The following is a 72,089-nucleotide window of genomic DNA, read 5'->3' on the forward strand; positions in this document are numbered from 1 at the left end:
TCCTTTTGAGCTTTTCATTGTGCCTCAAAAGTAGCTTTCCCCCACATATGAAGAATCAGTGTACTCAGCAGTTATTGCACAACATATTTTGGAGTCCATTTTCTCCTGATACCCTTGTGAAAATAAATAATTTGGGGTTAAAAGAACATTTTTATGAAAAAAATTTGATTTTTTTTAACTTCATGGCTCAATGTTATAAATTTATGTTTAGCACCTGAGGTTTCAAGGTGCTCAACACACATCTAAATAAGTTCTTTGAGGGGTCTAACTCCTAAAATGGGGTCACTTGTAGTGGGTTTCCACTGTGTAGGCACATCAGGGGTTCTCCAAACGTGACATAGCGTCTACTCTCGATTCCAGACAATTTTACTTTCAAAAATTCAAACGGTGCTCCTTCCCTTTTGAGCCCTGCTGTGTGCCAAGCTTTCCCCCAAATATAGGGTATCGGCGTGCTTAAGAGAAATTGCACAAATTTTGGTGTCCATTTTTTCCTGATACCCTTGTGAAAATAAAGAAAAATTGGGTCTAAAATAAATTTTTTGAGAAAAAATGTAAATGTTAATTTTTTATATCCACATTGCTTCAGTTCCTGTGCAGCATCTGAAGGGTTAATAAACTTCTTGAATGTGGTTTTGAGCACCTTAAGTGGTGCAGTTTTTAGAATAGTGTAAATTTTGGGTATTTTCTGTTATATAGACCACTAAATATTACTTCAAATGTCATGTGGTCCCTAAAAAATGTTTTTGTTGTTGGTAAAATCAGAAATCACTGGTCCACTTTTAACCCTTTTAACTAATGTTTTTTAAAACATTGTGCTGATGTAAAGTTTATTTGTGGGAAATTATTAACTATTTTTTGTGGAATAACTTTCTGGTTTAAGGGTATAAAAATAAAAAAATTTGAAAATTGCTAAATTTTCTAAATTGTTGCCAAATTTCCATTTTTTTTCCACAAATAAACGTAATTCTTATTGAATAAATTTTAGCACTATCATGAAGCACAATATGTCATGAAAAAAGTCTCAGAATCATTGGGATCTGTTGAAGGATTCCAGAGTTACAAGTTCTTCTCAATAAATTAGACTATCATCAAAACGTTAATTTGTTTCAGTACTTCAATACAAAACGTGAAACTCATCTATATATATAAGAGGCATCGTGATTACTCGCTAATCCCACCCCCTGCACAGTAGCTCCGCCCCCACCACATCACCACACATAATCCTGCCCCCCACCCCATTACCACACACAATCCCGCCCCCACCACATTACCACACACAATCCTGCCCCCCACCACATTACCACACACAATCCGCACCACATCACCACATACAATCCCGCTCCCCCACCACATTACCACACACAATCCTGCCCCCCACCACATTACCACACACAATCCGGCCCCCCATCACATTACCACACACAATCCCGCCCCCCACCACATTACCACACACAATCCTTCCCCCACCACATTACCACACACAATCCTGCCCCCACCCCATTACCACACACAATCCTGCCCCCACCACATTGCCACACACAGTATTGCCCCCCACCACATTACCACACACAATCCCACCCCCCACCACATTAACACACACAATCCCGCCCCCACCACATTACCACACATTATCCCGCCCCCCACCACATTACCACACACAATCCCACCCCCCACCAAATTACCACACACAATCCCGCCCCCCCACCACATTACCACACACAATCCCGCCCACCCACTACATCACCACACATAATCCCACCCCCACCACATTACCACACATAACCCCGCCCCCCACCACATTACCACACACAATCCCGCCCCCCACCACATCACCACACATAACCCCGACCCCTCACCACATCACCACACATAATCCCGCCCCACCACCACATCACCACACACAACCCCATCACCACACATAATCCCGCCCCCCACCACATCACCACACATAATCCCGCTCCCCCCCCACATCACCACACACAACTCTGCCCCCCACATCACCACAAATAATCCCACCCCATCAAATCACCACATAACCCCGCCCCCTCACCACATTACCACACAATCCCCCCACATCACCACACATAACCCTGCCCCCCACCACATCACCAAACATAATCCCGCCCCCTCAACACATCACCACACACAACCCCACCCCCCCACCACATCACCACATAATCCCGCCCGCCCACCACCACACATAATCTTGCCCCCATACCACATCACCACACATAATCCCACCCCCCAACACATCACCACACATAATCCCGCCTCCCACCCCATTAGCACACATAATCCCGCCCCCCACCCCATTACCACACATAATACTGCCCCCCACCACATCACCACACATAATCCCGCCCCCATCACATCACCACACATAATCCCGCCCCCATCACATCACCACACATAATCCCGCCCCCCACCACATTACCACACACAATCCCACCCCCCACCAAATTACCACACACAATCCTGCCCCCCCACCACATTACCACACACAATCCCGCCCACCCACTACATCACCACACATAATCCCGCCCCCACCACATTACCACACATAACCCCGCCCCCCACCACATTACCACACACAATCCCGCCCCCCACCACATCACCACACATAACCCCGACCCTTCACCACATCACCACACATAATCCCGCCCCACCACCACATCACCACACACAACCCCATCACCACACATAATCCCGCCCCCCACCACATCACCACACATAATCCCGCTCCCCCACCACATCACCACACACAACTCGGCCCCCCACATCACCACAAATAATCCCACCCCATCAAATCACCACATAACCCCGCCCCCTCACCACATTACCACACAATCCCCCCACATCACCACACATAACCCTGCCCCCCACCACATCACCAAACATAATCCCGCCCCCTCAACACATCACCACACACAACCCCACCCCCCCACCACATCACCACACATAATCCCGCCCGCCCACCACCACACATAATCCTGCCCCCATACCACATCACCACACATAATCCCACCCCCCAACACATCACCACACATAATCCCGCCCCCCACCCCATTAGCACACATAATCCCGCCCCCCACCCTATTACCACACATAATCCCGCCCCCCACCCCATTACCACACATAATCCTGCGCCCCACCACATCACCACACATAATCCCGCCCGCATCACATCACCACACATAATCCCGCTCCCATCACATCACCACACATAATCCCGCCCCCCACCACACAACCACACATAATCCCACCCCCCCACCACATTACCACACATAATCCCGCCCCCCACAATATTACCACACATAATCCTGCCCCCCAGCACATTACCACACATAATCCTGCCCCCCACCACATTACCACACACAATCCCGCCCCCCACCACATTACCACACACAATCCCGCCCCTCACCACATTACGACACACAATCCCGCCCCTCACCACATTACGACACACAATCCCGCCCCCCCACCACATTACCACACACAATCCCGCCCCCCACCACATTACCGCACACAATCCCACCCCCCCACCACATTACCACACACAATCCCGCCCCCCACCACATTACCACACACAATCCCACCCCTCACCACATTACCACACACAATCCCGCCCCCCCACCACATTACCACACACAATTCCACCCCCCACCACATTACCGCACACAATCCCACCCCCCCACCACATTACCACACACAATCCCGCCCCCACACCACATTACCACACACAATCCTGCCCCCCACCACATTACCACACACAATCCTGCCGCCCACCCCATTACCACACACAATCCCGCCCCCACCACATTACCACACACAATCCCGCCCCCCAACACATTACCACACACAATCCCACCCCCCACCACATTACCACACACAATCATGCCTCCCCACCACATTACCACACACAATCCCGCCCCCACCACATTACCACACATAATCCCGCCCCCCACCACATTACCACACACAATCCCACCCCCCACCACATTACCACACACAATACCGCCCACCCACCACATCACCACACATAATCCCGCCCCCCACCACATGACCACACATAACCCCACCCCCACCACATTACCACACACAAACCCGCCCCCCACCACATTACCGCACACAATCCCACCCCCCCACCACATTACCACACACAATCCCGCCCCCCACCACATTACCACACACAATCCTGCCCCCCACCCCATTACCACACACAATCCCGCCCCCACCACATTACCACACATAATCCCGCCCCCACCACATTACCACACACAATCCCACCCCCCACTACATTACCACACACAAGCCCGCCCCCACCACATTACCACACACAATAACATCACCACACATAATCCCGCCCCCACCACATGACCACACATAACCCCACCCCCACCACATTACCACACACAAGCCCGCCCCCCCACATCACCACACATAACCTCGCCCCCTCACCACATCACCACACATAATCCCGCCCCACCACATAATCACCACACACAACCCCCCCACCCCATCACCACACATAATCCCGCCCCCCACCACATCACCACACATAATCCCGCCCCCAACCACATCACCACACACAACTCCGCCGCCCACCACATCACCACAAATAATCCCACCCCATCAAATCACCACACATAACACCGCCCCCTCACCACATTACCACACACAATCCCGCCCCCCACCACATCACCACACATAATCCCCCCACCACATCACCACACAAAATCCCACCCCCTGAACACATCACCACACACAACCCCACCCCCCCACCACATCACCACACACAACTCCGCCGCCCACCACATCACCACAAATAATCCCACCCCATCAAATCACCACACATAACACCGCCCCCTCACCACATTACCACACACAATCCCGCCCCCCACCACATCACCACACATAACCCTGCCCCCCACCACATCACCACACATAATCCCCCCACCACATCACCACACAAAATCCCACCCCCTGAACACATCACCACACACAACCCCACCCCTCCACCACATCACACACATAATCCCACCCCCCAAAACATCACCACACATAATCCCGCCCCCCACCTCATTAGCACACATAATCCCGCCCCCCACCCCATTACCACACATAATCCCGCCCCCCACCCCATTACCACACATAATCCTGCCCCCCCACCACATCACCACACACAACTCCGCCCCCCACCACATCACCACAAATAATCCCGCCCCCATCAAATTACCACACATAACCCCGCCCCCTCACCACATTACCACACACAATCCCGCCCCCCCACCACATCACCACACATAAACCTGACCCCAACAAATCACCACACATAATCCTCCCCCCACCACATCACCACACATAATCCCGCCCCCTCAACACATCACCACACAACCCTACCCCCCACCACATCACCACACATAATCCCGCCCAACCAACACCACACATAATCCTGCCCCCATACCACATCACCACATATAATCCCGCCCCACCACCACATCACCACACACAACCCCCCCACCCCATCACCACACATAATCCCGTCCCCACCACATCACCACACATAATCCCGCTCCCCCACCACATCACCACACACAACTCCGCCCCCCACCACATCACCACAAATAATCCCACCCCATCAAATCACCACACATAACCCTGCCCCCCACCACATCACCACACATAATCCCCCCCACCACATCACCACACATAATCTGCCCCCACCACATCACCACACATAATCCCGCCCCCTCAACACATCACCACACATAATCCCGCCCGCCCAGCACCACACATAATCCTGCCCCCATACCACCACACATAATCCAGCCCCCATACCACATCACCACACATAATCCCACCCCCCAACACATCTCCACACATAATCGTGCCCCCACCCCATTACCATACATAATCCTGCCCCCCCACCACATCACCACACACAATCCCGCCCCCATCACATCACCACACATAATTCACCCCCATCACATCACCACACAATCCCGCCCCCCACCACACTACCACACATAATCCCACCCCCCACCACATTACCACACATAATCCCGCCCCCCACAATATTACCACACATAATCCTGCCCCCCAGCACATTACCACACATAATCCCACCCCCCACCACATTGCCACACATAATCCCTCCCCCCACCACATTACCACACATAATCCCGCCCCCCCACCGCATTACCACACATAATCCTGCCCCCCACCACATTATCACACACAAACCCGCCCCCCACCACATCACCACACATAACCCCGCCCCTCACCACATCACCGCACATAATCCCGCCCCACAACCACATCACCACACACAACCCCCCCACCCCATCACCACACATAATTCACCCCCATCACATCACCACACAATCCCGCCCCCCACCACACTACCACACATAATCCTGCCCCCCACCACATTATCACACACAATCCCGCCCCACACCACATCACCACACACAACCCCGCCCCTCACCACATCACCGCACATGATCCCGCCCCACCACCACATCACCACACACAACCCCCCCACCCCATCACCACACATAATCCCACCCCCCACCACATCACCACACATAATCCCGCCCCCCACCACATCACCACACACAACTCCGCCCCCCACCACATCACAAATAATCTCGCCCCCATCAAATCACCACACATAACCCCGCCCCCTCACCACATTACCACACACATTCCCGCCCCCCACCACATTACCACACACAATCCCGCCCCTCACCACATTACGACACACAATCCCGCCCCCCCACCACATTACCACACACAATCCCACCCCCCACCACATTACCGCACACAATCCCACCCCCCCACCACATTACCACACACAATCCCGCCCCCCACCACATTACCACACACAATCCTGCCCCCCACCCCATTACCACACACGATCCCGCCCCCACCACATTACCACACACAATCCCGCCCCTCACCACATTACCATACACAATCCCGCCCCCCCACCACATTGCCACACACAATTCCGCCCCCCACCACATTACCGCACACAATTCCACCCCCCACCACATTACCACACACAATCCCGCCCCCACACCACATTACCACACACAATAACATCACCACACATAATCCCGCCCCCTCCACATGACCACACATAACCCCACCCCCACCACATTACCACACACAAGCCCGCCCCCCCACCACATCACCACATATAACCTCGCCCCCTCACCACATCACCACACATAATCCCGCCCCACCACCACATCACAACACACAACCCCCCCACCCCATCACCACACATAATCCCGCCCCCCACCACATCACCACACATAATCCCGCCCCCCACCACATCACCACACACAACTCCGCCACCCACCACATCACCACAAATAATCCCACCCCATCAAATCACCACACATAACCCCGCCCCCTCACCACATTACCACACACAATCCCGCCCCCCACCACTTCACCACACATAACCCTGCCCCCCACCACATCACCACACATAATCCCCCCACCACATCACCACACATAATCCCACCCCCTGAACACATCACCACACACAACCCCACCCCCCACCACATCACCACACATAATCCCGCCCCCCCACCACATTACCACACACAACCCCCCCACCCCATCACCACACATAATCCCACCCCCCACCACATCACCACACATAATCCTGCCCCCCACCACATCACCACACACAACTCCGCCCCCCACCACGTCACCACAAATAATCCCGGCCCCATCAAATCACCACACATAACCCCACCCCCTCACCACATTACCACACACAATCCCGCCCCCCACCACATTACCATACACAATCCCGCACCCCACCACATTACCACACACAATCCCGCCCCTCACCTTATTACCACACACAATCATGCCCCCCCACCACAATACCACACACAGTCCCACCCCCACCACATTACCGCACACAATCCCACCCCCCCAGCACATTACCACACACAATCCCGCCCCCCACCACATTACCACACACAATCCCGCCCCCCACCACATTACCACACACAATCCCGCCCCTCACCACATTACGACACACAATCCCGCCCCCCCACCACATTACCACACACAATCCCGCCCCCCACCACATTACCGCACACAATCCCACCCCCCCACCACATTACCACACACAATCCCGCCCCCCACCACATTACCACACACAATCCCGCCTCTCACCACATTACCACACACAATCCCGCCCCCCCACCACATTACCACACACAATTCTGCCCCCCACCACATTACCGCAAACAATCCCACCCCCCCACCACATTACCACACACAATCCCGCCCCCACACCACATTACCACACACAATCCTGCCCCCCACCACATTACCACACACAATCCTGCCGCCCACCCCATTACCACACACAATCCCGCCCCCACCACATTACCACACACAATCCCGCCCCCCAACACATTACCACACACAATCCCACCCCCCACCACATTACCACACACAATCATGCCTCCCCACCACATTACCACACACAATCCCGCCCCCACCACATTACCACACATAATCCCGCCCCCCACCACATTACCACACACAATCCCACCCCCCACCACATTACCACACACAATCCCGCCCACCCACCACATCACCACACATAATCCCGCCCCCCACCCCATCACCACACATAATCCCACCCCCCACCACATCACCACACATAATCCTGCCCCCCACCACATCACCACACACAACTCCGCCCCCCACCACGTCACCACAAATAATCCCGGCCCCATCAAATCACCACACATAACCCCACCCCCTCACCACATTACCACACACAATCCCGCCCCCCACCACATTACCATACACAATCCCGCACCCCACCACATTACCACACACAATCCCGCCCCTCACCTTATTACCACACACAATCATGCCCCCCCACCACAATACCACACACAGTCCCACCCCCACCACATTACCGCACACAATCCCACCCCCCCAGCACATTACCACACACAATCCCGCCCCCCACCACATTACCACACACAATCCCGCCCCCCACCACATTACCACACACAATCCCGCCCCTCACCACATTACGACACACAATCCCGCCCCCCCACCACATTACCACACACAATCCCGCCCCCCACCACATTACCGCACACAATCCCACCCCCCCACCACATTACCACACACAATCCCGCCCCCCACCACATTACCACACACAATCCCGCCTCTCACCACATTACCACACACAATCCCGCCCCCCCACCACATTACCACACACAATTCTGCCCCCCACCACATTACCGCAAACAATCCCACCCCCCCACCACATTACCACACACAATCCCGCCCCCACACCACATTACCACACACAATCCTGCCCCCCACCACATTACCACACACAATCCTGCCGCCCACCCCATTACCACACACAATCCCGCCCCCACCACATTACCACACACAATCCCGCCCCCCAACACATTACCACACACAATCCCACCCCCCACCACATTACCACACACAATCATGCCTCCCCACCACATTACCACACACAATCCCGCCCCCACCACATTACCACACATAATCCCGCCCCCCACCACATTACCACACACAATCCCACCCCCCACCACATTACCACACACAATCCCGCCCACCCACCACATCACCACACATAATCCCGCCCCCCACCACATGACCACACATAACCCCACCCCCACCACATTACCACACACAATCCCGCCCCCCACCACATTACCACACACAATCCTGCCCCCCACCCCATTACCACACACAATCCCGCCCCCACCACATTACCACACATAATCCTGCCCCCCACCACATTACCACACACAATCCCACCCCCCACTACATTACCACACACAAGCCCGCCCCCCACCACATTACCACACACAATAACATCACCACACATAATCCCGCCCCCACCACATGACCACACATAACCCCACCCCCACCACATTACCACACACAAGCCCGCCCCCCCACATCACCACACATAACCTCGCCCCCTCACCACATCACCACACATAATCCCGCCCCACCACATCATCACCACACACAACCCCCCCACCCCATCACCACACATAATCCCGCCCCCCACCACATCACCACACATAATCCCGCCCCCCACCACATCACCACACACAACTCCGCCGCCCACCACATCACCACAAATAATCCCACCCCATCAAATCACCACACATAACACCGCCCCCTCACCACATTACCACACACAATCCCGCCCCCACCACATCACCACACATAACCCTGCCCCCCACCACATCACCACACATAATCCCCCCACCACATCACCACACAAAATCCCACCCCCTGAACACATCACCACACACAATTCCACCCCCCCACCACATCACCACACACAACTCCGCCGCCCACCACATCACCACAAATAATCCCACCCCATCAAATCACCACACATAACACCGCCCCCTCACCACATTACCACACACAATCCCGCCCCCCACCACATCACCACACATAACCCTGCCCCCCACCACATCACCACACATAATCCCCCCACCACATCACCACACAAAATCCCACCCCCTGAACACATCACCACACACAACCCCACCCCTCCACCACATCACACACATAATCCCACCCCCCAACACATCACCACACATAATCCCGCCCCCCACCTCATTAGCACATATAATCCCGCCCCCCACTCCATTACCACACATAATCCCGCCCCCCACCCCATTACCACACATAATCCCGCCCCCCACCCCATTACCACACATAATCCTGCCCCCCCACCACATCACCACACACAACCCCCCCACCCCATCACCACACATAATCCCACCCCCCACCATATCACCACACATAATCCTGCCCCCCCACCACATCACCACACACAACTCCGCCCCCCACCACATCACCACAAATAATCCCGCCCCCATCAAATTACCACACATAACCCCGCCCCCTCACCACATTACCACACACAATCCCGCCCCCCCACCACATCACCACACATAAACCTGACCCCAACAAATCACCACACATAATCCGCCCCCCACCACATCACCACACATAATCCCGCCCCCTCAACACATCACCACACAACCCTACCCCCCACCACATCACCACACATAATCCCGCCCAACCAACACCACACATAATCCTGCCCCATACCACATCACCACATATAATCCCGCCCCACCACCACATCACCACACACAACCCCCCCACCCCATCACCACACATAATCCCGTCCCCACCACATCACCACACATAATTCCGCTCCCCCACCACATCACCACACACAACTCCGCCCCCCACCACATCACCACAAATAATCTCACCCCATCAAATCACCACACGTAACCCTGCCCCCCACCACATCACCACACATAATCCCCCCACCACATCACCACACATAATCTGCCCCCACCACATCACCACACATAATCCCGCCCCCTCAACACATCACCACACATAATCCCGCCCGCCCACCACCACACATAATCCTGCCCCCATACCACCACACATAATCCAGCCCCCATACCACATCACCACACATAATCCCACCCCCCAACACATCTCCACACATAATCGTGCCCCCCACCCCATTACCATACATAATCCTGCCCCCCCACCACATCACCACAGACAATCTCGCCCCCATCACATCACCACACATAATTCACCCCCATCACATCACCACACAATCCCGCCCCCCACCACACTACCACACATAATCCCACCCCCCACCACATTACCACACATAATCCCGCCCCCCACAATATTACCACACATAATCCTGCCCCCCAGCACATTACCACACATAATCCCACCCCCCACCACATTGCCACACATAATCCCTCCCCCCACTACATTACCACACATAATCCCGCCCCCCCACCGCATTACCACACATAATCATGCCCCCTACCACATTATCACACACAATCCCGCCCCCCACCACATCACCACACATAACCCCGCCCCTCACCACATCACCACACATAATCCCGCCCCACAACCACATCACCACACACAACCCCCCCACCCCATCACCACACATAATTCACCCCATCACATCACCACACAATCCCGCCCCCCACCACACTACCACACATAACCCCGCCCCCCACCACATTACCACACACAATCCCGCCCCCCCACCACATCACCACACATAACCCCGCCCCCTCACCACATCACCACACATAATCCCGCCCCACCACCACATCACCACACACAACCCCCCCACCCCATCACCACACATAATCCCGACCCCCGCCACATCACCACACATAATCCCGCCCCCCCACCACATCACCACACACAACTCCGCCCCCACCACATCACCACAAATAATCCCGCCCCCATCAAATCACCACATATAACCCCGCCCCCTCACCACATTACCACACACAATCCCGCCCCCCCACCACATCACCACACATAACCCTGCCCCCCACCACATCACCACACATAATCCACCCCCCACCACATCACCACATAATCCCGCCCCCTCAACACATCACCACACAACCCCACCCCCCACCACATCACCACACATAATCCCGCCCGCCCACCATCACATAATCCTGCCCCCATACTACATCACCACACATAATCCCACCCCCCAACACATAACCACACATAATCCCGCCCCCCACCCCATTAGCACACATAATCCCGCCCCCCACCCCATTACCACACATAATCCTGCCCATCACCACACATAATCCCGCCCCCATCACATCACCACACATAATCCCGCCCCATCACATCACCACACATAATCCCGCCCTCCACCACACTACCACACATAATCCCACCCCCCACCACATTACCACACATAATCCTGCCCCCACGATATTACCACACCTTATCCCGCCCCCCATAATATTACCACACATAATCCTGCCCCCACCACATTACCACACATAATCCCACCCCCCACCACATTACCACACATAATCCCACCCACCACCACATTACCACACATAATCCTGCCCCCACGATATTACCACACATTATCCCGCCCCCCACCACATCACCACACATAATACCACCCCCCCACCACACGAGGCTGCGTCTCCTCACATTACCACATGATGCTCTGTCCCCACACATTACCACACGAGGCTCCGTTCCCCCACATTACCACACGAGGCTCCGTCCCCCCACATTACCACACGAGGCTCCGTCCCCACACATTACCACTCGAGGCTCCATCCCCACACATTACCACATGAGGCTCCATCCCCCCACATTACCATCTGAAGCTCCGTCCCCACACATTACCACATGAGGCTCCATCCCCACACATTATGACATGAGGCTTTGTCCCCACACATTACCATACGAAGACCCGTCCTCACACATTAACACACGAGGCTGCGTCCCTCCACATTACCACACGAGGCTTCGTCCCCACACATTACCACATGAGGCTCCGTCCTCACACATTACCACACGAGGCTCCATTCCCCCACATTACCACATGAGGCTCCGTCCCCACACATTACCACACGAGGCTCCGTCCCCACACATTAGCACACGAGGCTCCGTCCCCACACATTATTACATGAGGGTCCTCCCCCCCACATTACCACATGCAGCACTTCCTTTCTATGTACTTCAGCCACTTCAGCCAAGGTAAGCGTACATTTAATTACATCCGCATTCTCCCAAACAAAATGAGCCAAGAAGAGTCGCCAGGTCCATCTCACAGGCCGCAGGAAAATCCGGACAACGATGCAGTAGCTGATCGACAACAACATCGACTAAATCGTAGGATTGGTTATCAACAATGAACATCTGAGCAGATTGATAAGGACAGAGAGAGAGATATTATTGTTATTAACTTCATTTTCAGTTAATTTACCACCTTCATAATCACTATTGAATGTTGTCATTATTTACTTTAGTTTAATCACCAGCAGCATTAATTAGATAGCAATGAGCGTGCCAAGCGTTAGCTGGCTGGAAACAGCTTATATAGAGTCATTGCAAATAGAGTGATCTATTTCAATTTCTAATTTAGTGAGAAGCACTTGTATGACTTCATAAAGTTCCACTGATTCTGGAAGTTTTTCTTTTTATTCTGTGTCCCTTTGTTCCAAAGTTATTCCCTCAGTGGTAAAGGTGCAAATTATCCCTTCAACCAACTAGTGTATACCACAGAACTTTTGTGAGGGAGTGGTCATATTAGATAGACCAGTATGAAGCTTATGTTGTTTTCTCACCTTATATTATGAAGATCTTTGCACTCAGGACCAAGTTGAAGGCCAAACTTTTGGCAAACAATGCCCTCATCACCACTACAGTTAAGGAGATCATATTGATTTGTTCTACACTGTGAACTGAAAGACAGAGAAGTGTTTAATGAAAAACAACCTGAGAACATCAATCCATCTTTTATTCTAAAAAGTTGTATATGAGAACAGATCCCTTGTAAGTAATGTTAAAGGGACCTTATAACACTCTTACGCCCCTCCAATCTATCTTAAACTCTGCAGCCCGACTAATCCACCTATACCCCCGCTATTCCCCGGCCTCTCCTCTCCGTCAATCCCTTCACTGGCTCCCAATTACCCAGGGACTCTAGTTCAAAACCCTAACCATGGCATACAAAGCCATCCACAACCTGTCTCCTCCATACATCTGTGTCCTCGTCTCCCGGTACCTACCAGCACGAAAACCTCCGATCCTCTCAAGATTTCCTTCTCGACTCCCCTCTTATCTCTTCTTTTCACAACCGCATACAAGATTTCTCCCGCGCATCCCCCCTCCTCTGGAACTCTCTACCCCAACATATCAGACATCAGACTCTCGCCTTCTGTGGAAACCTTCAAAAGGAGCCTCAAGACCTACCTCTTCTGACAAGCCTACAACCTGCTGTAACCACCGATCCACCAAACCGCTATATGACCAGCTCTGCCCTCACCTATTGTAGCCGCATCCATCCCTTGTAGATTGTGAGCCCTTGCGTGTAGGGTTCTCTCTCCTCCTGTACCAGTCATTACTTGTATCGATTAAGATTATTGTACCTGTTTTTTTTATTATTATACCCCTCCTCACATGTAAAGCGCCATGCAATAAATGGCGCTATAATAATAATAATAAAAAAATAATACTAATAAATGTTGTGTGGTACCACTAACCACTCAGTCAAGCATACAGTAGTTGGGCTAAGAACAAAATAAAATAAGTTTTACTTGGTTAATAACTACAGTGTTAATCTCCAGCTCTACTGCTTCTCAGCATGCCTAACATGTCACTCTCCGCAGGGAGAAACGTTGCCCCTTGGAACCAGCTGTACTAATGAATTTGTGTAGATTGTATAAATGCATCTTGTTGTCTACTCTTTACTCTAAATATCTACCACCACCTACAGGAAGCTAAGATAACTGTGAGCCCAAACTGAATTCTCCATAGACAACTGCAATGTAAACCTGACGTCTGTGATGTTTAGTTTTTAAGTTTGGAAAGATTAATATCAGCCTCTTAAAATAGACAATGTGAATAATCAGTTTTTGCAAGCTAAAGCTAATTTGTCTTTTTGCATATTCTTTTTGTACATGTAATTATTGATTTGCTAAACTTTTGTATAATGTATTACTAATTATATTGGATTTAATGAAAAATAAATAAAATTTCAACGTGTCACTGTGAAGTTGTTAAACATTGTGCAAAAGATGTAAAAGAACCTTTACCATGTGAAGTAGTCTTTTCCCATCTACAGCGTAATGAAGTTTTAAGTTCCACAATGCCAGATGGGCATAAGTTGCAGAATGCGGTCAGAATATCATTATTATTCTAACAATGCTAAAGTAATAAATGATATATTATAACTGAAAAGCACAACTTTGTATGAGAATGTCCAGCTGACCTTCAGCACCACCTTTCCTCTCACATTGCTTTTCTTGTTCTTCTTCATATGACTCTGCAGAAGAAATAGGAAAAAATATTTAAAGCTTGTGAGGTCGTTACATGTCTCCTAGGATGTGTATGGAAACATACTGGACCCACTGGAGAGTGTTGTAATCACAGCCACACTGGTGGTTACAATGCAAAACAAAAGTAAGCATGGACTGGGTCAAGCTATTTGACTAAGTCAGATCTAGGAAAACCTGACGTGGACTTTTATTTTTGGAGAGATCTGTAGAAAAGTAGTGGGACGGATCTCTCCTTCCAGTAGGGGTCTTGCAAGTGGCCCATGGCCACGATTCACATTTAATCTTGCAGGTAAGGGATGGGTGTGTCAGTTGTTTTCAAGTGCAGCAGAGCTGGAGGTTCTGTGTATAACTCACTGTGTGAGACTGAACACAGACCAGAGCCAGAGACTTAGGTAAAGCTGTTACCAAACCCAAGATTCCTATGATGGTGCAGGCAAGTGGCAACAGACTATATACAAACATTCCCAGCTGCGATCTAGATGATGAAGGTTTGGAACTTTAATTTGTAAAGGTTGGAAAACAAAGACTTTGTTTTTGAACTTACCTGGGTCACTGCCTTGCTACCGTACTGGCTTGAAAGCAGCTGCATTACAAGCTGAAACCATTTCTCAGGTTTTCAAGATGGCAGGCCTATTTGTTTCCTATGTCACTTCTTGACATGCAAATTGTGGCATAATATCACTTATTTACATTCCAAAGTAGCTTATAATCTCAAAACAAAGTTGTAAGCCTTCCATGTTCAGTACTTGTACACATTACATTGTCTATGTGGTTACTGTATTTGGTTCAAAAATATTTGTAATCTGAATAGTCTAGGGTTAAGATAATGTGATCAATAAATATTTGTTTTAGAATCTTAGTGGACATTTTATATTATATTTTATAAAGGCAAAATAGATACTGTATATACGATGATCTGTTTGTGCCTTTACTTGCCAAAGCTTTGACCAGTTCTCATGTTCTCTTTTTTTTCTCACCTGCTTCCAACACCACACATTTTTGTAATTTTTCATTGACTTAGCCTTGAGGATTTATTTTTTGCAAGACGAGTTCTAGATTTGAATTGCACCACTCATTTTAATATGTAATGTACCAAAAACTGGAAAAAATACATAGTGGGTTGAAATAGTGAAAAATCCCTTGCAACTCTGCCATTCATTTTGAGGTAAGAATTAACTGGTAATTTTATTATGAAAGTTATTATAATTACCATGATAACAAGTTCAGAGGATGTTTTTATTATTCTACTGGTTTTAACATTTAGAGCAAAATAAAAAATGGTATGTTGCCATTTCTGACATCCATAACTGTTGTTCTTTCTCCGAGATGGAGCTGCCTGTTGATTTGTTTTCTGTGGGATCAGAGATGTAGCTAGGGTTTTGGTTCGGGGGGGCAAACTTCTGAGTTGGCCCCTAACCAGGTAACCTTGATTACAACTTGGTGAGGCACCCTAATAGTGGAGGAGAACCTCAGCAGATGACTGTGATTTTGCTGAAAATAATCTCTATACAAAGACCAACATTGATATTACTGCCATATGGTCAGTGGTTGATACCAATTCTATGGAACATAAAAGAGATTACTGCACAGTTCTTTCCAATGGAATCGTTCACTTTTCCTGTCTTTTCCATCTGGCCCAGACCGACATGACAACTTCTTCCAGCCAGGACTCGGATACAAAGATTACAGCAAAGACACATTTCACTTCTCATATTTCCAGCCCCATCTATTCCTAACCTGCACAAACTCCTTATCCTGCTGTGACCCTATTACTGCACCTGCTGTGAGGAACAGTGTGCCTCTAGATGGTAAAGCAAACCTCTAGAATATAGTAATGTCATGTGCAAGTGCCCTAGATAACAGTGCCCATATCCTGCCCCCTAGAAAGCAATAATGCCCTATGTGCCCCTTTGACAGTCACAGTAACCTGAGTTTCCCTACAACAATAAGTGCGCACTTTACATTTAATAATGTCCCAAGTTACCCCCCCTGTACAGCTTCCCTATCTATCTATATATATAATTGTCTAAGGGTTTTTCTGTCTGTCTGTCTGTCCTGGAAATCCCGTGTCTCTGATTGGTCGAGGCCGCCAGGCCTGACCAATCAGCGACGGGCACAGCATGGCGACGATGATGTCATAAAGGTTGCCTCGACCAATCAGCGATGGGCACAGTCTCCCGCGAATTCGCCTCGACCAATCAGCGACGGGCACAGCATGGCGACGATGATGTCATAACGGTTGCCTCGACCAATCAGCGACGGGCACAGTCTGCCGCGAATTCTGGAATCATCATTGTCCATATACTACGGGGACATGCATATTCTAGAATACCCGATGCGTTAGAATCGGGCCACAATCTAGTCTATATATATAATTGTCTAAGGGATACTTCCGTCTGTCTGTCTGTCTGTAACGGAAATCCAGTCAGCACTCACACAGGGTTAATGGCAGCGTTAACGGACCGCATTATGCCATGGTGTAAAGCACTCCGTTAACGCTGCTATTAACCCTGTGTGACCAACTTTTTACTATTGATGCTGCCTATGCTAAGTCATCTGGGTAATTTCGCAATGCATCTCTGGGAACGGAAGCTGGCTGCAGCAGCGCGCCATCGGGACAGCTTCGCAGGATGCCGGAGGGTAAGTATATAACTATTTTTTCTTTTAATTATTTTTTTAAACAGGGATATGGTGCCCACACTGCTATATACTACGTGGGCTGTGTTATATACTGCATGGCTGCTATATACTACAGTACATGGGCAGTGTTATGTACTGCGTGGGCTGTGTTATATACTGCGTGGGCTGTGCTATATATTAAGTGGGCTGTGTTTTATACTGTGTGGCTGCTATATACTACGTGGGGAATGTTATATACTACGTGGGCAGTGTTATATACTGCATGGGTTGTGTTATATACTGCGTGGCCACTGTTATATACTGCGTGGCCACTGTTATATTCTGTGTGGCCTGTGTTATTTACTGCATGGCCTGTGTTATATACTGCGTGGGCTGTGTTATACACTGCATGCCCTGTGTCATATACTGCATGAGCTGTGTTATATACTGCGTGGCTGTGTTATATACTTCGTGCCCTGTGTTATATACTGCATGGGCTGTGTTATATATTGCGTGGGCTGTGTTATATACTGCGTGGGCTGTGTTATATACTGTGTGGGCTGTGCTATATATTGCGTGGGCTGTGTTATATACTGCGTGGGCTGTGTTATATACTGCGTGGGCTGTGTTATATACTACGTGGGCTGTGCTATATATTGCGTGGGCTGTGTTATATACTGCGTGGGCTGTGTTATATACTGCGTGGCATGTGTTATATACTGCATGGCCTGTGCTATACATTACTTGGGCTGTGTAATATACTACATGGCTGTGTTATACAGTTATATGAAAAAGTTTGGGCACCCCTATTAATCTTAAGCTTAATGTTTTCTAAAAATTGTTTTTTTTGCAACAGCTATTTCAGTTTCATATATCTAATAACTGTTGGACACAGTAATGTTTCTGCCTTGAAATGAGGTTTATTGTACTAACAGAAAATGTGCAATCTGCATTCAAACAAAATTTGACAGGTGCATAAGTATGGGCACCTCACCAGAAAAGTGACATTAATATTTGGTAGATCCTCCTTTTGCAAAAATAACAGCCTCTAGTCACTTCCTGTAGCTTTTAATGAGTTCCTGGATCCTGGATGAAGGTATTTTTGACCATTCCTCTTTACAAAACAATTCCAGTTCAGTTAAGTTTGATGGTCGCCGAGCATGGACAGCCCTCTTCAAATGATCCCACAGATGTTCAATGATATTCAGGTCAGGGGACTGGGATAGCCATTCCAGAACAGTGTAATTGTTCCTCTGCATGAATGTCTGAGTAGATTTGGAGTGGTGTTTTGGATCATTGTCTTGCTGAAAGATCCATCCCCTGCGTAACTTCAACTTTGTCACTGATTCATGAACATTATTGTCAAGAATCTGCTGATACTGAGAGGAATCCATGCATCCCTCAACTTTAACAAGATTCCCGGTGCCGGCATTGGCCACACAGCCCTAAACCATGATGGAACCTCCACCAAATTTTACTGTGGGTAGCAAGTGTTTTTCTTGGAATGCTGTGTTTTTTGGCCGCCATGCATAACGCTTTTTTGTATGACCAAACAACTCAATCTTGGTTTCATCAGTCCACAGGACCATCTTCCAAAAATAAATTGGCTTCTCCAAATGTGCTTTTGTATACCTCACCCGACTCTGTTTGTGGCGTGCTTGCAGAAACTGCTTCTTTCGCATCACTCTCCCATACAGCTTCTCCTTGTGCAAAGTGCGTTATATAGTTGACCTATGCACAGTGACACCATCTGCAGCAAGTTGTTGCTGCAGCTCTCTGGAGGTGGTCTGAGGATTGTCCTTGACTGATCTCACCATTCTTCTTCTCTGCCTTTCTGATGTTTTTCTTGGCCTGCCACTTCTGGCCTTAACAAGAACTGTACCTGTGTTCTTCCATTTCCTTACTATGTTCCACACAGTGGAAATTGACAGGTTAAATCTCTTAGACAGCTTTTTGTATCCTTCTCCTGAACAACTATGTTGAATAATCTTTGTTTTCAGATCATTTGACAGTTGTTTTGAGGAGCCCATGATGCCACTCTTCAGAGGAGATTCAAACAGGAGAACAACTTGCAAGTGGCCACTTTAAGTAGCTTTTCTCATGATTGCATACACCTGGCTATGAAGTTCAAAGCTCAATGAGGTTACAAAACCAAAAAAAAGTGCTTTAGTAAGTCAGTAAAAAGTAGGTAGGAGTATTTAAAACATGAAAATGATAAGGGTGCCCATACTTATGCACCTGTCAAATTTTGTTTGAATGCAGATTGCACATTTTCTGTTAGTACAGTAAACCTCATTTCAAGGCAGAAACATTACTATGTCCAACAGTTATATGAAACTGAAATAGCTGTTGCAAAAAAAAACAATTTTTATAAAACATTAAGCTTAAGATTAATAGGGGTGCCCAAACTTTTTCATATAACTGTATACTGCGTGGCTGCTATATACTATGTGGCTCCTATATACTATGTGGCTGCTATATACATACATACATATTCTAGCATACCCGATGCGTTAGAATCGGGCCACCATCTAGTACATGTATAATGCTCTTTTATATGCAGTATAATGCCACCTTACAGTATAGTACCACCCACACAGTATACTGACCACTTAGTAGCCTCCAAACTGTTAGATGGCTATAACACTGTATGATGGCTCCTTCACAGTAATCTCCAAACTGTATGATGCCCCCCTAGATAGCTGCCATATAGTATAATGCACCAGATAGTTCTCAATATAGTAATGTACTCCCCATAGGCCTCTATAGTATAATGAACTTCTCATGGGCCTTTATAGTATAATGCATTTCCTATACTCTATTTAGTATAATACACTCCCCATAGGCAGACCCTATATAGTATAAAGCACACCCTTAGGCAGACTCTATAGTAAATGACTCCCCATAGGCAGACTCTATAGTATAATGCACACTCCATAGGCAGACTCTATAGTATAATGCACCGCTCCATAGGCAAACTCTATAGTATAATGTACCCCTCCATAATCAACTTTTTAGTATACTGCACTCTCCATATATAGACTCTATAGTATACTGCACATCCCATAGGCAGACTCTATAGTTTAATGCAACCCCCATAGTCAGACTTTATAGTATGAAGCACCCCTCCGTAGGCAGACTCTATAGTACAATGCACCCTTCCATAGGCAGACTCTATTGTATACTGCACTCCCCATATGTAGACTCTATAGTATACTGCACTCCCCATAGGTAGACTGTATAGTGTACTGTACTCCACATAGGCAGACTGTATAGTATGCTGCACTCCCCATAGGCAGATTCTATAGTATAATGCACCCCTCCATAGGCAGACTCTATAGTATACTGTACTCCCCATATGTGGACTCTATAGTATACTGCACTCCCCATAGGTAGACTATATAGTATACTGTACTCCCCATAGGCAGACTCTATAGTATACTGCACTCCCCATAGGCAGATTCTATAGTGTAATGCACCCCCATTGGCAGAATCTATCATATAATGCACCTCCCAATTGGAAGATTCTATAGTATACTGCACTCCCCTAGAGGAAAAGGTATCCAGCAACAGATCCATCGGTGAATTATTATTTAAAAGCAAAAATCTTTAATGTATACCATAGTTAAAATTATGTTATATAAAACCATTAGTTTACAAAAAAGGCAAGTAACCCGGGAAACTCATGGCCTTATGCATTTCAAACCGACTGGTTCTTAATCATAGTTCTCCCCACAGGTAGACTCTATAGTATAATGCACTACTCCATAGGCAGACTCTATAGTATACTGCACTTCCCATAGGCAGACAATATAGTATAATGCACCTCCCCAAAGGCAGACTCCATAGTATAATGCACCCCCATAGACAGACTCTATAGTATAATGCATGCCCCCATAGGCCGAGACTATAGCATACTGCACTCCCCATAGGCAGACTCTATAGTATAATGCACCCCCATAGGCAGACTCTACAGCATACTGCACTCCCAATAGGCATACTCTATAGTATAATGCACCCCCATAGGCAGACTCTATAGTATGCTGCACTTCCCATAAGTAGACTATATAGTGTAATGCATCCTCCATAGGCAGAGTCTATAGTATAATGCACCCTCCTTAAGCAGACTCTATAGTATATTGCACTCTCCATAGTCAGACTCTATAGTACAATACACCCCTCCCATAGACAGACTCTACAGTATGATGCACCCCTACATAGGCAGACTCTATAGTATAATGCACTTCTCCATAGGCAGACTCTATAGTATAATGCATCCCCCTTAGGCAGACTCTATAGTATAATGCACCCCATATCCATAGGCAGACTCAATAGTATAATGCAACCCATAAAAATAAAAAATAAATACTCATCTATGCTCCTCGTTTCTTCGCTGCTCTGAGCTCTGCTTCTCCGGACAGCGGGCATGGAGTAGTGACATCATCACGCCCCATCTACCCCCTCTGTTATCTATGCTACTGTGTGAGAAAGTTACAAAAGTTGAAAAAAGACCTAGGTCCATCAAGTTCAACCTTTCTCCACCAATTGTGCATTTTGTCACTAATTTAACTATAATCCTCAATGTTATGTGTATTTAGGACATCATCCAGCCCTTTTTTAAAAACTGTTATAGTGTCTGCCATTACTACCTCTTGTGGTAGGGCATTCCACAGTCTGACTGCTCTAACTGTAAAGAACTCTTTTCTTATTTAGCTGCCCGAATCACCTTTCTTCTACGTGTAATGAGTGGCCCTTGGTCCTTAGTATGGCCATTGGAAAGAATAAGTTTTTATTTGTACCGTTTTAGAGGACATATGATCCTTTGATAGCCTATGGTTGCATTCTTTAGGGAGGTGAGCTGTTATGATTTTTGTTTCCTATGGTGTGTACTGTATGGTTTACATAATTTTATATTTTGATATATCTGACTTTTACTAATGTTGTGTTACCATACCTACTGATTTTTTTAATTTAAGTTCTGGTAAAAGGCAGGATTAATTTAAACTATTGCCACATTTTTTTTTGTTTTAACGCTATCCCATTTCCCTAATTGGGGGCTTGAACCTTTGGTTACTTGTAAAAAGTTCTGCAATACTTTAACATTGTACTATATTGTCATATCTCTTATCATATTAAGTCCAGCCACGGGTGGAAATGGGGGGCTTACAGTAGATTCACGGCTGTAATGGTCTCCCCATTAGCACATCACAGTAGTGTCTTTGGGGTGGAGCCTTTGGGAAACTTAATTGAACCTCCAGGATCAAACAACTTAAATGCAGCTCTCACCAAATGATAATGGCATCTATATGGGTAATCTCAGTGATTAGAGCATCACATGTGGGCATGGGGTTGATTATTATTTATTGCGCTCCTGCTATCATTTAAAATAAAGGGATATTGTTCGGCTATGCCTTTACATCCTGATGGCACTGAAGATGAATGAGCTCCAATACTAATTAAAGGGGTTGTTCCTTTTCATTAAATGTTGGTTCCCAATTGTAGACCATTATAAAGAAATAAACCACACTATATTCACCATTCTCAGGTCCATCAGCAAATCGCTCCTAGTTACTGGTCAGTGAGCTGAGCAGCTCTGAGAGGTGCCTTCTATCTACACTGACAGTGACTTAGAGCTGGAGATTAAGAAATTCCTTTCTCTATTTTTTTTATTTTAATACGCGTGAAAATTCCCATAATTTCATGAACAATTATACATCTTTGTATAAAAATGCCACAAAATTCTACTAAGGGGAAAAACGGAAATGTGAAAAGGCTAACCTAAGTTTAGATATTTTTTTGCAATATTATTTTGAAAAACCAAAGATAATAATTTCTCACCTTTAGGAGATGCAATCTGGCTCTGATTTAGCATGATTTCACATGTAAAGTCCTCATATCTCACATTCTGAACACTGACAGCACTGTACAATCCCTCCTTAGATAAGATTGTGCTAATATTGTCTTGTATGATATTATTAACATAAATTTCAATTTCCTTAGGGTAGAAATCTTTTGCCAGGCAGGAGACGGAGTAGACATCCCCTTCAGTTTTTAGCTTAAACACCTGAGGAGCTGTGATATTCTTCTCATCTGGCAAAACATGAAAACCAAAGATCTTTTAATGATTTAAAATGGCACTTCATTGTAATCCTTCATAAATTCACCTTAAGGCAGGCTTCACATGTTTGACATTTACGGTCCAAGTACAGACAAAATATCCTATATTTAAAGTCTGAGAGTGGGCCTCGATTGGCAGACTGGCAGTAGCTCTCTTGAACAAAATTGCCTCATATATGCCTATGAAGTAGTTGAGTTGGGGTCTAGAAATCTGAGGCCAGTCCTCAAATTGTTTGCTTGAAACAACACCATAAAGCCCAAAGAGATCAAACAAGCCAGGGACAAAGTTGTTGAGAAGTACAAGTTAGGGATGGGTTATAATAAAACACAACTAAAAGATTTTAAAAAATCACAATCTCTGATGATCTCCCAAAGCACCATCAAATCCATTATCATCACATAGAAAGAAAATTGTACCACAAGAAAACTGCCAAGATAGGGCTGCCAGTGTCCAACAAAACTCAACCAAGGCAAGGAGGGCATTATTCAAAGAGGCACACATAGACCAAAGGTAACCCTGAAGGAGCTGCAGAGTTCCCAAGCAAAGACTGGAATATCTATCCAAACGAACACAATAAGAGGTAGCCTTTATGGAAGAGTGGGCAGAAAAAAGCCTTTACTTACAAAAAATGTAATGCTCATTTATAATTTGCCAAGAAACATCTGTAAGACTCCCCAAATGTATGGAGAAAGGTGCTGTTTTCAGATGAGACCAAAATTGAACTTGGCCACCAAGGCAAGTGTCTAGCACCAAACCAACAAAACTCATCACTAGGGTTGAGCGAAACGGGTCATGCATTTTCATAAGTCGCCGACTTTTGGCAAAGTCGGCGTCTCATGAAACCCGACCCGATCCCTGTGCTATCGTCATGTTAGCAGTAGGGATTTGGAATGTGCAATACAAAATATTCTGTGCTGGGACGGACATAAGACAGTCGGGTTTCACAAAACCCGACTCGACCATAAAAAACTAAAGGTCGCTCAACCCTACTCATCACCCCAAGAACACCATCCCCACAGTGAATCATGATGGTGATAGCATCATCCTGTGGGGATGTTTTTTGGCAGCAGTGACAGGGAGAATGGTCCGAGTTGAGAGGAAAATGGATGGTGCAAAATACAGGGATATGCTTGACCAAAATCTGTTTCAGTATATCAGTGATTTGAGACTGGAACGGAGGTTCACCTTCCAACAAGACAATGACCCACAGCATACTGCTAAAGCAACATTCGAGAGGTTTATAGGGAAACGTTAATTGTTTTGGAATGGACGAGTCAAAGCCCAGACCTTAATCAAATTGAGAATCTGTGATCAGACTTGAAGATTGCTGTTCACCAAAGGAAAGTTAGATACTTGAAAGCGCTGGAGCAGTATTGCCTTGAGGAATGGGCAGAAATTCCATTGGCAATTTGTGGAAAGCTCATATAGATTTATCCAAAGCGACTTCCAGCTGTACTTGCTGCAAAAGGTGGCTCTACATGGTACTGACTTTAGTTGGGGGGGGGGGAATAATTATGCACACTGAAGTTTTCAGTTATTTTGTCATATTTGTTGTTTGTTTCACTATACAAAGAAAACCAGCTGTTCACAGTTGTTGGCATGTTCTTTACATAAACTAAAATAAACTCAAAGAAAACAGTGAAATTACAGGTTGTGAGGTAGCAAAACTTGAAAAATGCCAATGGGGTGAATACTTTCGCAATCCACTGTATGTTTTTTTTAAACCTATATATTAATTGCCTCATGAAAATGTAATTACAAGTTATAAGTCTGAGTGCAATAAGAGTTATTTTTCACTATCATAGTTACAAGAGAATCCATGCACACTGAAGAAGGCAAATAAGTTCTGGCTAACGTATCAATATATTAAGTATTCAAAACTCACTATTGAAAAGCAAGCACACTATTTATTTATAGTGTCTTTATTGTATATTTTAGGAGTTTTTTGTATGTTTTTCTATTTTTGCTGCTATAAAACTATTATGCACGGACAGAAAGGTTTGAACCATTGAAATTGGAACAATTTTCATATTTAATGTTTCGGAAAAGAATTCATATTTTTCCATTTTATCAATTCTATCATGTTCAATCAAGCAAAATAAAAAGTGTTTTTCAGCATATTATAACCATATATACTACTAGTTTTAGAGGTTTTCTGAATGTATTAAATTATTTTTTATTTTTAATGTTTATTTCGTTCTTTATGTAATAGTAAAAAGAATGACAACATAGATTTAAATAAAAAATGAATCGAAAGATAAACATATATTTCATGAAATGTCATTTTATAATTTGTAACCTCTTGAAGTTCCTGAACTCTGTTTCAGGCTTTTCAAAAATAGTAAAAAACTAAAAATAAACTGACCATTAATTGAGTGTAAAAGGCAAATACAAAAACATAAATTTAATATAAAGATATCAGTCACTTACTTGGTGTGACAGAGAGTTGTGTTCCACTTCCAAAAATCAGTCCTTCAGTGCTAGTACGCTCGAAATACCCAAAATGATACACACTGCAGCAAAAACTGAACTATAGAAACACGTTACTTATACAGGAAGTGTAATTGTGGTTTTGAAAAATATTTTGAATGAAGCTTATTATTAGTGATGATCAAATAATGAAATATTCAGATTCTAGATTTTAGTTGATAATTTCTAATATCCGTGCATTCCTACTGAATAACGAATGCAATGCAAGTCAAAGGGAAATCCAAATATTTTTCTGCTGGACCCATCAAATAACTACAACTAAATGGGAACAGCATGGAGAAGATGCCTGCATGCTTTTCTGACTCACATATGGTATATGGAAATAATGTTGTCAGACTATGGCGCCAGCTTTACGGATTTTTAAAAAGACCCACCAAACCAAACCAAAAATTTTTTTTAAAGGGAAAAATGCTAAGAAACCTAGCTTCCTTCATAATTACATGTACTGAATCCAAAATGAAAAAAAACTATACCTCCCCTTTAGCACACACTTTTTGACTTTATTTTTTACTTTAAAATTAGAGCTCTCACTCCTACATTTGGGAGGACCCTCCCTCATGACAAATATCAAGATAGTGGAATTCATATTCCTCATTCCTTTACAATGCCATTTCATACATGCATGCATATGTGGTCCTTGCTGACAATTAGCAGAGTGCCAGCAGATGCCGTGAAACCTGAGTTTGATGAGGGCCCTCATGTACCCCTGTATCATACATTTGGGAGAACTGTCACTTCTACATTTGCGAGGTCCCTGCTTCATGCCAAATAGTTAGCCAGATAGTGGAATATACAGCTCTTGCAAAAATTAAGAGACTACTGCACAGTTTTATAAAAATCAGCTTCTCTACATGTCTGACAGACATTCCATTACATTGTCAGTTGAATTACAACCAGAGTACACTTCATTCTACTTAATGTGCTTCTGATTAGGTGATCACCTGAACCAAATCTTACTTATTGAAGGGAAATATAAAAAAAACACTGCTGTTGTGCTCACAATCCTCTTGCAAAAGGACAAGCTGGATAGCAAAACAAGTGCTAGAAATATCCCAAAAGTAATAGGAAAGAAAAAATAACTTTTAACCATGCTAAAGGAGTTGAAAAGAAAAGTCTTGAGTGAGGAAAAGAAGGGGTCAAATCTGGCCTTACTAGCAGAGGAACACAGTGAGCGTCATGTTGCCTCCATCCTTAAATTTTCTAAGACGGCAGTCCCTTATTAGGTCAAGCAGCAGTCATTTGGGACAAAGATACAGACCAGCAGAGGGCAAAAATGACTCTCCACTGATTGGGAGGAACATCATCTTATTCAAATTTCACTCAGCAACCGCAGGATGACATCAAGAGACCTACAAAAGGAATGGCAAATGGCAGCTGGGGTGATGTGCACGGCAAGAACAGTTAGCAATAGGCTTCTAGAGGCAGGACTCAAGTCATGTAAAGCTAGAAAAAAGCCTTTCATCAATGAGAAGCAAAAGAGCCAGGCTGAAGTTTGCCAAATACTATAAGGATTGGACCGTAGAGGACTGGAGTAAGGTAATCTTCTCCGATGAGTTAATTTTCAGCTTTGCCCAACACCTGGTCGTCTAATGGTTAGACGGAGAGCTGGAGAGGCGTACAAGCCACAGTGTCTTGCATCTACTGTGAAATTTGGTGGAGGATCGGTGATGATCTGGGGATGATTCAGCAAGGCTGGAATTGGGCAGGTTAATCTCTGCGAAGGACGTATGAATCAAGCCACATACAAGGTTATCCTGGAAAAACAGTTGATTCCTTCTTCTCAGGCAATGTTCCCCAACTCTGAAGATTGGATTTTCCAGCAGGACAACATGCCATGCCACACAGCTAGGTCAATCAAGATGTGGATGAAGGACCACCACATCATATCCCTGTCATGGGCAGCCCAATCTCCTGACTTGAACCCCATTGAAAACCTCTGGAATGTAATCAAGAGGAAGATGGATAGACACAAGCCATCAAACAAAGAAAAACTGCTTAAATGTTTGTACCAGGAGTGGCATAAGGTCTGCCAAAAGCAGTGTGAAAGACTGGTGGAAAGCTTGCCAAGACACATGAAACTGATTTAAAATCATGGTTATTCCACAAAATATTTATTTCTGAACTCTTCCTGAGTTAAAACATTAGTATTGTTGTTTCTAAATGATTATGAACTTGTTTTTTTGCATTATTTGAGGTCTGCAAACAATGCATTTTTTTGTTATTTTGACCATTTCTCATTTTCAGAAAATAAATACAAAATTTATTGCTTGGAACTTTGGAGACATGTCAGTAGTTTATAGAATAAAAGAACAATTTACATTTACAGAACAACTGTCATAGTGGGTGAAGCCGTGGTAAGGCGAATATAATGCTGGGGGAGCTGTATGGTCAATGTCAGTAAATTGGATTCTACCAGACACCAAAAGTATTAGAATTAATTTCCGACTACAGTGTAAGCAAGCAAGGGTCTGTATTATGGTCAATCTGTCAGGCCTGAAACCCATGTCATGAACATGTACAAGCTTCATTTTACTTGGAAGCAGCATCCTCTTGGGAAAGAGGCAGGAGTGCCATTGTTCAATCTGCACAAGCCTATGCATTTTCTATTGGTTTAAAAAACAGCAAATCTTTATCTATTATTGTGCGACTGGCGCAAAGCCTCCAGAGATATGCAAATGTGACTATTTATCTCTAATTTTCGTACATCTAAAGTTGCCATGTGTAAGAAAGCTGATATCTTAAGAAAAAATTGCCACACATTGATAGATATATTGAATTTGTACATAGCCCCTCTGTTAGGGTGAGAAAGGGTGACATTAAGGGACATGGCTGTGGTGGTGCTATCCAAGGCTGGGTTACAGATCAGAAGGTGACTGGATCTCGTTCCAGCTTCCTGTCAAAATGTGGTCAGCCCAGTACACCACTGACGAACCCAGACAATTGGCAGGATGTGGGTTGGATGGCAGACAAAGGCTACAGTGTGTTGACAAGAAGCACCACAAAGTCTTCCACATGGTCCAGTCTCAGCAGCCAAGTAGCTGGGCCTCACAATCCTCAACCTGGTCCTCCATCCTCAAGAGTCCCAGGAGACATATGACTCAACGCTGGCCACTCTGAGGAACGGTTTACATTTTCTTGTAATTTGTCAGACCTCTCAATGTGCACCATTAAAGAGGGTCATGAGGAGGTAAAGTGCAGTGAATCCCAGACATTTGAGCACCCTCGGCTAGGAGAAAGCCATGTTGGGAAGGTCAATTCATGTTTGAAGAGGTGGAGGATAATCATGATGCACAGTTGCCATCAGGTCAGCCTCAAATTGCAACTCTGAAGGAGGATCAGATTGAGGAATTGGAAGATAGCATGGTTGATGATGAGGCCACTGATCCAATATGGCACGGTGACATGCCTAGCGAACACAACAGTGCAGACAAAAACAGGCAAGAAGGTGAATGAGAGGGAGAACTCTGTCAACTGTTATTATTACTCTACTTATTTATATAGCACAATTGATTCCATGGATCTGTACATATGAAGGGGTTACATATAAATTACAGATATAACTTACTGTAAGCAAACTAACAATTACAGATTGATTAAGAGGGAAGAGGACCCTGCCCTTGTGGGCGTACATTCTACAGAGCCCCCCCACTATGCTAGATAACAGGTCAAGGGTGCGTTGTTTCCTTGTATGGCAGTTTTTCATAAATTCCTTCAGACAAAACAACTGTAATTTGCATCATCTGCCAAACCAAGCTACGAAGAGGCAAGAACACTGCCAACCTGAGCACCACCAGCATGCAAAAGCACATTTCACCCAAGCACTCTAGTAGGTGGACGGAATACCTGGTGTGATGAACAAGAGCCGGAGGGATACAGATATCCCAATGCCATCACCTATCTGTGACAGAGCTTACAGAGTTGCAGCTCTCCGGTGCCCCCTTATCCTCAGGTCAGTCAGGGAACTGCAACAAAGATAAGTAGTCGCCAGAGAGGCTGCCCTGTTATATGCTGGTTATCGGTGCTCTCTGTAGTGAGGACGGTATATATATCACCAGTCCCAGGCCAGGAATATATATATAAACCTACAGTCAATCACTGACAGGATCCCCCAGTAACCCCAGAACGACATGCTGCCACCAATTCTTATATCGGGTCAGAAACCAACCCCAGGTAGTGTATAAGTACTAGCCCGACTCACGGATGTGGGAAATCAGGATTCAAGGTAAAAGAGCATCCCAAAATTAACTGATATTTTAATTGCCAAAAGGTGCACTAGATAATACAAATATATGCAGAGTAATATACAGATATTACATCCAGAAGTACATATCAAGGTAGGGTACAGGCATGGGATTGCAGTTAGCTGTATTTGTCAGGTTACCAGTCCTTATCATGTGGATATATGGAAGCACTCGAGTCCACAGTTTCTTAGTTTCTAGTCTGTCTCCAGGTGTGACATGATGCGGTGTGTGGTGTTGGAGAAGGGATTTCTAACCTACTCAGGTGTTCTGTGTCTTAGGTACCCAAGCGATGAAGCAATAATCAGAGAGACACACTGCTCATTGTCTGTCCAAACAGTCTCTGTTTATTGGGGGGTTAGGGTGTTCTTTTATAGTACAAGATCAAAGGAAATATAGAATTACATAATAATTTGACAAAAATATAGGTTATACAATGGGTTGTCAAACACCTCCTGGGATACAAGATAGATTCCATGAGAAAAATGTGGGGGTGCTTCCCGCATACCAGCATGTTCTGGTTCAAAATGTAAAGTTCTCAAGAGATTTTGGCTGAACATTCAGGATTTTTATGTGGATACAGAAAAATAAAGACAAATATCTTTAAGTTCGAGAAAAACAGCAACATGTCCTTGACAAATTCTGGGAAAAGCTGACCACCGGCTATGTGGAATGTCCGGGCGATTGTCCACAAGTAGACAGATGATAACAGGAACAGAGGACATCTTGCATAATACTTTTAATTTCTATTTTATTCACAATAGAGATTAACCACTTCTTTAACAACTTCCCTCTTTTTATCATCTGATATACCTTGCCCTAGCTGATCCCTTCCTGTTACCCAGGTCTGCAAGATAACTCTACTTCACAAAATCCACGGCTTATCCTATGTATATCATGGGATACCAGTCTTGCTGCATATCCATTCAGATTATACTTGTGGGTCAGACCTTCTGTTCCTTCTAACCCTATTTCTATCAAGGGGATTATTATGAGGGTAGATATAGATATATTTTTAAGACAGTATTGTATATAATATAGATATTTATATTAATATATTAAAATATGTGGTAGAAAATAGAATATAGTTTTTATTTATTAGTATAATTCATAGAGTCTATATTGTCAATGAGTCCTTGTAAGTTTTCTGTGGGTTCTTTGTGTTTTGTCAGACCATTGGTTTTTCGCAATACATACAATCAGCTAAAGCTACTGAAAATTGCTTGTTGCAGAATATGCATTCACATTGGAGTGCAGTTATCAAGGTAGTCATCATTTGGGTTTGCTTTATTATCAAGGTAGTCATCATTTGGGTTTGCCTTATCTCAAAGTCGGTATCGATTTTAGCTTTACATTTACCTAGAAAACATTAGCAATTAGAACAGAAAATTTTCTTTAAAAGCATAACAAATAACCTTATCATCACTGCAATGATTAGTATCACTAAAATTGCCTCAATTAGGAAATGAATTACACCCGATACCCATCCACCTATTCCTTTGAACAGGTTCAAGGGATTTAACCTTAAGGGAGGGGTAAATCATCAAGTGATTTAGCTTTTCGCACCCCTTCCCGTTATAATTTTAACTTGTTCAATATCATGAGTAACTCTCATTAGTCTGGAAGGATTCATATAGTGGCAGCAGGCAGGTCCTGCCACCTGACAGAATTTTCCTTGAATGGCTGTGAGATAATTACCTTATACACTTGAGTATAAGCCAAGATTTTCAGCCCACTTTTTTGGGCTGAAAGTAACCCTCTTGGCTTATACTCGAGTCATACCCAGGGGTCGGCAGGGGAGGGGGAGCGGAGCTGTGTAATAATACTCACCTGCTCCCTGCGCGGTCCCTCCACGTCCCTGGTTCCCGGGCGCTGACAGCTTCTTCCTGTGTTGAGCGGTCACATGGTACCGCTCATCACAGTAATGAATATGGACCTGACTCCACTCCCATTGGGGTTGAGTCGCATATTCATTACTGTAATGAGCAGTACCATGTGACCGCTCAATACAGGAAGAAGCTGCCGGCGCCGGGAAACAGACATGCAGGAACCACGCCAGGAGCAGGTGAGTAAAACGGGGCAGTGCGGATATTCACCTGCTCCCCGCTCCACCGTCAGCGCCGCTGCGTCTTCTGCACAAACACTCAGGTCAGAGGGCACGATGATGCGATTAGTGCGCACCGCCCTCTGACTGAACGTCAGTGCACAGGATGGGAAGACAGTGGCGCCGACGGTGGAACGGGAAAGGTGAGTATAGCAAGTGCCGGGGGCCTGAGAGGTGAGTATGTGATTTTTTATTTTTTTAATTGCAGCAACAGCATACGGGGCATAATGTCTGTATGGAGCATCTTATGGGGCCATGTGCAGTGTTATATGGGGGCAAATATCTGTATGGATCATCCTATGGGGCCATGTGCAGCGTTATATGGGGGGCAAATATCTGTATGGGGCCAAATATCTGTATGGGGCCATGTGCAGCATTATATGGGGCAAATATCTGTATGGGGCTATGTGCAGCATTATATGGGGCAAATATCTCTATGGAGCATCTTATGGGGCCATGTGCAGCATTATATGGGGCAAATATCTGTATGGAGCATCTTATGTGGCCATAATCCACATTTGTGGAGCATTATACGGGGCAAATATGTCTATGGAGCATCTTATGGGGTCATAATCAACATTTGTGCAGCATTATATGGGGCGTATTTTGTATGGAGCATCTTATGGAGCCCATCATGAACTATATGGAGCATTATATGGGGCTCCTGATTCAATATGGATATTCAAAAACACTTAAACTACTGATGTCTCAATTAATTTTACTTTTATTGGTACCGATTTTTATTTTTGAAATTTACCAGTAGCTGCTGCATTTTCCACCACAGGCTTATACTCGAGTCATTAAGCTTTCCCAGTTTTTTGTGGCAAAATTAGGGGGGTCGGCTTATACTCGGGTCGGCTTATACTCGAGTATATACGGTGTGTATCCTGGAATGCTGATTAATAATAACTATAAGCCATTTAATGTAGCCTGATTCAACATTTAGAGCATCAAATACGTAATCAGGTATGCTATCACAAAAATTTCACCTAGTCGATACATAATCTGATAAGCAGGGTGTGACTATTAAGTTAAAAATAACTTTTAATATATCATATAAAAGAAGTGCTCAAATGAACACAAAATACAAACAACAATTAGACTCACAAAAATCACGTTCAACTGAATGCTGAATAACCACAATATTTCAAATGTAATTAGAGGAATCTGAGGGACCAAACAATAAACTTATCTATCCCTTCAAAAATCCAAGAAGCAACTTGCTTCATATAAAGACCAGGAACAGGTAAAAAATCCACACTTAGGACATCATAGGTCATCAAGAATCTATATTTAGAAATTTAGAAGATCATAAGTCACCAGTATTGCTCATAAAAATACCAAAATTGTGTAATAAAGGAACGATCTCACCTTATATTGCTGCTTCCTCTCAGGTGAGACTAGGACCGGTAATGCTGGCATTGTGTCTGGGGAGGAGGCATATTTTCATCCATGCAAGTACCCCGCAATCATAATCTACCAGCTCCTGCCCATACCGTAGCCCCAAAAAATAGTTACTTCCCTACGCGTTTCGTTTTTATATACTCATCAGGGGAAGATAAGATGTCTCTCCATCCATTCATGTGAGAGACTTTTGTAACAACGGGGGTAGAGAAACGGCCTGCCATACCTCTCGCTGGCTGCTGTTAAATAGACCGCCAGATAGTTCTCATGTCGGGTGTTTCGCAGTTACATCCTATGCGTGCTATTGTGGAGCGCATAAATGAACCGCACACGTCATTTCTGGTTCCAAAGCCTGTGTATCATTTAGTGACTTCCGGAGTACAAGCAATTGAAACGCAGCGCTGGACCACATACGTCATATCCTAGTGCCGCGTTATAGACAGAAATGTTTAACCCTTTCCAGCACTTATGTCGCTGAAGAAGCATGCTTTTTTGCTATGAATACCAGGGGCCATTTCTTATATATCAGAATAAGATCCTACCTAAACCTCCTTATAGGAAGGAGAATCTTCAGTCAGAGACATATGCTAGTTAAATAAAAAGAGGGAAAAAAAAGTGTCATCAGACAACTCAGTTTAATTTTAAACTTAGATTTAAAAATATGGCTTATGGCAGAACAACTCTCCAGGGATTAGCAATTTAGAGACATTGGACTATTGGAGAGATGGAGGGGAAAAATATATTAGGTAATACCAATATGGTACCATAATTAAATCTAGTGCACGGAAAAAATAAAGTTAGAGGGATAGCATTATGTACGATAACGGGGTTTTCCCTATCCAGCTCCTGATGGCTATGACCTTCCTATCTATGGAGGTTGGTATCCCATGATAGAAAAACGAGAAAAGGCGCCCCCATTCCATGATGGCTCACCCTGTTGTTAGCCCTACATCACCCTAATGAACAAGAAGCAGTCCAGAAGCAAGAGCAGTGATTGTGCTTGGGATATTGGTAGCGTTAAGCTTGATTTGGTATCTATCCTAAGATATAACCTTCAGTGGAGTTTTAGCGTTATTATAATCTTATTCTACAGGAAACATCTATAGGTAAAGATCTCATTCAGGCCTCTCGGTGTTTGTGTCTTGATGCGATAGATCCATTTTGTCTCACACTGTAGTAGCGCTTGGTCCCAATTCCCACCTCTTTTGGGTGCATTGATTTTATCAATCCCCATAAACTTCAAATCACGACTTTTTCCATTGTGTTCAATATTCATATGTCTGGCCAGAGGCGTTTCTCTTTTTAGGGCAATGTCCCTCCGGTGTTCTCCCACTCGTATTCTAAATTTGCGTATGGTTTTGCCTATATACTTAAGGCCGCAAGGACAGACCACTCTATATATCACCCCCTTCGTTCTGCAATTTATGAAGTGATATATTTGATGTTCCTTCTCCATAGTTCCACTTACGAATTTCGATCCCGTTGATAAGACAGGGCATGCCACACAGCCACTACATTTGTAGCACCCCTTCAGATGGTTAGAAAGCCATGTTTCTTTTTTGGGGGGAGGAGTAGGGACTGTATACCAATCTGTCCCTAATGGATTTCCCTTTCTGAAAAGTAATTTTGGGATATTGGCCCACCATCTCTCCAATGTCCTCGTCCATATGAAGCATGGACCAGTGTTTCTACAAAATTGCTCGAATCTGCTGCGCACCATTGTTGTAGGTAGTGAAGTATCTACATATAGACATCTCTTCCTTTTTTGGAGTCAGCACCAGTAGATTGTTTCTATTTACCCCTTTGACTTCATTGTAAGCCTTCCTCAAAATATCATTGAGGTATCCCCTATCCATTAACCGTGTTCCTAAGTCATCTGCTTGAATCCGGTAATCCTCTGTGGAGGAGCAATTCCGTCAGATTCTCAGATATTGTCCTTTGGGGATGCCCTTCTTCAGGGGTACCGGATGATGACTGTCCCACCGAAGAAGGGCATTGCTGGAAGTCGGTTTCCTGTATGTTTTAGTACTTAAATGTACATCAGGCATTTTTTGGATGCAAAGATCCGAAAAGGGTAGTTGACTCTTATGATATTCAAAAGCGAAAAATAATCCTAATGGGTTATTATTGAGTTTGGACACAAAAGTGGTCAAGCCTGCAACATCCCCATTCCATATTAGCAGCACATCGTCAATATAACATGACTAGGGTTCAGCGACTTTTATTTTTATAGGATCGGGTCGGGTTTCACGAAACCCGACTTTCTCAAAAGTCGGGTCGAGTGAAATCGGCCGATCCTATAAAAAAGTCGGGGTTGGCCGAAACACGAAACCCAATGCAGTGCAATGGGATACTATGGTTCCCAGGGTCTGAAGGAGAGGAAACTCTCCTTCAGGCCCTGGGATCCATATTAATGTGTAAAATAAAGAATTAAAATAAAAAATATTGATATACTCACCTCTCCGACGCAGCCTGGACCTTACCGCTGGTAACCGGCAGCCTTCTTTGCTTAAAATGAGCGCGTTCAGGGCCTTCCATGACATCACGGCTTCTGATTGGTCGCGTGCCGCTCATGTGACCGCCACGCGACCAATCACAAGCCGTGATGTAATTCTCAGGTCCTAAATTCCTAATTCTAGGAATTTAGGACCTGAGAATTACGTCACGGCTTGTGATTGGTCGCGTGGCGGTCACATGGGTGGCCGCGACCAATCACAAGCCATGATGTCATCTAAGGCCCTGAACGCGCTCATTTTTAGGAAGGAAGGCTGCCGGAAAGAAGCCGAGGGTGAGTGTATTCCTATTAGGTATATACTCACCCTCGGACGCGCCCTGCTTCTTTCCGGCAGCCTTCCTTCTTAAGAATGAGCGCGTTCAGGGCCTTAGATGACGTCACGGCTTGTAACCGGCAGCCGCCTTTGCTTAAAATGAGCGCGTTCAGGGTTTTCCATGACGTCACGGCTTCTGATTGGTCGCGGCCGCCCATGTGACCGCTCACGCGACCAATCACAAGCCGTGACGTAATTCTCAGGTCCTAAATTCCTAGAATTAGGAATTTAGGACCTGAGAATTACGTCACGGCTTGTGATTGGTCGCGTGGCGGTCACATGAGTGGCACGCGACCAATCAGAAGCCGTGACGTCATGGAAGGCCGTAAACACGCTCATTTTAAGCAAAGAAGGCTGCCGGTTACCAGCGGCGATGTCCAGGGGCCTCCGGAGAGGTGAGTATATCAATATTTTTTATTTTAATTCTTTATTTTACACTTAAATGTGGATTCCGATACCGATTTCCGATATCGCAAACATATCGGAACTCGGTATCGGAATTCCGATACCAGATTCAGAAGATCGCTGACCTCATGACCGACCCCACACAGGGGTCGGGTCGAGTTTCATGAAACCCGACTTTGCCAAAAGTCGGCGACTTCTGAAAATGACCGACCCGTTTCGCTCAACCCTAAACATGACTAAAACGATATTTTAGATTGTTTTTTCGCAAAGAAGTCACTGAAAATCATGGTTTCTTCCCACCAGCCCAGTAGCAAATTTGCATAAACCGGCGCGTAGGAATTACCCATTGCGTTGTCCCTGAGCTGATGCTAAATGGAACCATTAAACAAAAAAATGTTCCTGGTCAGACAAAATTCAAGTAAGTCCAGTACCAGTTTGTCGTGTTTTGCAAATTGTTGGCCTCTACTCTTGATGAAATATTCTACTGCTTTCAAGTCATCGATGTCTCTTATAGACGAGTAGAGAGCTTCCACATGAATGCTACACAACAAAGCACCTGGCTCCAGGATTAGACCATCTATTTTCCTTTAAAGGTCTGTTGAGTCTCTTGTGTATGTATTAATGGATGTGACATAGGGTTTTAAGATTTCATCCAGATAAATTCTGATGTGATGGCACAAGCTGTTAATCCCCGAGACTATAGGTCTCCCCTTAAGAGATGTTAAACCCTTATGGACTTTTGGGAGACAGTAGAAGGTCGCTGTTACTGGATACTGTGGGAAAAGATAGTCATGTTCATTTTTGTCAATTATACACTCCCTTAAACCTCTATCCAAAATCTCCTTGAACTGTTTCCTAAAAATGGATGTGGGATTGGAGGATAGTTTCTCATATTTGTTGTCCTTCAGGATTTTTTCACACATATTGACATAATCCCCATGATGCATAAACACCGTGTTTTACCCTTTATAAGAGTGTTTAATTATGATATTGGGGTCCTTTTCCAAGCCTTTTAGGGTTTCCATTTCAGATCTAGACATATTGTATTTTCCACTCATGGGTTCATTCTCCAATCTCTCTAGATCTCTGGATACCAAAAAGATGTCTATTGTAGATTGATCACTTTGTACTGGAGGCATTTTTTTTTACTTTTTTCTTTTAGTTTGGTGAAGGGGCCCTCACCTGTTTGTTCTGGAGTGGAGTCTGCCAAGCCATAAAGAAATCTGACATCCACTAGGAGGGAATCTGGGATATCCATATCTCTACAGGTCCGTTTATCCTCTTTAATGAAAAATTTTTTCCACTTGAGCTTTCTCGTAAAGAGATGAAGTTCCTTAATGCTCTAAAAAAGTTGGAAATCCTAGGTTGGTATAAAGTTAAGGCCCTTGATCAAGATTTTAATCTCCAAGTCATTAAGATTTTTAGATGAGAGATTAATTACCTGGGGGGCAGAAGGTTGTATTAGTTGGTGTTGGGACTGGGTCTATTCCTCAAAAAATAATCTCTGTTTTAGATAACGTGTGTTTCCTGACCTGTCACTTGGACGTCCCCTCTGATTTCCTCACCCTCTCTGTCTCCCTCTGGTGTTTTTCCAGCATGTGTCAGTATCAGATATATCAGTATCTGTAGATGAAACTTCTGTTTCAAAATTCCTTATATGATGTCTATTCGATGGAAGTTGATAAGCCTTATTTTCTTTAAATTCCTGCAGATCCCTTACAAAATTGCAATGTTTACTTTCTTTTAGATGAAACTGATATCGCTCTACAGAATTTTGCAAAACACTTTCTTTTGAGGAAAAATCAGGTTCTGTTGAGAAATTTTGTTATTTCAATTTGTCCCTTGAGATTTTCATTCAAAGTTACTAAAGTTTTTTTTCTCTTCTTCCAAGAGAAGATTCATACATTTCAAGGAACTAAGGGTTGCCTCCTTTTCCCATTGTTCATTTAGGCTAGAATTCCTATAATGAAACCAGGTTGTAAATTGAATCTTAAATGGAGAGGAACTATGCCCGCTATAATGTAATTCTCAAGGCTTTGAACTTCCCATCAACTACAAATTTGATTCTTATGTACCTTAGTCAGTTCCTTTAAATGCATTTTTGTACGTTGGTGTATATTTTGGCTGTGTAAAGTTCCGGTCTGAGAAGACTTCTTTAGCCTCAGCGACCCACGAATCTGTATTTATCCCTCTAGTTAGAAAACCAGCCATGCCAAAAGAAGGAATGATCTGAAAGCTATGACCACCAATCAAAAAGTAATCTGATAAGCACGGTGTGACTATTAAGTTAAAATATAACTTTTAATACATCGTATAAAAGAAGTGCTCAAATAAACACAAAATACAAACAACAATTAGACAAAAATCACATTCAACTGAATGCTGAATAACCACCATATTTCAAATGTAATTAGAGGAATCCGAGGGACCAAACAATAAACTTATCTATCCCTTCAAAAAGCCAAGAAGCAACTTGCTTCATATAAAGACCAGGATCAGGTAAAAAACCACACTTAGAACATCATAGGTCATCAAGAATCTATATTTAGAACATCATAAGTCACCACACCAGTATTGCTCATAAAAATACCAAAATTGTGTAATAAAGTAATGATCTCACCTTATATTGCTGCTTCCTCAGGTGAGACCAGGACCGTTAATGCTGGCATTGTGTCTGGGGAGGAGGCATATTTTCATCCACACAAGTACCCCACAATCATAATCTACCAGCTCCGGCCCATACCGTAGCCCCAAAAAATAGTTACTTCCCTACGCGTTTCATTTTTATATACTCATCAGGGGAAGATAAGATGTCTCTCCATCCATTCATGTGAGAGACTTTTGTAACAATGGGGGTAGAGAAATGGCCTGCCATATCTTTCTCTGGCTGCTGTTAAATAGACCGCCAGATAGTTCTCATGTCGGTGTTTCGCCGTCACATCCTATGCGTGCTATTGTGGAGCGCATAAATGAACCGCACACGTCATTTCCGGTTCCAAAGCGTGTATCATTTAGTGACTTCTGGAGTACAAGCAATTGGACTGGACCACATACATCATATCCTAGGGCCGCGTTATAGACAGAAATGTTTAACCCTTTCCAGCACTTATGCTGCTGAAGAAGCAATAACAGGGGCCATTTCATGTATATCAGAATAAGATCCTACCTAAACCTCCTTATAGGAAGGAGAATCTTCAGTCAGAGACATTTGCTAGTTAAATAAAAAGAGGGTAAAAAAAGTGCCATCAGTCAAATCAGTTTAATTTTAAACTTAGATTTAAAAATATGGCTTATGGCAGAACCCTCCAGGGATTAAGCAATTTAGAGACATTGGACTATTGGAGATATGGAGTGGAAAAATATATTAGTTAATGCCAATATGGTACCATAATTAAATCTTAGTGCACGGAAAAAATAAAGTTAGAGGGATAGCATTATGTACGATAACGGGGTTTTCCCTATCCAGCTCCTGATGGCTATGACCTACCTATCAATGGAGGTTGGCACCCTAGCCCTAGAATGATTGACATCAGGAATCCTCATATTAACATATTGGGGAAAAGGCCCCCCATGCAAATCATATGGAAAAACACACTTATATAACTTTTACAAGTTTATTTTAAAGCTGCTAAATAAAATATGATTAGTAAACAAAATTTTAATTATAATATATCACCGAAAACACAAAAATGTTTTTTTCCAAATTTCACACAAACATATGAAAAAACGCACAAAAACGCATAGAAATCTATACCAAACTAGCTGCAGCTACATTTCTATTATGTTTCTTTTCTATTATATTAGTCTTCCAAACAATTTTGACCTGTTATTTTTTTGGAAGAATGTTCTTTGCAGACATTTTCCTTACAAATTGAACAAAATCTCTCAGTTTTCCTTTCTAAGTTTCTTGGACACATGAAACAGCGCTTTCTTTTTCTTTCTTCTGGCCCTGGAATCATCTGAAACTGTATGCCACACTGTTTCATTGCTTCTTTAAGGCCCCGTCTCACATAGCGAGATCGCTAGCGAGATCGCTGCTGAGTCACAAGTTTTGTGACGCAACAGCGACCTCCATAGCGATCTCGCTATGTGTGACACGTACCAGCGATCAGGCCCCTGCTGTGAGATCGCTGGTCGTGTCGGAATGGCCTGGACCTTTTTTTGGTCGTTGAGGCCCCGCTGACATCGCTGAATCGGTGTGTGTGACACCGATCCAGCGATGTCTTCACTGGTAACCAGGGTAAACATCGGGTTACTAAGCGCAGGGCCGCGCTTAGTAACCCGATGTTTACCCTGGTTACCAGCGTAAATGTAAAAAAAAACAAACAATACATACTCGCCTTCTGATGTCCGTCAGGTCCCTTGCCGTCTGCTTCCTGCTCTCACTGACTGCCGGCCGTACAGTGAGAAGTGAGAGCACAGCAGTGACGTCACCGCTGCGCTCTTCTCTCACTGTACGGCGGCTCAGTCAGACCAGGAAGCGGACGGCAAGGGACCTGGACACCGAAAGGCGAGTATGTAGTGTTTGTTTTTTTTGGTAACCAGGGTAAACATCGGGTTACTAAGCGCGGCCCTGCGCTTAGTAACCCGATGTTTACCCTGGTTACCCGGGTGCTGCAGGGGGACTTCGGCATCGTTGAAGACAGTTTCAACGATGCCGAAGTCGTTCCCCTGATCGTTGGTCGCTGGAGAGCGGTCTGTGTGACAGCTCCCCAGCGACCACACAACGACTTACCAACGATCACGGCCAGGTCGTATCGCTGGTCGTGATCGTTGGTAAATCGCTTAGTGAGACGGGGCCTTTAGTTTTCTTTAGCAAGCCTTTCATGTTGCTTCGCTGTATCATGTGAGGCATTTTAAGTTCATGACAAAGGTCCTTCAAAAATAGGCGTCTCCTGTCCTTCCTCCGTGCATGGAATTCTGGATGAGTTTCTGTATAAATGAGAAATGAATTTAGGGCTGCTACATCAAGCATATTTGAAAAAAGTACTACAGGCCATCGTTTTGTATGCCTCTTGCATGAATATTCTCCCACCATCTCATCCATTTTCTCTACACCTCCTTTTGTCTTATTGTAATACAGGATGATTTCTGGTTTTCATTTTCTGTCATTGCTGTCAATACTGCAATTGTGATGCATGGTACTGAGTAAAATCGCTGATTTCTCCTTCTTCGCTTTGTAAGATACCAAAGTCACTTTGTTATTGAATCCAAAGACACTCTCATAAAGTGCTCACTGACGATTGTGTTTCAGTGCTTCTGGAATTTCTCAGTTTGGTTTGATAGTACCAACAAGTGTAATAGCTTTTTGAAGCAGAAAATTGCCTAGTTCAACATTGGTGAAATAATTATCCATGGTAATGTTTCTACCTGAGTTGAATATTGGAACAGCAAGAGTTTTGACAATTTCAGGCCCCAGATCCTTCTGTACATTGTATACTGTCCTCATTACTCTCTACACAACTCATTACTGTGTTCAGAAGGACCTGAGATGATGTCATGGCCTTATATCTCCCTCCAAAAATCACATGACATCCTCATATGGCATTATCCACACCCTGGCCCCTCCACCAGCTTTACTGAGTACAAATAAAGTAACTTGAGACCCAAACACTACTGAGAACATGATAAAAATACATGGGGGCCAAAAAGGCCCCCAATCCATACAGATGTGGTTTTCACCAAAAAAGCATTGTTACACCGAAATGCCTATGAAAAAAATGATATGAACAACTGGATATTACCAACAACGACATACTTGAGGATTACCTGGAGTTTCAAAATTCTAACTTAAGTAATTTTGCAGACAATTGCAAAAAAGTAAGCATGGGGGCCTAAAAGGCCCCCAATACACATTCTAGGGCTAGGATGGAAAAATTAGAAAAGGCGCCCCCATTCCATGATGGCTCACCCTGTTGTTAGCCCTACATCACCCTAATGAACAAGAAGCAGTCCAAAAGGAAGAGCAGTGATTGTACTTGGGATATTGGTAGGGTTAAGCTTGACTTGGTATCTATCCTAAGATATAACCTTCAGTGAAGTTTTAGCGTTATTGTAATCCTATTCTACAGGAAACTATAGGTAAGGATCTCATTCAGGCCTCTCGGTGTTTGTGTCTTGAGGCGATAGATCCATTTTGTCTCACACTGTAGTAGCGCTTGGTCCCAATTCCTTCCTCTTTTGGGTGCATTGATTTTATCAATCCCCATAAACTTCAAATCGTGACTTTGTCCATTGTGTTCAATATTCATATGTCTGGCCAGAGGCGTTTCTCTTTTTAGGGCAATGTCCCTCAGGTGTTCTCCCACTCATCTTCTAAATTCGCGTATGGTTTTGCCTATATTCTCAAGGCCGCAAAGACAGACCACTCTATATATCGCCCCCTTCTTTCCGCAGTTTATGAAGTGATATATTTGATATTCCTTCCCCGTATTTCCACTTACGAATTTCGATCCCGTTGATATGACAGGGCATGCCACACAGCCACTACATTGGTAGCACCCCTTCAGATGGTTAGAAGCCATGTTTCTATTTTTGGGGAGGAGTAGTGACTGTGTACCAATCTGTCCCCAATGGATTTCCCTTTCTAAAAAGTAATTTTGGGATATTGGCCCACCATCTCTCCAATGTCCTCGTCCATATGAAGTATGGACCAGTGTTTCTGCAAAATTGTTCGAATCTGCTGTGCACCATTGTTGTAGGTAGTGACGTATCTACATATAGATATATCGTCCTTTTTTGAAGTTGGCACCAGTAGATTGTTTCTGTTTACCCCTTTATTTTCATTGTAGGCCTTCCGCAAAATACCATTGGGGTATCCCCTATCCAGGAACCATGTTCGTAAGTCATCTGCTTGAATCTGGTAATCCTCTATGGAGGAGCAATTCTGTCGGATTCTCAGATATTGTCCTTTGGGGATGCCCTTCTTCAGGGAAAACTGGATGACGACTGTCCCACCGAAGAAGGGCATTGGTGGAAGTCGGTTTCCTGTATGTTTTAGTACTTAAATGTACATCAGGCATTTTTTGGAAACAAAGATCCAAAAAAGGTAGTTGACTCTTATGATATTCAAAAGTGAAAAATAATCCTAATGGGTTATTAGTGAGTTTGGACACAAAAGTGGTCAAGCCTGCAACATCCCCATTCCATATTAGCAGCACATCGTCGATATAACATGACCACCTGAGTGCTTCTGCCATTCTTCTTTTTCCGGTGCGGAGGCCTGATCTTGCAGTCTCTGGAGTAGTTGTAGGTCCATCTCCCCAGACAACTGCACAGTGTATATTTCTGCGGGGAGAGGAAGCAAAGCAGCAGTTTTTGCTGCAATGTCAGCTCGGTTATTTAATTCAGCTTCTCTAGTGTGCTCTTTAGTGTGAGCTTGCACCTTCACTATAGCAACATGAAGTTGTGCCACAAGTCTGTACTTTCAACTGGTTTACCAGAAGAACCAATAAACTTTCTGCTGTTCCATATGGGACTGCAATCATGGAAAATGCCGAATGCATGGCACTATCGGTAAATGCTCTGCCATTATACATGCTTTCCATTCAGCTTTCTGAGCAGACATCCTAGAAGGTAAAGCTTCACTTTTTACCATCACATGTTGATCAACTATTGAACAACCTGTATGAGGTACTTCATCTTTGTAAAACCATGACCCATCTACTTAAAGCTCTAGATATGCATTAGAGATTGGTGTCTCTTGGACGCCCTCCCCTTGAAATTAACATATTCTTCATTTTTTAGGTGTATTATCGGTCTGGATCATCGGGCATTCTTACAGTATATATTTTGGGCTGAGAAAAGGGCAAGAGTAAGACGCTATTCAGAGAACCTTTCCTTTAACTCTTCTTTTCTGCAGATATTTTGGCATAGCAGGCATGGAATGCAGTGGAAGAATTTAATCGGTGATATGAGAAAATTAGCTCATTTATGGCCCAGTTCGGACCTGGTAATTTTTCATTTAGGAGGAAATGATTTGGGTAAAGTTAGCACTTTAAATCTTTTAGCGTTCATGTGGAGAGATATTGCTATCTTGAAAACTGAGTTCTTTGGGTTGATTTTTGTTTTTTCGGAAATTATCCCTAGGTATTTATGGTCAAGAAAAGACATGTTGTTTTTGGAGAAGATCCGTAAACGTGTTAACCAGAGTATGGGGAAATTTATGTTATTAACTAACGGATTTTCTTTTAGGCATGCGGATTTAGAGGATGTTATTCCAGGCATGTACAGAAATGACTTAGTTCATCTTTCAGATGTTGGCTTGGACATTTTGAATTTGGATGTCCAAGCCATCATTGAAAAATGGCTTTGGCGTTTTTGGGGGGCCTTGCCTTGTTAAGGCTTGGCGTTTGGGAAGATCACCCGGTCTTCCGGGTGGATTTGGTATTGTTGGTATGAGTTTCAGTTATTAATTTTAAATGGATTATTCTTTTGTATTGGAGTAAATTAAAATTTAATGAGTAACTCAAAATAAACGCCTCGGCCATTTTTATTCCAAATCAATTTGGTTATCTTGTGTGAGTTATTGGGGATGTTTTTGGGGGATTGTGTTACCATGGACGCCCTCCCCTTGAAATTAAAAGGGGAGTCGCATGATAACACTGCACCCAGAACAACATTATAATTTCTGTCATGTGTTATTTCAACTAATAGACTAAATGAGAGGTTTATCAGGGGTTAATATTCTTGGTAAGCTGTGCAATTGCATGAGCAGGTTATTTCTAGTTCCAGCTGGTAGTGTTTCCCGCACTTTATTTGTCTTTTGATTGGTGGTTTAGTAAAAGTGCGGGAGAATTTATGCTATAAAAACAGCTGTTTCAACGGTTCCTTGTCAGTCACCTGAAGAAGATTGAAGATCCCTCCCTCCCTTATTATATGGTTCTTTTTAATCTGTCGTGTCGTTTATTTGTGGGAAAATCGCCCGGTCTTCCGGGTGGATTTGGTATTGTTGGTATGAGTTTCAGTTATTAATTTTAAATGGATTATTCTTTTGTATTGGAGTAAATTAAAATTTAATGAGTAACTCAAAATAAACGCCATGGCCATTTTTATTCCAAATCAATTTGGTTGTCTTGTGTGAGTTATTGGGGATGTTTTGGGGGGATTGTGTTACCATGCACATTGGCCGTACAGTAGCCGATCAACTCTAGGAATGTTATCAGTGTACTGATGGACGTGGGCACAATTGATTATGCGTTTCAGCTGAGGTGAAATGCAGTGACCTAAGAAAATAACATTTTCCTTTTTATTCTTAAAACCTTACATCCTTTGTGGGACAAAAAGATTAGCAAGGAATCTGTTTCGATTAGGCTTCTTTCACTCTTCTGTTTTTACAATCTGCACAGGATCTGTCAAAATGTTGAAATGATGGATCCTGTGCAGATTGTAAAAAACGGGTGGACTGGGCCCGTTTTTCTGACGGACCCATCGATGCTATGTGCACCTGTTGCGTATGCGTCTTCGCAGTGGTTTTCCACTGCGAAAACGCATACACAACAAAACCCAGGTTAAAAATAATAAAAAAATCACAAAATTCTTACCTTCTGGAGTCCCGGGCAGCGTAACCGATGCTCCTGGCAGCTGGCGCTCCCAGTAATGCCTTGCATGCAATGACCTCTGATGACGTGTGGTCTCGCGAGACTGCGACGTCATCGGGTCATTTCGCAATGCATTACTGGGAACGCTAGCTGGTGGGAGCATTGGTAACACTGCGCGGGGCGCCAGAAGGTAAGAATATTGCAATTTTTTAATTTTTTTTTAATTTTAGCATTATATCTTGTTACTATTGATGCTGCATAGGCAGCATCAATAGTAAAAAGAGAGAGAGAGCAAGCGAGAGAGAATTTCCCTGACTGGAAATTCTTCCACGCATGCTCAGTTTCAAAAAATAGAACCCATCGTTGTATTCCTGCTTTTGACAGTCAGTGACGGATCCTGCGCCCATAGGCTTCCATTATAGCCAACGATGGGCAGCGCAGGACCCGTCACTGACCGATTTTCCGACATGCAGAAAAAAGTTCCTCTGAACGTTTTCTCCGCCCGATGGACAGCGATCCAGTGCACAACAGATGAAACGGATCGTCATCTGTCAGAATACGTCGCTAATACAAGTCTATGGAAAAAACAGGATCCTGCAGAAACATTTGCTGGATCCTGTCTTTTCAAAAATCAACGGATTTCGACGGGAGCTAAAAGACGGAAGTGGGAAAAAGGCCTTAGACATACCTGTTTGCTCTCTGCTCATTGTCTAATACATCCGGTACAGTTCCTGGCTTCAATTTGATGAATTCTGGTGTTATCCTTAACAAACCAACATCTCTCCTATCCTTTACCCATACTGCAGCTGATTTTTGCTTAAGCATTTGCTGAATGTCCTCATCTTTGTCAATTTGCAGTTTTCCATCATCTAGTTGAATTAGTGACATCATGGTGGCGAGGATTACAATGGGCCTGTAACAGTAATACTTTTCTTCCAAACTTAATTAATAACTGCATTCATTGCACTCTGGAGATCAGCACCTATCAAGCTTAGAGAACATTTATCTGAAACTAGCAATTGGGCACACAAGTCTGTGGTACGTGCTATTCACACATTCACGTGTTCTGTTTCATTCAAGGGATGCAATGTTCCCCTGCTCCTACACCCTAGACTGTTTATCCTGTCATGTATTGCTCTGGCATGTACTTTTTCTTATAATAGTACGACTCGCCCCCGTATCAATCAGGCATTTTAATTGTTTCCCATTAGGGAGTTTTAATTGTGCTAAAGTGATATGTATCCCATGGAAGAACCGCTATTTTTGTTTACACTTCTCTGGGTGAACTAGCCCATCTTTTCTTTTCTTCTCTCCCCGTTCCCCTGTGATATATACCTGCCACCTGCACCACAGTTTTCACAGCATTATTAAATACATCCGGAGGTATATTCACCATGACAGGAGTTGGCTTTTGCTGCTTCTTTGCTCTCCTACTGTTAATCTGGTCCTCTATCCCCCTAATCATGGGAAAGGATTGTATATACATTCTGGTCATACCCTCATCACTTCTGTTCTCAGATCTTCTTTCAATCCTGTCAGAAACACTTTTTTTGAAATTCGGCTTCTCTGGAGTTTTTCAAATCATAGTTATGAGGGGTAAGGTTTGTCCGCAAGTGAAATGTTTCCTTATTTCTACCCACCGTAGGAAATAAATTTTGTATTTGGGGCTGTTCCTTGCTGGAGTGGAGAAACTGTCTGTGGACCCCTGTGCAAACCCAGAGTAATGAGTATAGAGGAGGAGAAGCATCATGGAGTGGGGAAACATCATATACAAGTGAGCTAGTTTGCATCTGTGGAGACATGGGGATCAGTCCCCCCCCCGTGACCAGCACCCATGGGAACCCTGGCTGTTGGTATATCACTGGGGTCTGCACTGTTATGACCCCAATGGCGAGGGTCTCAGAGAAACAAGTAAGTCTGCGACATACAAAAATCCAGCTCATAGGGCAGTGGTAACTGAGTTGACCATATATCTACTCCTAACGCCAACACTAGCAGTAGCCGGGGAACATGCCTACGTTGGTCGCTAGATGTCTCGCGCCAGCCGGAGGACTAACTACCCCTAGAAGAGGAAAACAAAGACCTCTCTTGCCTCCAGAGAATAGACCCCAAAAGTAGGATAGTAGCCCCCCACAAATAATAACGGTGAGGTAAGAGGAAATGACAAACACAGAGATGAACTAGATTTTAGCAAAGAGAGGCCCACTTTACTAATAGCAGAATGTAGTAAGATAACTTATATGGTCAACAAAAACCCTATCAAAAACCACGATGGAGATTCAAGAACCCCCGAACCGTCTAACGGCCCGGGGGGAGAACACCAGCCACCCTAGAGCTTCCAGCAAGGTCAGGAAACAGATTATATACAAGCTGGACAAAAATGCAAACAAAAACAAATAGCAAAAAGCAAGAAAGCAGACTTAGCTTAATCAAGCAGGAACCAGGATCAGAAGACCAGAGCACTACAGATTAGTTCTGATATCAACTTTGCCAGGCATTGAACTGAAGGTCCAGGGAGCTTATATAGCAACACCCCTGACCTAACGACCCAGGTGAGCATACAAGGGATGAATGACATACCCAGAGTAAAATCACTAGTAGCCACTAGAGGGAGCCAAAAGGTAAATTCACAACAGTACCCCCCCCTTAGTGAGGGGTCACCGAACCCTCACCAAGACCACCAGGGCAATCAGGATGAGCGGCGTGAAAGGCATGAACTAAATCGGCCGCATGCACATCAGAGGCGACCACCCAGGAATTATCCTCCTGACCATAGCCCTTCCACTTGACCAGGTACTGAAGCCTCCGCCTGGAGAGACGAGAATCTAAGATCTTCTCCACCACGTACTCCAACTCGCCCTCAACCAACACCGGAGCAGGAGGCTCAGCAGAAGGAACCACAGGCACAACGTACCGCCGCAACAAGGACCTATGAAATACGTTGTGGATGGCAAACGACACCGGAAGATCCAGGCGAAAGGATACAGGATTAATGATTTCCAATATCTTGTAAGGACCAATGAAGCGAGGCTTAAATTTGGGAGAGGAGACCTTCATAGGAACAAATCGAGAAGACAGCCATACCAAATCCCCAACGCGAAGTCGGGGACCCACACCGTGGCGGCGGTTGGCAAAACGCTGAGCCTTCTCCTGTGACAACTTCAAGTTGTCCACCACATGCCCCCAGATCCGCTGCAACCTATCCACCACGGAATCCACCCCAGGACAGTCAGAAGGCTCCACATGTCCCGAGGAAAAACGAGGATGGAAACCAGAGTTGCAGAAAAATGGCGAAACCAAGGTGGCGGAACTAGCCCGATTATTAAGGGCAAATTCAGCCAACGGCAAGAAGGTCACCCAATCATCCTGATCAGAAGAGACAAAACACCTCAAATAAGCCTCCAGAGTCTGATTAGTTCGCTCCGTTTGTCCGTTAGTCTGGGGATGGAAAGCGGATGAAAACGACAACTCAATGCCCATCCTACCACAAAAGGATCGCCAGAACCTGGAAACAAACTGGGATCCTCTGTCCGACACAATATTCTCAGGAATGCCATGCAAACGAACCACATTCTGGAAGAACACAGGAACCAGATCAGAAGAAGAGGGCAGCTTAGGCAAAGGAACCAAATGGACCATCTTGGAGAAACGATCACATATCACCCAGATGACAGACATGCCCAGAGACACCGGAAGATCAGAAATGAAATCCATAGAGATGTGTGTCCAAGGTCTCTTCGGGACAGGCAAGGGCAAGAGCAACCCGCTGGCACGAGAGCAGCAAGGTTTAGCTCGAGCACAAGTACCACAGGACTGTACAAATGACCGCACATCCCTTGACAAGGAAGGCCACCAAAAGGACCTGGCCACCAGATCTCTGGTGCCAAAAATTCCCGGGTGCCCTGCCAACACCGAGGAATGAACCTCGGAAATGACTCTGCTGGTCCATCTAGCAGGCACAAACAATCTGTCAGGTGGACAAGAGTCAGGCCTACCAGCCTGAAATCTCTGCAACACACGTCGCAGATCTGGAGAAATAGCAGACACGATAACTCCTTCCTTAAGAATACCCACAGGTTCAGCGACTCCAGGAGCATCAGGCACAAAGCTCCTAGACAGAGCATCGGCCTTCACATTCTTAGACCCTGGTAAATACGAGACCACAAAGTCAAAATGGGAGAAAAACAATGACCAGCGGGCCTGTCTAGGATTCAGGCGTTTAGCAGACTCGAGATACATCAGATTTTTGTGATCAGTCAAGACCACCACACGATGCTTAGCACCCTCGAGCCAATGACGCCACTCCTCAAATGCCCACTTCATGGCCAACAACTCCCGATTGCCCACATCATAATTTCGCTCTGCCGGCGAAAACTTCCTAGAGAAAAAGGCACAAGGTCTCATAGTAGAGCAACCAGGGCCTCTCTGTGACAAAACGGCCCCTGCCCCAATCTCCGAAGCATCCACCTCAACCTGAAAAGGAAGTGAGATGTCAGGCTGGCACAAAACAGGCGCCGAAGTAAACCGGCGTTTTAACTCCTGGAAAGCCTCCACGGCAGCAGGAGCCCAGTTAGCTACATCAGAGCCTTTCTTGGTCATATCCGTCAGCGGTTTAACAACGCTAGAGAAATTTGCAATAAAACGACGGTAGAAGTTAGCAAAACCCAAGAACTTCTGAAGACTCTTAACTGACGAGGGTTGAGTCCAATCATGAATAGCTCGGACCTTGACTGGATCCATCTCCACAGCAGAAGGGGAAAAAATGAACCCCAAAAAGGGAACCTTCTGTACACCAAAGAGACACTTTGAGCCTTTTACAAACAAAGAATTTTCACGCAGAATCTCAAAAACCATCCTGACCTGCTCCACCTGCGAGTCCCAATCATCAGAAAAAAACAGAATATCATCCAGATAAACAATCAAAAATTTATCCAGATACTTCCGGAAAATGTCATGCATGAAGGACTGAAAAACTGAAGGTGCATTAGAGAGACCGAATGGCATCACCAAGTACTCAAAATGACCTTCGGGCGTATTGAATGCGGTTTTCCATTCATCGCCCTGCCTAATGCGCACAAGGTTGTACGCACCACGAAGGTCTATCTTGGTGAACCACTTGGCACCTTTAATCCGGGCAAACAAATCTGACAACAGCGGCAAAGGATACTGAAATTTAACAGTGATCTTATTTAAAAGCCAATAGTCAATACAAGGCCTCAAAGATCCGTCCTTTTTGGCCACAAAAAAGAATCCCGCACCAAGAGGGGAAGAAGAAGGACGGATATGCCCCTTCTCAAGAGACTCCTTGATATATGAACGCATCGCGGTATGTTCAGGTACCGACAGATTAAACAGTCTCCCCTTAGGAAACTTACTGCCAGGAATCAAATCTATTGCACACATTCCCTATGAGGAGGCAGTGCACTGGACTTAGACTCGCTGAAGACATCCTGATAATCAGACAAATACGCCGGAACTTCCGAAGGCGTAGAAGAAGCAATAGACAAGGGCAGAGAATCTCCATGAATTCCATGGCAGCCCCAACTTGACACTGACATAGCCTTCCAGTCCAAGACTGGATTATGGGTCTGTAACCATGGCAAACCCAAAACAACCAAATCATGCATTTTATGCAGAACAAGAAAACGTATTACCTCCCGATGTTCGGGAGTCATGCACATGGTAACCTGTGTCCAAAACTGCGGTTTATTTTTTGCCAATGGCGTAGAATCAATACCCCTAAGAGGGATAGGATTTTCCAATGGCTCAAGAACAAATCCGCAGCGCTTGGCAAATGACAGATCCATAAGGCTCAGAGCAGCACCCGAGTCCACAAATGCCATGACAGGATACGATGACAGTGAGCAAATCAAAGTTACAGATAGAATAAATTTAGGTTGCAAATTACCAATGGCGACCGGACTAACAACCTTAGTAAGACGTTTAGAGCATGCTGAGATAACATGTGCAGAATCACCACAGTAGTAACACAAGCCATTCCGGCGTCTATGAATTTTCCGCTCATTTCTAGTCAGGATTCTATCACATTGCATTAAATCAGGTGTCTGTTCAGACAACACCATGAGGGAATTAGCGGTTTTGCGCTCCCGCAACCGCCGGTCGATTTGAATAGCCAGGGCCATAGAATCATTCAGACCTGTGGGAATGGGAAAACCCACCATCACATTCTTAATGGCTTCAGAAAGGCCATTTCTAAAATTAGCAGCCAATGCACACTCGTTCCACTGGGTCAGCACGGACCATTTCCGAAATTTTTGGCAATACACTTCAGCCTCGTCCTGGCCCTGAGACATAGCCAGCAAGGCCTTTTCTGCCTGAATCTCAAGATTGGGTTCCTCATAAAGCAAACCGAGCGCCAGAAAAAACGCATCAATGTCAGCCAATGCCGGATCTCCTGGCGCCAGCGAGAAGGCCCAATCCTGAGGGTCGCCCCGTAAAAAAGAAATAACAATTTTTACTTGCTGAGCGGAGTCTCCAGATGAACAGGGTTTCAGGGACAAAAACAATTTACAATTATTCCTGAAATTTCTAAATTTAAATCGGTCTCCGGAAAACGGTTCAGGAATCGGTATCTTAGGTTCTGACATAGGACTTCTGATAACATAATCTTGTATGCCCTGCACACAAGCAGCAAGCTGGTCCACACTTGTAATCAAGGTCTGGACATTCATGTCTGCAGCAAACACAAGCCACTCAGAGGTAAAGGGGAAAAGAAAAAAAAAAGAGAGAGAAAAAAAAACTCAGAACTTTCTTTCTTATAATCCCGCTTCTGCAATGCATTTAACATTTAATTCTGGCCTGGCAAACTGTTATGACCCCAATGGCGAGGGTCTCAGAGAAACAAGTAAGTCTGCGACATACAAAAATCCAGCTCATAGGGCAGTGGTAACTGAGTTGACCATATATCTACTCCTAACGCCAACACTAGCAGTAGCCGGGGAACATGCCTACGTTGGTCGCTAGATGTCTCGCACCAGCCGGAGGACTAACTACCCCTAGAAGAGGAAAACAAAGACCTCTCTTGCCTCCAGAGAATAGACCCCAAAAGTAGGATAGTAGCCCCCCACAAATAATAACGGTGAGGTAAGAGGAAATGACAAACACAGAGATGAGCTAGATTTTAGCAAAGAGAGGCCCACTTTACTAATAGCAGAATGTAGTAAGATAACTTATATGGTCAACAAAAACCCTATCAAAAACCACGCTGGAGATTCAAGAACCCCCGAACCGTCTAACGGCCCGGGGGGAGAACACCAGCCACCCTAGAGCTTCCAGCAAGGTCAGGAAACAGATTATATACAAGCTGGACAAAAATGCAAACAAAAACAAATAGCAAAAAGCAAGAAAGCAGACTTAGCTTAATCAACAAAACCCAAAAAAAGCACCAGATGTGGAAGTCAATGTCATATTTTTCCATAAAATGGTAAATTTTATTGAGTATATATTTTAAAAAACAAATAGTTAAAACAAGTAACTCAAACAATGGAGACAGCATATGCAAGTATACCGCATAGTACCAGTTTTTAGCAGCACATATAATATAGGGAATAAATAGTAAACCAATAAGGTGCAGAAATAATGGCTGAATTGCCGATATTATGCATGTAGGGATAAATTTGTTTATCTAAATATAGCTATGCTGCTAGTGGACCATGCTAAATGACCCTATAGGGATATATGTGGCAGTATATATAGCTTAATAAAGTGCATAGTGCATTGTGCTTAACTACACCCACCACATAAACTCCATGCCAATAAATTGGTCTGCCCTTAGTGAACAAGTTTTTTAATACATCAATAGTCTTATAAGTCCCACATATTAGTATATATTAAAGTATAAAAATAAGTAAAAATAGATAGTGCTACATAACCTGTGTATGCGGTCCTGAGGGGCAGTCCTGTGTGAACATGCCACATACAGACTATTTTTTTGCATGGGTGCTCCAAGCAGCCAATTCCTGATTGTAGGTTGGCTGCATCGGTATTATTTGCACCTGTGTTGTTTGCTATCTTTACTTGGGCCTGGTGCACCCTGGGTAGTGCAATTGTTGGAGGCCTTGAACAGGTAAGCATGCCTGTGTTCTGGTGTTTTTTTTTGAGTTTAGTGGAGGTTTTCCTCCAATGGTGTTTGTTTAGATTAGGACTGCCAAGATACAAGGACCCTTGACGTGGGTTGGCAGCTTCAATATTGTGGCCATAATATCAACCAATACCTTGCATACATTGTTATGTTTTTGGTGCACTGTACATTTTTCCAGGGTGCGCCTGGGCCCTAGATGGCTCTGTACACTGTGGCCTCTGTTCACACAGGATGCATCATGGTTAGCCCGCTATATTTATGGCGTCATTAATAGGCTTTTCACCATATACTTTGCAGTCCTGTGTGAACATGCCACATACAGACTATTTTTTTGCATGGGTGCTCCAAGCAGCCAATTCCTGATTGTAGGTTGGCTGCATCGGTATTATTTGCACCTGTGTTGTTTGCTATCTTTACTTGGGCCTGGTGCACCCTGGGTAGTGCAATTGTTGGAGGCCTTGAACAGGTAAGCATGCCTGTGTTCTGGTGTTTTTTTTGAGTTTAGTGGAGGTTTTCCTCCAATGGTGTTTTTTTAGATTAGGACTGCCAAGATACAAGGACCCTTGACGTGGGTTGGCAGCTTCAATATTGTGGCCATAATATCAACCAATACCTTGCATACATTGTTATGTTTTTGGTGCACTGTACATTTTTCCAGGGTGCGCCTGGGCCCTAGATGGCTCTGTACACTGTGGCCTCTGTTCACACAGGATGCATCATGGTTAGCCCGCTATATTTATGGCGTCATTAATAGGCTTTTCACCATATACTTTGCAGTCCTGTGTGAACATGCCACATACAGACTATTTTTTTGCATGGGTGCTCCAAGCAGCCAATTCCTGATTGTAGGTTGGCTGCATCGGTATTATTTGCACCTGTGTTGTTTGCTATCTTTACTTGGGCCTGGTGCACCCTGGGTAGTGCAATTGTTGGAGGCCTTGAACAGGTAAGCATGCCTGTGTTCTGGTGTTTTTTTTTTTTAGTTTAGTGGAGGTTTTCCTCCAATGGTGTTTGTTTAGATTAGGACTGCCAAGATACAAGGACCCTTGACGTGGGTTGGCAGCTTCAATATTGTGGCCATAATATCAACCAATACCTTGCATACATTGTTATGTTTTTGGTGCACTGTACATTTTTCCAGGGTGCGCCTGGGCCCTAGATGGCTCTGTACACTGTGGCCTCTGTTCACACAGGATGCATCATGGTTAGCCCGCTATATTTATGGCGTCATTAATAGGCTTTTCACCATATACTTTGCAGTCCTGTGTGAACATGCCACATACAGACTATTTTTTTGCATGGGTGCTCCAAGCAGCCAATTCCTGATTGTAGGTTGGCTGCATCGGTATTATTTGCACCTGTGTTGTTTGCTATCTTTACTTGGGCCTGGTGCACCCTGGGTAGTGCAATTGTTGGAGGCCTTGAACAGGTAAGCATGCCTGTGTTCTGGTGTTTTTTTTTTTGAGTTTAGTGGAGGTTTTCCTCCAATGGTGTTTGACATGAATGTCCAGACCTTGATTACAAGTGTGGACCAGCTTGCCGCTCGTGTGCAGGGTATACAAGATTATGTTACCAGAAATCCTAGGTCTGAACCCAAGATTCTGATTCCTGAACTGTTTTCAGGAGACCGATTTAAGTTTAGGAATTTCAGGAATAATTGTAAATTGTTTTTGTCCCTGAAACCTTGTTCGTCTGGAGACTCTGCTCAACAAGTAAAAATTGTTATTTCATTCTTACGGGGTGACCCTCAAGATTGGGCTTTTTCGTTGGCGCCAGGAGATCCGGCATTGGCTGATATTGATGCGTTTTTTCTGGCGCTCGGTTTACTTTATGAGGAACCCAATCTTGAGATTCAGGCAGAGAAAGACTTGCTGGCTATGTCTCAGGGCCAGGACGAGGCTGAGGTGTATTGCCAAAAATTTTGGAAATGGTCCGTGCTGACACATTGGAACGAGTGTGCACTGGCCGCTAATTTTAGAAATGGCCTTTCTGAGGCCATTAAGAATGTTATGGTGGGTTTTCCCATTCCCACAGGTCTGAATGATACCATGTCCCTGGCTATTCAAATTGACCGGAGGTTGCGGGAGCGCAAAACCGCAAATTCCCTCATGTTGTTGTCTGAACAGACACCTGATGTGATGCAATGTGATAGAAAAACCGCAAATTCCCTCATGGTGTTGTCTGAACGGACACCTGATTTAATGCAATGTGATAGAATCCTGACTAGAAATGAGAGGAAAATTCATAGACGCCGGAATGGCTTGTGCTACTACTGTGGTGATTTTACACATGTTATCTCAGCATGCTCTAAACGTATATCTAAGGTTGTTAGTCCTGTCACCGTTGGTAATTTGCATCCTAAGTTTATTCTGTCTGTAACTTTGATTTGCTCACTGTCATCTTATCCTGTCATGGCGTTTGTAGATTCAGGTGCTGCCCTGAGTCTTATGGATCTTTCATTTGCTAAGCGCTGTGGTTAATTGGGCTCCTGCTGCCGTGGAGGCTTTCCAGGAGTTGAAACGTCGGTTTACTTCGGCGCCTGTTTTGTGCCAGCCTGATGTCTCGCTTCCCTTTCAGGTTGAGGTGGATGCTTCAGAGATTGGAGCAGGGGCCGTTTTGTCGCAGAGAGGCCCTGGTTGCTCTGTTATGAGACCTTGTGCCTTTTTCTCTAGGAAGTTTTCGCCTGCGGAGTGAAATTATGATGTGGGCAATCGGGAGTTGTTGGCCATGAAATGGGCATTTGAGGAGTGGCGTCATTGGCTCGAGGGTGCTAAGCATCGTGTGGTGGTCTTGACTGATCACAAAAATCTGATGTATCTCGAGTCTGCTAAACGCCTGAATCCTAGACAGGCCCGCTGGTCATTGTTTTTCTCCCGTTTTGACTTTGTTGTCTCGTATTTACCAGGTTCAAAAAATGTGAAGGCCGATGCTCTTTCCAGGAGCTTTGTGCCTGATGCTCCTGGAGTCGCTGAACCTGTTGGTATTCTTAAGGATGGTATTCTTAAGGATGGTATTATCTTGTCAGCTATTTCTCCAGATCTGCGACGTGTGTTGCAGAGATTTCAGGCTGATAGGCCTGATTCTTGTCCACCTGACAGACTGTTTGTGCCTGATAAGTGGACCAATAGAGTCATTTCCGAGGTTCATTCCTCGGTGTTGGCAGGTCACCCAGGAATTTTTGGCACCAGAGATCTGGTGGCCAGATCCTTTTGGTGGCCTTCCTTGTCTAGGGATGTGCGGTCATTTGTACAGTCCTGTGGGACTTGTGCTCGAGCTAAGCCTTGCTGTTCTCGTGCCAGCGGGTTGCTCTTGCCCTTGCCTGTCCCTAAGAGACCTTGGACACATACCTCCATGGATTTCATTTCTGATCTTCCGGGGTCTCAAGGCATGTCTGTTATCTGGGTGATATGTGATCGCTTCTCCAAGATGGTCCATTTGGTTCCTTTGCCTAAGCTGCCTTCCTCTTCCGATCTGGTTCCTGTGTTTTTCCAGAACGTGGTTCGTTTGCACGGCATCCCTGAGAATATTGTGTCGGACAGAGGATCCCAGTTCGTTTCCAGATTCTGGCGATCCTTTTGTAGTAGGATGGGCATTGACTTGTCGTTTTCGTCTGCTTTCCATCCTCAGACTAATGGACAGACGGAGCGAACTAATCAGACTTTGGAGGCTTATTTGAGGTGTTTTGTCTCTGCTGATCAGGACGATTGGGTGACCTTCTTGCCGTTGGCTGAGTTTGCCCTTAATAATCGGGCTAGTTCCGCCACCTTGGTTTCGCCGTTTTTCTGCAACTCTGGTTTCCACCCTCGTTTTTCTTCGGGTCATGTGGAACCTTCTGACTGCCCTGGGGTGGATTCTGTGGTGGATAGGTTGCAGCAGATCTGGATACTTGTGGTGGACAACTTGAAGTTGTCACAGGAGAGGGCTCAGCGCTTTGCAAACCGCCGCCGCCGCGGTGTGGGTCCCCGACTACGTGTTGGGGATTTGGTGTGGCTTTCTTCCCGCTTTGTTCCTATGAAGGTTTCCTCTCCCAAATTTAAACCTCGTTTTATTGGTCCTTACAAGATATTGGAAATCCTTAATCCTGTATCCTTTCGCCTGGATCTTCCTGTGTCGTTTGCTATCCACAACGTGTTTCATAGGTCCTTGTTGCGGCGGTACGTTGTGCCTGTGGTTCCTTCTGCTGAGCCTCCTGCTCCGGTGTTGGTCGAGGGCGAGTTGGAGTACGTGGTGGAGAAGATCTTGGATTCTCGTCTCTCCAGGCGGAGGCTTCAGTACCTGGTCAAGTGGAAGGGCTATGGTCAGGAAGATAATTCCTGGGTGGTCGCCTCTGATGTTCATGCGGCCGATTTAGTTCGTGCCTTTCACGCCGCTCGTCCTGATCGCCCTGGTGGTCGTGGTGAGGGTTCGGTGACCCCTCACTAAGGGGGGGGTACTGTTGTGATTTTGCTTTTTGCTCCCTCTAGTGGTCATTAGTGATTTGACTCTGGAGCTTCTGTCTTTTCCTATATCCTCACCTGGGCCGTTAGTTCAGGGGCGTTGCTATATAAGCTCCCTGGACCTTCAGTTCAATGCCTGGCATCGTTGAAATCAGAGCTAATCTGTTGTGCTCTTGTCCTATGATCCTGGTTCCTGTATTTCAAGCTAAGTCTTCTTCCTTGCTTTTGTTTTGTTTGGTATTTTTGTCCAGCTTGTTCCAATCTGTATCCTGACCTTTGCTGGAAGCTCTAGGGGGCTGGTGTTCTCCCCCCGGACCGTTAGACGGTTCGGGGGTTCTTGAATCTCCAGCGTGGATTTTTATAGGGTTTTTGTTGACCAGATAAGTTATCTTGCTATATTCTGCTATTAGTAAGCTGGCCTCTCTTTGCTGAACCTGGTTCATTTCTGTGTTTGTCATTTCCTCTTACCTCACCGTTATTATTTGTGGGGGGCTTGTATCTTGCTTTGGGGTCCCTTTCTCTGGAGGCAAGAGAGGTCTTTGTTTTCTTCTCCTAGGGGTAGTTAGATTCTCCGGCTGGCGCGAGTCATCTAGCGATCACTGTAGGCATGATCCCCGGCTACTTCTAGTGTTGGCGTTAGGAGTAGCTATTTGGTCAACCCAGTTACCACAGCCCTATGAGCTGGATTTTTGAATCTTGCAGACTTACACGTTCCTCTGAGACCCTGTCCACTGGGGTCATAACAGTTTACGCACATCAGGGGCTCTCCAAACGCAACATGGCGTCCCATCTCAATTCCAGTCAATTTTGCATTGAAAAGTCATATGGCGCTCCTTTCCGTCCGAGCTCTGCCATGCACCCAAACAGTGGTTTACCCCCACATATGGGGTATCAGCGTACTCAGGACAAATTGTACAACAACTTTAGGGGTTCATTTTCTCCTGCTACCCTTGGTAAAATAAGACAAATTGGAGCTGAAATAAATTTTGTGTGAAAAAAAGTTAAATGTTCATTTTTATTTAAACATTCCAAAAATTCCTGTGAAACACCTGAAGGGTTAATAAACTTTTTGAATGTGGTTTTGAGCACCTTGAGGGGTGCAATTTGTAGAATGGTGTCACACTTGGGTATTTTCTATCATATAGACCCCTCAAAATGAATTCAAATGAGATGCGGTCCCTAAAAAAAAAATGGTGTTGTAAAAATGAGAAATTGCTGGTCAACTTTTAACCCTTATAACTCCCTAAAAAAAAAAATTTTGATTCCAAAATTGTGCTGATGTAAAGTAGACATGTGGAACATGTTACTTATTAAGTATTTTGAGTGACATATCTCTGTGATTTAAGGGCATAAAAATTCAAATTTGGAAAATTGCAAAATTTTCAAACTTTTCACCAAATTTCCATTTTTTTCACAAATAAACGCAAGTTATATCAAATAAATTTTACCACTATCATGAAGTAAAATATCTCACGAGAAAACAATGTCAGAATCGCCAAGATCCGTTGAAGCGTTACAGAGTTATAACCTCATAAAGGGACAGTGGTCAGAATTGTAAAAATTGGCCCGGTCATTAACGTGCAAACCACCCTCGGGGCTTAAGGGGTTAATCATAGCCAATTAAAGTGCAATTTAGTAACCTCATATGTATTACAAATCATTACAATTTGCATAAAGTGCTTAAGTGCTAATAGTGTCCAGTGCTCATATATCCATAATTAAATCATTTTATCCAGTTAACTACTGTCCATCTAATCATTTGATTATTATTATATTTATGCTTACCCCCAGAGGGACATGCTGTTCATGGAGGACAATGCATGCTGTCGGCGTTCTAAATTGTTTACTGCACATGTCCAAGCGCTTCTAATTACGTCATACCTATGTGTTAGGTTCAAGGCTAAACAGAAGCCTGTGTACGGCATCTAAAAATGAGCGCATGTGCAGAAGCGCCTATTATCGCCATTTTGGTTGTGGCATACCTATATGCCGCACATCCCAGGGCGCATCATCTATGACGATCCACAAGCCCATCAATTGTGTTATATAGCGCATGCGTAATACTACAAAATATCACCATATTTCAGGTGGCATATTAGTTCTTATACTTTCAATAAGCGCCTGAACTATATTTGCCTCCTGGTATGAATAATTATGATCCACACCACCGCATTGTTTAATGAAAAGCCTAATTCCCTTTCACTGTCGTATGGACTTCTATATCAATGCGTACACCCGCCCTGACATTCCGGATATGGCCTTATTCAGACCATCATCCAGAAGACGAACAGTGTCAAAAGGGTGCAATTAACCCCTCCAAGTAAAGTGCCTCAACTCCTGACTCCTGTAAAGTGGTAAATTTGGAATTAATTTAAAATAATAAAAAAATTAAAAAACAAAGAAATATATAAAAAGAATGTTTAATATTGTTGAGAGGGGATTATGTCACACGTTTGAAAAGATTGAAGGCCAATAAATAAAATGGTTAAAAAAGAATTTCTGCATTTGTTCATTGTGTAGTCGTTATGTGGATATTAGCCGGGACTGGTATGCTACCTGTTATGGCCTGGTGGTTACGGAGCAGTACTGAGATGACCTGGTGGGTAAAACCAATCATGGACTAGCTCTGGGGAGGTGGAAGCTTTACTGACTGCAATCCCTACTCCTAACACCAACACTAGAAATAGCCGTGGAGCGTGCCTATCTCTGCCTAGACACCTCGTCACAGCCTAAGAACTAGCTACCCCTGAAGATGGAAACGGAAAACTATCTCGCCTCAGAGAAACCCCCAAAGGAAAGATAGCCCCCCACAAATATTGACGGTGAGTGGAGAGGGAAATGACAAACTCAGAAATGAAACTAGATTTTAGCAAAGGAGGCCAATACTATCTAAATAGACAGAGATAGAAAAGGCTACTGTGCGGTCAGTATAAAAAACTAAAAGTCCACGCAGAGTTTACAAAAAATAACCTCCACACCGACTCATGGTGTGGAGGAGCAAATCTGCGACCCCAGAGCTTCCAACTAACCGGAATAATTCATAATGACAAGCTGGACAAAAGAGACATAACTTAAACTGAACAGAAGGTCATAAGCAGGGAAACACCTAAAAACTAGCAGAACTTATCTTAAACTGAAATGGACTGGCCAACAGAGAGCTTCCAGGAAAGGACAGAGATAGAAAAGGCTACTGTGCGGCCAGTATAAAAAACTAAAAGTCCACGCAGAGTTTACAAAAAATAACCTCCACACCGACTCACGGTGTGGAGGAGCAAATCTGCGACCCCAGAGCTTCCAACTAGCCGGAATAATTCATAATGACAAGCTGGACAAAAGAGACATAACTTAAACTGAACAGAAGGCCATATGCAGGGAAACACCCAAAAACTATCAGAACTTATCTTAAACTGAAATGGACTGGCCAACAGAGAGCTTCCAGGAAAGGACTGAATCCACAGGAAGAAACATTGACAGCTGGCATCAACTACAGACTAAAGCCCAGTTAAATAACAAGGCCAGGGAACCGATTAGTGAAAGCAGCTGCTAAGTTCCACTCGAAACCACCAGAGGGAGCCCAAGAGCAGAACTCCCAAAAATACCATTTGTAACCACAGGATGGAGCCCAAGAACGGAATTCACAACAGTACCCCACCTTGAGGAGGGGTCACCGAACCCTCACCAGAGCCCCCAGACCGATCGGGACAAGCCAAATGAAAAGCACGTACCACGCAGCATGGACATTGGAGGCAAAAACCCAGGAGTTATCCTCCTGGCCATAACGCTTCCACTTGACCAGATACTGAAGTTTCCGCCTCGAAAGACGAGAATCCAAAATCTTCTCCACCACATATTCCAGCTCCCCCTCAACCAACACCGGAGCAGGAGGGTCAACGGAGGGAACCATGGGCACCACATATCTCCGCAACAAAGATCTATGGAACACATTGTGAATGGAAAAAGAAGCTGGAAGGGCCAAACGAAAAGACACCGGATTGATTATTTCCAAAATCCTATAAGGACCAATAAAACACGGCTTGAACTTAGGGGAAGAGACCTTCATAGGAACATGACGAGAAGACAACCAGACCAAATCCCCAACCCGAAGCCGGGGACCAACGCACCGACGGCGGTTAGCAAAACGTTGAGCCTTTTCCTGAGACAATGTTAAATTGTCCACCACATGAGTCCAAATCCGCTGCAACCTGTCCACCACAGAATCTACCCCAGGACAGTCCGAAGGCTCAACCTGCCCTGAAGAAAAACGAGGATGAAAACCGAAGTTACAAAAAAAAGGCAAAACCAAAGTAGTCGAACTAGCCCGATTATTAAGGGCAAACTCGGCCAATGGCAAGAAGGTAACCCAACCATCCTGATTAGCAGACACAAAGCATCTCAAATAGGTTTCCAAGTTCTGATTGGTTCGCTCCGTCTGTCCATTTGTCTGAGGGTGAAATGCCGAAGAAAAAGACAAATTAATGCCCATTCTAACACAAAAGGACCGCCAAAACCTAGAAACAAACTGGGTACCGCTGTCAGACACAATATTCTCCGGAATACCATGCAAACGAACCACATGCTGAAAAAATAAAGGAACCAAATCAGAGGAGGAAGGCAACTTAGGCAAAGGTACCAAGTGGACCATTTTAGAAAACCGGTCACAAACCACCCAGAAGACAGACATCTTCTGAGAAACAGGAAGATCAGAAACAAAATCCATGGAAATATGCGTCCAGGGCCTCTCAGGGATAGGCAAAGGCAAAAGCAACCCACTAGCACGAGAACAGCAGGGCTTAGCCCGGGCACATGTCCCACAGGACTGCACGAAGGAACGCACATCCCGTGACAAAGAAGGCCTCCAAAAGGACCTGGCAACCAAATCTCTGGTACCAAAGATCCCAGGATGACTGGCCAACACCGAACAATGAATCTCAGAAATCACCTTACTAGTCCATCTATCAGGAACAAACAATTTCCCCACAGGACAGCGGTCGGGTCTATCAGCCTGAAACTCCTGAAGCACCCGCCGCAAATGAGGGGAGATAGCAGAAAGAATCACCCCCTCCTTGAGAAAACCAGCCGGCTCACGGACTCCCGGAGAATCAGGCAAAAAACTCCTAGACAGGGCATCAGTCTTCACATTCTTAGATCCCGGAAGATACGAGACCACAAAATCAAAATGGGAGAAAAACAAAGACCACCGAGCCTGTCTAGGATTCAACCGCTTGGCAGACTCAAGGTAAATCAGATTCTTATGATCGGTCAAGACCACAACACGATGCTTAGCTCCCTCAAGCCAATGTCGCCACTCCTCAAATGCCCACTTCATAGCCAACAACTCCCGATTGCCGACATCATAATTACGCTCAGCAGGCGAAAACTTTCTGGAAAAGATAGCACACGGTTTCAACACAGAGCCATCAGAACTTCTCTGAGACAGAACAGCTCCTGCCCCGATCTCAGAAGCGTCAACCTCAACCTGAAAAGGGAGAGAAACATCTGGCTGACGCAACTCAGGGGCAGAAGTAAAACGACGCTTAAGCTCCTGAAAGGCCTCCACATCCGCAGAGGACCAATTCACCACATCAGCACCGTTCTTTGTTAAATCGGTCAGAGGTTTAACCACAGTAGAAAAATTAGCAATGAAGCGGCAATAAAAATTAGCAAAGCCCAAAAATTTCTGAAGGCTCTTCACAGATGTGGGTTGAGTCCAATCATAAATAGCCTGGACCTTAATAGGGTCCATTTCGATAGCCGAGGGAGAAAAAATGAACCCCAGAAAGAAACCTTCTGAACTCCAAAAAGGCACTTAGACCCCTTCACAAACAGTGTATTAGCACGGAGAATCTGAAATACCATCCTGACCTGCTTCACATGAGACTCCCAATCATCAAAAAAAAACAAAATATCATCCAAATATACAATCATGAATTTATCCAGATACTCCCGGAAAATATCATGCATAAAGGACTGAAACACAGATGGAGCATTAGAGAGCCCGAAAGGCATCACAAGATATTCAAAATGGCCTTAGGGCGTATTAAATGCTGTTTTCCATTCATCACCCTGTTTGATGCGAACAAGATTATACGCCCCTCGAAGGTCAATCTTGGTAAACCAGCTAGCCCCTTTAATCCGAGCAAAAAAATCAGAGAGCAAAGGCAAAGGGTACTGGAATTTGACCGTAATCTTATTGAGAAGGCGATAATCAATACAGGGCCTCAAGGAGCCATCCTTCTTGGCAACAAAAAAGAACCCCGCTCCCAACGGTGACGAAGACGGGCGAATATGCACCTTCTCCAAGGACTCCTTTACATAACTCCGCATAGTGGCATGCTCTGGCACAGACAGATTGAAACGTCGACCCTTAGGGAACTTACAGCCAGGAATCAAATTAATAGCGCAATCACAGTCCCTATGAGGAGGCAGAGGACTGGATTTAGGCTCCTCAAATATATCCTGGAAATCCGACAAAAACTCAGGAACTTCAGAAGAAGGGGACGAGGAAATTGACATCAGGGGGATGTCACTATGTATCCCCTGACAACCCCAACTAGTCACAGACATAGATTTCCAATCCAGCACTGGATTATGTACCTGTAACCATGGAAACCCCAGCACAACCACATCATGCAAATTATGCAACACCAAAAAGCGAATATTTTCCTGATGTGCTGGAGCCATGTTCATGGCTAACTGTGTCCAGTACTGAGGTTTATTCTTGGCCAATGGTGTAGCATCAATCCCCCTCAAGGGAATAGGGCTCTGCAAAGGCTCCAAGGAAAAACCACAGCACTTGGCAAATTCTAGGTCCATTAAGTTCAGGGCAGCGCCAGAATCCACAAATGCCATTACAGAAAAGGCGACAATGAGCAAATAAGGGTAATAGACAAGAGAAATTTAGGCTGTACAGTACTGATGGTAACCGACCTAGCAACCCTCTTAGTTCGCTTCGGGCAGTCAGAGATAGCATGAGTAGCATCACCACAGTAAAAACACAGCCCATTCTGACGTCTGAACTCCTGCCGTTCTGCTCTCGTCAAAATCCTATCACATTGCATAGGCTCAGAACTCTGCCCAGAGGACACCGCCATATGGTGCACCATCTTACGTTCACGTAGGCGCCGATCAATCTGAATGGCCAGAGACATTGATTCATTCAAACCAGCAGGCGTGGGAAACCCCTCCATAACATCTTTAAGGGCTTCAGAAAGACCCTTTCTGAAAATAGCTGCCAGGGCATCCTCATTCCATTTTGTAAGCACAGACCACTTTCTAAATTTCTGACAATATATTTCTGCTGCTTCTTGATCCTGACACAGAGCCAGTAAAATTTTTTCTGCTGATCCACAGAATTAGGTTCGTCATAAAGCAGTCCAAGTGCTTGAAAAAATGAATCTACATTGAGCAATGCAGGATTCCCTGGCTCAAGGGAGAATGCCCAGTCCTGCGGGTCACCACGCAGCAGAGAAATAACAATCTTCACCTGCTGAATGGGGTCACCAGAGGAGCGGGGTCTCAGAGCAAAAAACAATCTGCAATTATTTTTAAAGTTCAAAAACGTAGATCTATCCCCAGAAAACAAATCGGGGATAGGAATTCTAGGCTCAGAAACAGGAGTTTGAACAACATAGTCTTGGATGCTCTGTACCCTTGCAGCGAGATGATCAACACGCGCAGACAGACCCTGAACTTCCATATCAGCACCAAGCTCCTGCACCATCCAAAAATCAAGGGGAAAAAAAAAGACAAAACAGGCAACAAGAAAAAAAGAACAATGACTCAGAACTTTCTTTTCCCTCTTTTGAGATGCATTTAACACATTGTGGGCCAGCTTTACTGTTATGGCCTGGTGGTTACGGAGCAGTACTGAGATGACCTGGTGGGTAAAACCAATCATGGACTAGCTCTGGGGAGGTGGTAGCTTTACTGACCGCAATCCCTACTCCTAACACCAACACTAGAAATAGCCGTGGAGCGTGCCTATCTCTGCCTAGATGCCTCGTCACAGCCTAAGAACTAGCTACCCCTGAAGATGGAAACGGAAAACTATCTCGCCTCAGAGAAACCCCCAAAGGAAAGATAGCCCCCCACAAATATTGACGGTGAGTGGAGAGGGAAATGACAAACTCAGAAATGAAACTAGATTTTAGCAAAGGAGGCCAATACTATCTAAATAGACAGAGATAGAAAAGGCTACTGTGCGGTCAGTATAAAAAACTAAAAGTCCACGCAGAGTTTACAAAAAATAACCTCCACACCGACTCACGGTGTGGAGGAGCAAATCTGCGACCCCAGAGCTTCCAACTAGCCGGAATAATTCATAATGACAAGCTGGACAAAAGAGACATAACTTAAACTGAACAGAAGGCCATATGCAGGGAAACACCCAAAAACTATCAGAACTTATCTTAAACTGAAATGGACTGGCCAACAGAGAGCTTCCAGGAAAGGACTGAATCCACAGGAAGAAACATTGACAGCTGGCATCAACTACAGACTAAAGCCCAGTTAAATAACAAGGCCAGGGAACCGATTAGTGAAAGCAGCTGCTAAGTTCCACTCGAAACCACCAGAGGGAGCCCAAGAGCAGAACTCCCAAAAATACCATTTGTAACCACAGGATGGAGCCCAAGAACGGAATTCACAACAGCTACCGCTTTCCAGGAGTCAGGAGTTGAGGCATTTTACCTGAAAGGGTTAATTGCACCCTTTTGACGCTGTTTGTCTTCTAGGTGATGGTCTGAATAAGGCCATATCCGGAATGTCAGGGCGGGTGTACGCATTGAAATAGAAGTCCTTACGGCAGTGAAAGTGTATTAGGCTCTTTATTGAACAGTGCGGTGGTGTGGATCTTAATTGGCGCTTTTTGAAAGTATAAGAGCTATAGTTGGAAAAAATTATCTGCATTTGTTCATGTAGTCGTTATGTAGGTATTAGACGAGACTGATATGCTACCGCTTTACAGGAGTCAGGAGTTAAGGCACTTTACCTGGAGGGGTTAATTGCACCCTTTTGACACTGTTTGTTTTCTGGATGATGGTCTGAATAAGGCCATATCCGGAATGTCAGGGCGGGTGTACGCATTGAAATGGAAGTCCATACGGCAGTGAAAGGGTATTAGGCTTTTCATTGAACAATGGGGTGGTGTGGATCATAATTATTCATACCAGGAGGCAAACATAGTTCAGGCGCTTATTGAAAGTATAAGAGCTAATATGCCACCTGAAATATGGCGATATTTTGTAGTATTACGCATGCGCTATATAACACAACTGATGGGCTCGTGGATCGTCATAGATGATGCGCTCTGGGATGTGCGGCATATAGGTATGCCACAACCAAAATGGCGATAATAGGCGCTTCTGCACATGCGCTCGTTTTTAGATGCCGTACACAGGCTTCTGATTAGCCTTGAACCTAACACATGGGTATGACGTAATTAGAAGCGCTTGGACATGCGCAGTAAACAATTTAGAACGCCGACAGCGTGCATTGTCCTCCATGAACAGCATGTCCCTCCGGGGGTAAGCATAAATATAATAACAATCAAATAATTAGATGGACAGTAGTTAACTGGATAAAATGATTTAATTATGGATATATGAGCACTGGACACTATTAGCACTTCAGCACTTTATGCAAATTGTAATGATTTGTAATACATATGAGGTTACTAAATTGCACTTTAATTGGCTATGAATAAGGGATGATAAAAATGTCTATATATATGTAGTATGGAGATACACTCACTGCTTGAGAAAGGCTCATTTGGAGCCGAAACATTGGCCAGACTTGTGGGTCTGAATAAATCCTGCATATCACCAAAAGAATATGGAGTGCTGCCTTCTTTTTTGAATTGTATGGACTAGAGACAACCAGTGGACGGGCTGTCTGGGGGCTTTGCACCCGAAAATAAGTAAAGGATTTGTGCTGTTCCTTTTTTATCTATAAATAGATATATCTATACATAGATAATAGATAGATAGATAGATGATAGATATTTAGATCTACAGATAGATAGATAGATAGATAGATAGATAGATAGAGATATAGATAGATAGATGGATATAGATGCTAGATAGATAGATAGATAAATCTATAGATAGATAGATATATCTATAGACAGATAGATAATACCAAGCCCAATGTTTAGTAATAAACACAATAAAATTATACATAAAGAGTTAAATAAAGACACATACACACACAAAATGTGTGTTAGGCCAGCATCAGACTTGTGAGAAACTCTCACGAGTATCGCACCTCAATACCCGGGACTGCCGCCGGCACTCGAACCGAAGCGTTGAGCTGCATAGAAATACATGCAGCCGCATTCTCCGGTCCAAAGTGCCGGTGGCAGTGCCGGGTATTGATGCAAGTTTCTCGCATTGCACTCGCAAGTGTGACCCCGGCCTTACACCCAGTATTCAGGACAGGAGAAGCGACACTGTGCAGAGTGTGTATGTGTGTGGGTGTATAGTGGCACCACACTATTTACTACATGTGTACTGTACCAATATGTGGACTATATTGTAGTATGTCCTGTGGAACTGTAATATAGTTATTTAGTGGGCGCTGCGCCTCTGTATATATTTTGTAATGGGGAGTCCACACTATATACAGAGCTCCACAGCATAGGCTGTGTTATAAAGCATGGTATGGAGCAGTGTGTATATTACATAGTGTAGAGATGTGACTGTGTATATAGTATAGAGTCCACACCATCTAAAACACAGCAGTGCAGCACCATATTATATACACGTATCTACACTATAAATATACACAGCACCTTACTGTATGCTATACACACAAGTCCTCGCTATATACTTAAAGGAAACCTGTCAGCAGGATCGTGCACAGTAACCTACACACATTGTCAGGTCGGCGCTATTATACTGATTAAAATGATACCTGAGGTGAAGGAAACCATTTTGTGCTTGCTATTTAATCTTTATTTTCAGTTTTGAGTTAATGATATGCCCGTGCGGGCCTGAAGGGGGGTCTTCATGTGGTACTTTGATTAGATATTCATCTACATGGCTTCTGACAGGTCACTGATCCCTCACTAACCCCCCTATTTTACATAATGAATATTGAATATATACATATATACTGTATATATATATATATATATATATATATATATATATATATATATATATATATCTTGGGGGAAAAAATCCCCTACTGTAGTCAGGTGCCAGCCCCTGCGCTGCAGAATATCACATATATAATGTGCCTATAATTAATTTGTTTGATGTAATCCTGAAATTCATTAAAAAAAAATAATCTGTTTGAAAATGGTGCCAGCCGGACCTGCATAGTAGCAGCCATCAGTGTACATGATCCAATAGCTGCAATCCAGAGGTGATCCAATAGCTGCTACTGCGCAGGCACCGGTGGTGCCATTTGGAGGAGGATTTTTGTTTTTCTCTCTACAAAGATGGCGCCACCTGCACAGTAGCAGCTGTCGGATCACCAATAGCTGCTACTGCACAGGTACGGCCGGCGCCATTTTCAAACGAATTTTTATTTTTTATTTTATTTTATTTTTTTTAGGAATTTCAGAATAACCTTAAACAAATGAATTATATACACATCACATATGCAATCAGGCTGCAGCGCGGGGGCTACACCGATCTGACACTGTGTATAGGTTACTCAGCACAATCCTGCTGACAAGTTCCCTTAATTATGCTGTATACATCACACGGGATACGCCGGGGCGACGTGTATCCGCAACACGGGACACGCAGGGGCTGACATGTGCACACCTGCACACCACACCGGACATTCCGGAGCAGACATGTACGTACCACATGGGACACGCTGAGGCCGATGAGTACTT

At 44.7% G+C, this 72,089-nt stretch overlaps 1 gene segment (V, D, J or C); it reads right to left on the reverse strand.

Moving 5' to 3' along the window:
- Positions 1 to 13,658: 13,658 nt before the first annotated feature.
- Positions 13,659 to 48,595, reverse strand: LOC143795296 (T cell receptor delta constant-like). The segment is given in 6 exon segments: positions 13,659 to 13,818; positions 14,247 to 14,363; positions 15,893 to 15,946; positions 24,417 to 24,668; positions 27,127 to 27,209; positions 48,393 to 48,595. Coding segments are annotated over 5 exon segments (708 nt in total).
- Positions 48,596 to 72,089: the final 23,494 nt, after the last annotated feature.

Source organism: Ranitomeya variabilis, chromosome 1, assembly GCF_051348905.1.
Source record: "Ranitomeya variabilis isolate aRanVar5 chromosome 1, aRanVar5.hap1, whole genome shotgun sequence".
NCBI classification, from domain to species: domain Eukaryota; kingdom Metazoa; phylum Chordata; class Amphibia; order Anura; family Dendrobatidae; genus Ranitomeya; species Ranitomeya variabilis.